The following is a 71445-nucleotide window of genomic DNA, read 5'->3' as shown; positions in this document are numbered from 1 at the left end:
GTAGGACCCAAGTTTCAGGGCACTGACAGCCATTGTGGTGTAGTGGTTAGAGTGTTGGACTGGACTCTGGGAGCCCCACGTTAATTCTTAGAATTATAGAATCGGAAGGGATCACCAGGGTCATCTAGTCCAACCCTCTGCTCAATGCAGGAAATTCACAACTACCACCCACCCACACCCCCAATGACCCCTACTCCATGCCCAGAAGATGGTATCAAGATGCCCTCCCTCTCATGAACTGCCTAAGGTCACAGAATCAGCATTGCTGACAGATGGCCATCTAGCCTCTGCTTAATAGCCTCCAGGGAAGGAGCGCTTACCACCTCCCGAGGAAGCCTGTTCCACTGAGGAACTGCTCTAGCTGTTAGAAAATTTTGCTGGGTGACCTTGGGTCAAAATATTGTCGAAGGCTTTCACGGTCAGAGTTCATTGGTTCCTGTAGGTTATCCAGTCTGTGTGACAGTGGTCTTGATATTTTCTTTCGTTTCGCCAGCAGACATCTTCAGAGGAGTAACACTGAAGGACAGAGACCCCAGTAGGGGTCACTGGCGGTGTGGGCGGGTGGTAGTTGTGAATTTCCTGCATTGAGCAGAGGGTTGGACTAGATGACCCTGGTGGTTCCTTCCGATTCTATGATTCTAAGAATGAACGTGGGGCTCCTGAAGATGCCTGCCACAGCTGCTGGCGAAACATCAGGAAAGAAAATACCAAGACCACGGTCACACAGCCCGGATAATCTACAGGAACCAATGACCTTGGGTCAGTCGCTCATTTTCTACCTCACCTAGCTTACAGAACTGTTATGAGAATAAAAATGGAGAGGGGGGAATGATGTTCGCTGCCCTAAACTCCTTGGTGGAACAGCTGGATAAAAACACACTTAATCAATAATAATGGTCAGAGCTTTATAAGGTAAGAACCAACACACCAACCTGAGCCAGGAAACACAGAGAAAGTATATGCAGTTATTTTAAAATAGGCATAAAGAGGTGCAGCCTCCCACACCAACCAACAGACAAGCAGCCGCAACTTGCACAATTTGAACTTTCCGAGTTACTCTCAAAGGCAATTCCTTTGAGGGTTAGCGATCCACACTCATACACTGCGACATGAACTTCCGAAATCTCACCTGCTTCTACATCTCTGAACATTGACCTGAAAGCTGGGGAGTAGGTGCTCTGCACTCTGTCCAGCAACTCCACCATAGTCAAAACCTTCCTAGTTTCCAGCTGGCTGTAAATGCATTGTAGATCCTCACACCTACAGCAAACCCAAGATGACGACACGGTGAGCAAAAAGGCATTCCATTCCAATGCAACAGGCAACATTCTTGCAGCCAAGCCCTACAAGCTCACCGGGGCTTGGATCCCAGCAAACATTTGTGATAATGGAAGGATTTCTGTCCACAAAGCACAACGTGGTATAGTGATTAAGAGCGGTGGTTAGGAGTGGTGGACTCTAATCTGGAGAACAGGGTTTGATTCCCCACTCCAACACATGAGGCCAGTTGGGTGACCATGGGCTAGTCACAGTTCTCTTAGAGCTCCCTCAGCCCCACCTACCTCACAGGGTGTCTGTTGTGGGGAGGGGAAGGGAAGGTGATTATAAGCCGGTTTCATCCTTCCTTAAGTGATACAGAAAGTCGGCATATAAAAACCAACTCTTCTTCTTTCTCACCTCCTGCTGAAGCCCAAAATTCCCCCCTGAAATGCTGCTGCTGAGGAACAGGGAACTCCTTCTTGTCCCTCCTGCTGAAGCCCAAAATGCCCCTCTGAAATGCTGCTGCTGAGGAACAGGGAACTCCTTCCCCCAGGAATACCATGAGGGGACAGTCAGTTTAAATCACCCCATTTTCATTAGCAAAAGCGTTGTGTGGGATCCTACCCAGAATATTCCCTAGGTCAAGTCGACAAGAGAGATTTTTTGTGCTAACCAGAAAGTAAGCTGCTGTATGATTCAATAGTTCAGATTCTAACAATTTCCCTGGCTAATATTTTCCCTTAAGCAGATAGGCTCCTTTGGTCCGGTCCAGTCAACCGCAATAACGGTTCCATTTATTTTACTTGAAGCAGGATCAATGTTGGACCTATGGGTTCTTCATGCAGTGGAACGTGAGTACCAGGAGCTCTGGCTAGTCTGTTTACACTTGCAGCACAGTATGAGGTTGACAACTTACCTGCTTTTCCAAAACTCCAGCTCCACCTTTGGATGGGGATCTTGGCCGTCCAAAAGTGGTTCGGATGACTCTCTCTTCAGAACTCTCTGTATCTGATAACTCCATTCAATGACTGCTGATTCGACGGCATGCACAATAGATTTATCCACTAGGTCAATGCTGCAGAAAGCAAAAATACCACCTGTTTAATTTTGTTTCCCGTTTGAGGATGCTGGATAAGGAGGCAGATCTGTAAAATTATAACCTGAACTGAAGTTCTCTCTCTATTAAAGCTGGACTTGCCGCCGACTTCAGTTCAATTTAGATTCCACGTTCATTGATCCAGCTTACTTTTTTATCATATGCAATATCATTTATACACACATTTCTCTTTCTACTACAATAACTACTTGTTGAATATATTTTAAAATAAACCACCCAAGATTCACGATCACAATGTCAGCTGCACTAACCATCAGAACTATTTATGCTGGGGTCCCCAAATGTTTTATTTATTTATATTTAGATTTTAGGTTTATATCCTGCTCCTCCCCCACTACAGCATGGCTCAGGGCAGGAAACAACAAATCCAATGCATTTAAAAACAGAACAATTAAAATTGAATAAAATCCATAAAATATAAATAAGATGGTGCCTTAAACTCCCAGCACAGCAGACTCCGGAGAACAACAAACCCTCCACAAAGTAAGTGAGGAGGGGGGCTGGGGGGAGCATACAGAAGAAGTAGGGTTGCCAGGACCAACTGGTGGGAGGTTTTGGGGGCGGAGCCTGAGGGTGGCGTTTGGAGAGGGGAGGGACTTCAATGCCATAGACTCCAATTGTCAAAGCGGCCATTTTCTCCAGGTGAGCTGATCTCTATCAGCTGGAGATCAGTTGTAATAGCAGGAGATCTCCTGCCACCACCTGGAGGTTATCTACTACAAATAAAACCTATGCTGAAAGTACAATACTTGTATTCATTAACAACAGCATGAGGCTCCTCTTAAGTAGAACAATGTTGTTTACTGTCAAATGTAAGAACTATAATACACACTAAGGATCTTTCATATTACTAGTACCAAAATAACATAAATCATATCCCCAACCGGGGTTACATCACCCAAGTCTGGAAGGAGTATGTTCCCATGAAGCGAGGTAAAATCTTCCCGTTAATTGAAGTCCTAATAAAGTCTGACGTCGCCTCGAAATAGGGTAAGTCCAAATAATTAAAAAAGTAGTGTGCACGTTGTTATAGGTTGGAGAAGATGAATCACTCCAAAAATAAATCCAAAAGGATATAGTTCCTACATTTGTCAGTAAACAACATTGTTCTACTTAAGAGGAGCCTCGGGCTGTTGTTAACGAATACCACCTGGAGGTTGGCAACCCTAAGAAGAAGGGGGCTCTGCCTGGTGACCAATGGATGAAATAGAGCAGCCAAAAGTCCTCAACCATGTGCCTGGCAGAACATCTCCATCTTGTAGGCCTTGCAGAACTGAGCTAGATGCCACAGGACCCTGGTCTCCTCAGAAAGAGAGTTCCACCAAGCAGGGGCCGCAGCCGAAAAGGCCCTGGGCGAGGACAACCAGACTGCTCTCGGGCCAGGGACTTCCAGCAGATTTTGTGAACTAGACTGAAGCATCCTTGGGGGAACGTAGCCTGAAGGTACCTTTGGAACTGTGATACAGGGTGGTGGGTGCATCAACAAATTGGCTGCCACAGGAGGTGCAGCCAGCCACAAAATGCTGCCACAGGAAGCAGAGCCAATCACAAAATGTCAGGGAGCAAGGTTATGTACAACTCTCAAAGTAACTCTTCAACATTTAAAGCAGAACTTCTGTTTAACAGGATGGCTTTTAACCTGCACAGCCAATCACAAGTCCTGCTGGGTATAAGCCCTGCCCACTTTCTAAAAGTCTTTGGTGGGCACCATGGCAGCATGGTGCCTATGGACACCACATTGGGGATCCCGGGCTTATGCTTTGAAGAAAACCTTGAGCAATAAGCCATGGTCCAGAAAGTCATTTCTACTTTGTATCGAATCATTGAAATAAGAACAAAGTGGCATTAGGAACACTGAAAGCAAACGTATTACAGAAAGTATTCACTGATAACTAAACATACATCAACATATATAAAGACGCACAATGGCTATAATAGGTTAAAAAATCATATTATAATACAGTAAAAAGATCAATTAGTTGATGAATTAACTGCATCATAGGACAAAGTCAAGAATCCAAAGGAATACACTGATTTAATTCAATACCTTAAAAAAAAACTTACCTTTTTTCATTCTCAAAATCTATATATTTATCCCTTTCAGAGCCAGCAGGGAGAGGCAGTAAAGTTTTGCCTTTTACTTGACCAACAACCACAAAAACACTACTTTCTAGGCTGCAGACGTGTCGGATAACATCCTGAGACACTACATGTGGCCAGCCATGATGGTTCTTCTGGTTTGCCAAAAGTGGCACCACTACCTAGAAAAATAACCATTGGGGTTATGTTAAGAAATGAACACTAAGCAGAAGAGAAAGTCTGACAATCTCTGGCTTGCCTGACTCTCTCTTTAGCCAAGTGATGGACATAATCAATCAGGGAGGACCTGGCTGGAAGGAGATAAAAAGATAAAGGTGCAAGCACCTGGTCATTACTTACCCATGGGGGTGACATCACATCACAACGTTTCCTAGACAGACTATGTTTAAGGGGTGGTTTGCCATGGCCTTCCCCAGTCATCTTCCCTTTACCCCCAGCAAGCTGGGTACTCATTTTACCAACCTCGGAAGGATGGAAGGATGGAAGGCTCAGCTGGCTACCTGAAAATGACTTTCGTCGGGATCAAACTCAGGTCATGAGCAGAGCTTGGACTGCAGTTTACCACTCTGCACCATGGGGCTCCTAGACCGGGGGTGTCAAACTCATTTGTTACGAGGGCTGGATATTACATAAATGTCACTTGGTCAGGCCAGGCCATGTGTACCATAAAATTTAATGCCAGGTACTGGAGCTTAAACTTTATAGAAGACACAGGCAAAGCCAATTATTGATATTATTTATTACCTTTTTTTACTTAAAATACAAACATGCTTAAAACAACACTCTTACAAGAATCCAGATTTGGCCCCCCGGGCCTTATGTTGGACATCCATGCCCTAGACTTTGTAGATAGTCCTCCATTATTCCTGGTTAAGAGAGAGAATTATTCCAACATTTTCTGAACTGCTACCTGAAATGGGGCATTTGGAGAACCTAGAAGTACTTCAAGTCATCCTTGTGACAAAATGCAAGTTCATTCAGGTAGGCAGGTTGATGAGGAAGCAAGACATTGACCCACTAAGAATAGGAGACGGGTGTCCAATCTCAGTTCCCACATACAAACTACTAGCTTCCTTCTGTTCAAGGCCGGGTTACAAACCGCCGTGCATAAAATACCACAGTCATAGAACTCTCTCAGAAATCTTCTGGACTCTGGGATCATTATGAATGTAGCAAATTTCCTACACAGAAAGCACATGTTGGAAACAGCATGCCAACCCTGGGTACATTATCATGAGTAACAATCACACATCTTTCTCTTGCATTGGAGCGATATTGCACTTGTCTTGCAGTACAGTCATGGGTCAACACATGCATAATGCTCCAGATCGCTTAAACATGGTTAAACAACCAGGAACAGATCACGGGACTCTGCCTTCCCTCCCTCATCTCCTCCTTTCCACAGTGCTAATTTCCCCTTCAGACTTAATCACAGGTAAGCATTATATTAGGACCAATATTAACACAGTTAAAACTAATCAGAGTTCCTATTTAACCAGGATTGGAAATCCTAGCTTCCTGCCAGCCAGCACCACAATTAGCCTCATTGCCAATGTAACAACTATGTTTAAGACCATGGGAAAAATTCGCTCTCTGGGAGGGTAGAGGAAAGAGTGTGCAACTCCACAGTCAAATCTGATTTGCTTAAGCAATCAGAAGAGATACCAGCCCTAACAGACTTTTTTACCATTTGAATGAAAATGTTAGACTTTACGAAAATGAGTGTTCATCAAAAGTAACCCAACAGCAACAAAATGTCAGGAGAGAACATTTCAGTTCCTCTGAGGTTAAACGTAACCATTAATGGCCCCTAAAGGGGAACTGTATCCAAAGCAATTGGACAACTATAGAAATATCCCACAAAGGGTGTGTGGATGGGGAAAAAAACTTAACAGTTTATTTTTACAACTGTCAAGCGCAAAATTTAGACTTATAGAAGTCAGACGAGTGACTAAAACAAAGAAGCCAATAGCACTAGTAGGAACCATAGTATCAGCATATACCCTTTTGGGGTAAGGCTAAAGTTAACAAACACTGAAAGAAATAAGCAGATACATGGTGGGGGGGGAGGAAAAGAAGAGTTGGTTTTTATATCCCACTTTTCTCTATCTTTAAAGAGTCTCAGTGGCTTACAATCACCTTCTTCTCCCCACAACAGACACCCTGTGAGGTAGGTGGAGCTGAGAGAGTTCTGAGAGAACTGTGACTAGCCCAAGGTCACCCAGCAGGCTTAATGTGTAGGAGTGGGGAAACAAACCCGGTTCACCAGATTACAGTCTGCCACTCATGTGGAGGAGTGGGGAATCAAACCTGGTTCTCCTGCCTCTATTAAGCTGCTCCCGAGACAACCCCTGGTCCAGATCCATGAGTGGCCCTACCTCCTCCACGAGGGTGGCAAGGTGATCCAGGAGTGCAGGGGACAGATCCCCCCCATAGCAGGTACCAAGGAGCAACCTTAAATCCTTATACAAGTAAAGTGTGTACACTATCATGGAGGTATGGTCCCTCCCTTCTACTGATGGATGTGCAAACTGACTGGCCTTACCATGCATTTCCTTGTTTGTGGTTTTCAGTTTTGCATTCCTGTTCCTCAGCAACTTTCTGAAGAGTAAAAGGGAACTACCTCTTCTTAGTTAATTTTAAAAAATTGTACAACCAGCCAACAAACCAGTTATGCTAAAAGGTAGACATCCCTAACCAATTTTGATTTGTGTTCATGTTTTCCCCCTATTGTCTAATGTGCAGAGAATGATTTTATCAGCTTTGCGGGAATGTGGATGTTATTATCTTCAGAATACCCTTCCCTGCCCACAACCTGCTGCAGCTTTATCTACAGAGAAGGCGCAAATCAGCAGGGGATGAAGGAGGATCTGAATTATGCCCTAAAACTGGTTCAGCCTATGCAAGGAGCTGAAGTGCTTGGAGAACAGATGATTGCTGGGCTATAGTGAGAGCAGGGAAATCTCACATCATAGTGTTCCAGCTGGCAAGGCCGGGATAGAATGGAAGAGGCTCCAGGTACTTTCTGGCTGACTGTTCACCTGCCACTGTTCCTTCCTTCCTTCTCAAGGTCAAATGATCCATGTCATTAGAGTTCCGTATCTGGAGCTGTATATGTGGCCCTATGAGGAAGGACCATTACGAATTAGGGTCCAGGGATGGAGAAAGGGATGGTTAACCATTCCCCTATGCTGTTGCCCCGGTTGAAAATACCTCACCCAGGCTGCTTGATGCCCCCCCGTAAGGAAAAAAATACAGGCACGACAAGGGTGCTTACCTTTGCCACCTCCCCCCACCAGGGCTTAAATTATCTGGGAGGAAGGGAGTTTTGACTGGGGAAACAGTGCAGTGGGGAGAGGAACAGTAAAACAGCCTCCCTAGCTTCGTAAGGTCAAATCACACATGGGGCTCCAGACAAGGAAATCCATTGTCATGTGCAATCCAGCTACTCAACCAGGTACAAAAAAAAGTTCTGGAGAAACCTACAGACTCTGAAAGCCCTGCTGTGTGGGAGCTGATCATGATCACTCAAGGACAAGAGAAAAGGACTATCCCTCTCGTGTGGCGGTTAGAGTGTCAGAAGAGGATCTGGGAGACTCAAGTTCAAACCCCCACTCTGCAATGGAAGCTCGCTGAATGACCTTGGGTCAGCCACTCTCAGCCTAGTCTACCTCACAGGATTGTTGCTGCAAGGACAGCATGAAGGCGCACTGGTCAACATATGCTGCCCTGAGCTCCTGGAGGAAAATCAAGATAAATATATATTAAATATAACAATGGAAGCTTTACCCTACCTAGATTAGGCAGAAAACTTCTGCCTGTTACAAGCACAGGATCCACGCCAGGAAAAAGGAGGAAAGGCAACGTGGTATAGCCTGAGCTCCTCAGATCTTGGAAGCTTAGCAGGGCCGGTACTTGGAAAGGCTCTGCAGAGGAAGGCAATGGCAAGCCACTTCTCCTTCTCACTTGCCTTGAAAGCCCCTTGCTGGGGTCGCCATACATCGGCTGCGACTTGATGGCACTTTGCACACACACACCAGCCTTGGCTTGAAATGAACCCTGCCTCTATCGCCATTTATGCATGGGAGGTTTCCCTTTGGATTTGCCACTCTTTCGATGCACATTCCCCCCCCCCTCCAAATCCTCAAAACTCAACCATAAGCCCCCATGCAGAGTTTTGAGAATTTGGATGGGGGGGGGGAAACGCGCACCCGGAGAGTGGCAAATCGAAGGCAAACCCTCCCCTGCGTAAATGCCCACGCCAAAGCTGCTCCCGAGCCAACCCCTGGCGCAGATGCGTGAGCGGCCCTACCTCTTCCACGAGGGGGGCGAGGTGATCCAGGAGCGCGAGGGACAGGTCCCCCCACAGCAGGTGCCCGGGAGCTGGGGGGCAACCCAAGGGGCCGGGAGCGCCGCGCCACAGGAAGACCCCCTTGCCGCAGCGGCGGGGCGCGCCCGCCAGGGGGAGCTGCTCCGCCAGCGCCAGCTGGCCGGCGGGGCCCGGCGCGACCAAGAGCAGCCGCTCGGCTGGGGCCCCGTCCAGGAAGGCGAGCAGCGCGCGCTGCGCTTCGGGGCCGGCCGCCCAGCGCGCCCAGCGCTCGGGCTCCAGCCGCAGGCTGCGCGCCACGCGCTCCCCCAGCAGCCGCACGCGGGGGTCCGGCTCCGCGGGGCTCTCCCGGCCGGGGTCCTGCTCCTCGCGGCCCATGCTGCCCTCCTCCTCCTCCTCCGGCAGCCTCCGACCGGTGTTTGGGGCGGGGCCGCCGTTGCTTTGGGGACGGGGGACGCCGCTTCGCCCGCCCGGGCAACGCGGGGGAGGGAGCGGTGGGCGGGGACGCGCCAGGGGCTGGGGGGGCCCGTGCGGCGAACAGGTCCGCGTTTTTTTAAATGGGAGCCAGTGGAAAAAATAAATCAGTGGGTTCTAGATCAAATCTAGCCTGAACTGACCCTAGAGGCTAAAATGACTAAACGGAGGCTATCGTACTTTGGACACATCATGAGAAGGCAAGAGTCACTGGAAAAGACCGTCATGCTAGGAAAAGTGGAGGGCAGCAGGAAAAGAGGAAGACCCAACAAGAGATGCATTGACTCAATAAAGGAAGCCAAACCCCTCAATTTGCAAGATCTGAGCAAGGCTGTCAAAGATAGGACTTTTTGGAGGACTTTCATTCATAGGGTCGCCATGAGTCAGAAGTGACTTGACGGCACTTAACACACACACACAGTGTAAAGTGATGCAGATTGGGGCAAAAAATCCCAACTTCGCATATACGCTGATGGGATCCGTGCTGGCAGCGACAGACCCAGAAAGGGATCTTGGGGTGGTGGCGGATCGCTCGATGAAGATGTCGACCCAGTGTGCGGCTGCTGTAAAAAAAGGCAAATTTGCCAAAGCGCCCGTTTGCTGCTTTGGAGGGTAGACTCTATGGCATTATAGCTCACTGAGGTCCCTCCCCAAACCTTGCCTTTCCCAAACACCTCCCGCGCAGCACCAAGTCTTTCCCACCCTGAAGTTGGCAGCACTATCTAAGGAACATTCCAAAAGATGGACCTCCAGGATCCTTTGCCTGCAGTCTATTCTGTTGCTTCAGCATTCTACCACTTTATTTTGTTGCATGTGGAAATGCCAGCTGGGGGAGGCAACTACAGGTGTGCTTGAGACCACATGCAGCCATTCCTTAGTTTCCACCTACATTACAAGGTGTTAAACAGTGATCACAAATTTCTTTAAAACAGGGCATTTTGGGCCATTTATTTTTAAATATATAAAAGAGAAACAGAAGTATTGCTGTCAACCACCAGCAGCAGCCTCCACCTTGTGGCCATTTTGTGCAGCAACTCTTTACATTTCTGAAAATGAGCCACAAGAGGAAGGGAAAACTCCTTGACTTTCCCTAACTGCAGCTATACACTATGGAATAATTATTCATGTGAGCCTGGGCCTGCAGGAAAGAAATCGAGCATTTTCTCTTCCCCACCTTTAGGCAGCAGCTGAGTTTGTTCAAGTTTTTCTTTTACAGTTCTGTAGTGCACAGGGCACTAACCCCCTTTCATCCAGTTTATTTGGATATCCTAGCTCTTTACAATTTCCATTTCAATCACGGATACTCAATGTCTTATCTAGTCTAGCCCTGGTTCCCGTTCACTTTAACAGCACTGCTTTCCCACTTCACCACTAGAATGCAGAAGCCTGGATGAAGAGGATTAGTCTGATCTTTTGTTATAGGAAATTTATTATTTAGCACAGGAAACTGAGCTTTCCAAACTCAGAAGACTTAACAAGAAGGCTGGTATAGGAGGAAGCAACTCCCTCTACAAGTGCCCAACTGCTCTTTATAACATGTATCTCCCTTTCCAATGAATTTAGATTTTTATCAGAACAATTTATACCTTTCCATTATTTTGAAACTTAACAGCAAAGATCACTTCCTGCATTTAACTGCAAACTTTTTTTTACAGAAATGGTTCTGTAGTTTGATGCTCTTATCAATTTTTCTGGATCTAGTTTCAAGTTTTTAAAAAAATCTTTCTACTCTTTCCTCTCCACCTCCTTCCTCGTCTTTTACCCTCTCCTAGTTACTCTGCTGGTACTTCGTTTTAAACATCCATTTTCTCCCCTCCCATCCTATTTTCTGCAGCTAATTGACTCCTGCCATCCCAACATCTCCTTCCACGAAACAGCTGAAACAGTGTTTGAGGACATGCCTTTAATCTCTGCTTCTCCTTCCTCCTAAGCCTTTTCTTAGTCTCTATGCACGGTGTTTGTTTTTAACTAATTCACAGCACCTGCTATGCTTTTGGGAAACACAGCAACACAGCAATAACAAACTGTGCTGCTAAAATGCCTCTAAACTGTGCATATGGGATGAGATGGAAAGAGTGCATCAGAACCACGTTAACCCTCTATTTAATTAGCAAGGCGGGAAATGTAGGTTATTACATTTATATCGCATCTTTCTTCCACCATGGAGCTCAAGTAGGTATACATTGGGATCTCCCCCTAAGTCCTACCTCTAGACACTAAGCAGACCACAATCCTACTTAGCTTCAGCTTTATCTTGTGTCTTCAAGACGATAGCCAAGAGATCAATGTACCGGTAATAATGCCTCTAGATGCAAAATCTTGTAGTTACTGAACTCAATTGCAGATTGGCAGAACCATACTTAGTAAGTTCTATTTACTGGTTCCCTGAATTTAAAAAACAAATATCAGCAAGGAATACCTATAGCATTACACTGCAAATACCAAAGTACCGAGGAGTACTGCAAGATTAATCCAAGATATTTCCATATTTTCTCTAGATGCATGCATAGTTAAAACACAATACATCCACTTCTGCTGTGAAGGCCTTGCCTCCTAAAACGCATTTAAGGAGTAAGTTTTTATGGGGGGGGGGGAGTCTCTCCACTCTTGCTGAAGTATCCCGACTTCCCCCTTGCATAACCTTAATTATTACTCATCACTTGTGCCAAATTTTTTAAAAGGAATTATTTTTAGCAAACAGGCAGATGAGCAGTGAGGATGGACCTTGTTGTTTCGAAGCACTGTAGCCAGGAAGTGCATTTTTCCAGCTCTGCAATTAAATTCAACAGTAATTCCACCCGTATAAGCAGCATAAGTAATTTTTCACAGTGCCCACGAGCAAGCAGAGCTCAAATATGCTGATGCCACCTCCTGGAACCTTCGATTCTGTGCACATCATGTGTCATGCGTAAGTCACTCTCGCCCTAGCAAGAAAGGCACAAAGGCAGCCATTGGCTGCTTTGCTCAGTTGGCAGTTTTGAGTTTTTTGTTCGGTGCTCCGTGAGGGTCCGCTCCACCTTCCAGTTTTGTTTTAGCAGTCCGGGCCTCAGAGGCTATTACTGCCTCTCTGAAAAGCCGCAGCTCTCGTTTCTCTCTTCGCTCTTCCATCTCTTCAATCTCATCTGCAAACAAGGCTTTCAGCGGTGGGATCAGCTTTGGAACAGCTGCAAAATCACCAAAGCGAACCTGGTGACAGAGAAACCCCACATTACCATTCATAGCATCTTCCCTCCACAGCAACTTAGTCCACACATGCTTGGAATAGGGCACATATGTATACTGCATGTTAGAAACCCAATACTGTATAGAGGCCAGAGTGCCAGATTAGGTCGGTGGAGAAGGCACATTCAAATTTCCACTCTACCAGGATGCTCACGGGTTGACTTTGTCGCTCTCATGGGTTGACTTTGTCACTCTCATGGTTATTTCAAGAATCAAATTAGGAAAATCTTGTGTACTGACCTTAGAGGAAGAGCAGGATTAAACTCTGACAGCTGGCATGTGTTGTCAGTCTTTTGAATACTGGACAAATATTTCACTCCCTTTTTCCCTCATGTAAAGCCAGCCTGGTGTAGTGGTTAAGAACAGTGGTTTGGAGCGGTGGAGTCTAATCTGGAGAACCGGGTTTGATTCCCCACTCCTCCACATGAGCGGCGGATGCTAATATGGTGAATTGGATTTGTTTCCCCACTCCTACACATGAAGCCAGCAGGGTGACCTTGGGCTAGTCACACTCTCTCAGCCTCACCTACCTTACAGGGTGCCTGTTGTGGGGACGGGAAGGGAAGGAGATGGTAAGCTGGTTTTATTCTTCCTTAAATGGTAGAGAAAGTCGGCATATAAAAACCAACTCTTCTTCTATGAGGGGAGAGGTCAGTGCCATTTCTGGATTGCTGCAATCTGGTACCACAACCTTTTTTTTGGGGGGGGGGGTTAAGATATATGATCAACATATCACTTCGCTGCTAAAGCACAGGCAAGGCATGCTAAGCAAACAGACAGATTGGAGCACAGATCCATTTCTCCAAACTCACAAGAGATGAAACACATGTATTTGGTCCCAGTTACTACCCTCTTGACCCCCCAATACCATCATGACCCCCCCCCCAATACCAGAAAATAATCTTTGCCGTCCAGTCCTTCACCAGCAATGCCCTGTGGCTGGCCAAAAGCCTCTTAGAAAGAACAGTGGAAATTTCGTCTAAGAGCTCAGTTCCCAGTAGGAGAAGACTCAGCACCTGAAAACCTGGAACTCCTACCTGACAGCTCAAATCTCAACTCACCTGCATGTGATCAAATGCAATTCCAACTTTTTCACTGAAATCCTCGCTGAAGAGAGGGATTTTAGCATAGCGCTGGCTGAAGTGATTAAGCATGATGAATTCTGCATTCATCTTCATCCCAACTTTAATTGCCTGTGAAGTAGTGCTATAACATAAGTTCAACAATAGTTAAGGAACAGGACAAAATAAACTGCTAAGTTGGTGGAAAAGCACATCAATATATCTAATTCTCAACATGGTCAAAACTGTGGATACTTACATCTGGAGATGTAAGTGAACAGACAAGAGAGAGATCCTTCTACAAACCTGAGAAATGCCCCAGGTTTGCAGAAATATCTGAAATCTAAGAAAAAATTCACTGGCAGTCAACCCACTCCCCCCAAAATAATAGAAACAGTGCCTGTAGTTTTAAGAAGCAAAGGCCCTTTGTGGCTATCACTAGACAACCACATAGCCTTCAAGCCCTGGTTTCTATCAGTAAAATGTCCCCATCTTTAAGAAGGGGAAAAAGGAGGATCCGGGTAACTACCGACCCATCAGTTTGTTATCTATACCAGGAAAAGTTTTTGAACAAATCATTAAAGTTAGTCCTTGAGCATTCAGAAAGGATGGATCTGATTACTAAGAGCCAGCACGGATTATTCAAGAACAAATCATGTCAGATTAGTCTTATCTCCTTTTTTGAGAAAGTTACTACCTTGCTGGATCAGGGGAATGCTGTAGACATAGTTTATCTAGATTTCAGTAAGGCTTTTGATAAGGTTCCCTATAATATTCTTGTTGATAAATTGGGAAAATGTGATTTAAATCCTGTTACTGTTCGATGGATCTGTAATTGGTTGACAGATCGCACCCAAAGAGTGCTTGTTAATGGTTCCTCATCCACTTGGAGAGGCGTGACTAATGGAGTGCCTCAGGAATCTGTCCTGGGCCCCGTGTTGTTCAATATCTTTATAAATAATTTGGATGAAGGAATAGAAGGGATGCTTATTAAATTTGCAGATGACACTAAATTGGGAGGGGTAGCAAATACGGTAGAAGACAGAGCCAGGATACAGGATGATCTTGACAGGCTGGAGAATTGGGCCAAAACCAATAAAATGCATTTCAACAGAGATAAATGTAAAGTTTAGGTAGGAAAATGCATAATTATAGGATGGGGGAGACTTGTCTTAGCAGCAGAGTGCGCGAAAAGGATCTTGGGATCTTAGTAGACCAAACACTGAACATGAGTCAGCAATGTGATGCGGTAGCTAAAAAGGCAAATGCGGTCTTGGGCTGCATCAACAGAAGTATAGCGTCCAGATCACGCGAAGTAATGGTATTGCTTTACTCTGCTCTAGTTAGACCTCACCTAGAGTATTGTGTTCAGTTTGGGGCACCGCAATTTAAGAAGGATGTAGACAAGCTGGAACGTGTCCAGAGGAGGGCAACAAAGATGGTGAGGGGTGTGGAGACCAAGTCCTATGAGGAAAGGTTGAAGGAGCTGGGTATGTTTAGCCTGAAGAGGAGAAAACTGAGAGGGGATATGATAACCATCCTCAAGTACTTGAAGGGCTGTCATATGGAGGATGGTGATAGTTGTTTTCTGTCGGACCAGAACCAATGGGTTGAAATTAAATCAAAAGAGTTTCCATCTAGATATTAGGAAGAATTTTCTAACAGTAGAGCGGTTCCTCAGTGGAACAGACTTCCTCGAGAGGTGGTAAGTGCTCCTTCCCTGGAGGTTTTTAAGCAGAGGCTATATGGCCATCTGTCAGCAACGCTGATTCTATGACCGTAGGCAGTTCATGAGAGGGAGGGCATCTTGGCCACCTTCTGGGCATGGAGTAGGGGTCGCTGGGTGTGTGGGGGGGAGGTAGTTGTGAATTTCCTGCATTGTGCAGGGGGTTGGACTAGATGACCCTGGTGGTCCCTTCCAACTCTATGATTCTATGAAAAGGCAGAGGGAGAGGAGTTGGGCCCTTTTACCATGGTTGTTTTGATCTTTGAAGAAGGACTCGTCAGGGTCAAGTCCAGCAGCAACAACTGGGTGACTTGTTACCACACAACTTGCATGACTAATCCCACAAAAATCAGTGTGATGTAGTAGTCAGAGTTTCAGACTATGATCTGAGACCCAGGTTCAAATCACCACTCTCACATGGAAGCTGACCGGGTGACCTTGGGCCCGTTACGTGTTGTCAGCTTAACCTACTTCACAGGGTTGTTGTGTGAATAAAGTGGAGGCAAAGAGAATGATGTAAGATGCTTTGTGTCCCCATTGTGGAGAAAGATGGGGTATAATAAATACAGCCGAAGATAGGGGCAGACAAAAGGTTGGTGGGCTGGGAGGAGAGAAGCAGGGAAAGGTGAGGAAATGGGAGTTTGCCTGGAGGAGGGAAAGAAGAAACAGTGCTGGGAGAGGATACAGAAGAAAGTGAGGTGCCCCCCTCAAGTCCTTGTGGGTTCCCCACCATGCAACTGGTTCTGGTACCGGACAACTTTTCCTAGGTAAAGGCTGACAGAGGGAGTGAAAGAGGGAAAACTGAAAACTGGGGAGTAGATATAGGTAGGATAGCTGGTGGGTGGGAAGGAGAGAAGGGAAACAGGAGAGGCTATGGGGGCTTTCATGGAAGGGAAACAATGGAAGAGGAAGTAATGAGATGCCCCCTGCAAGTCCATGCAGGTCCCCCACTTGTAAAACTATAAGAGCCAAGATGTCATTTGTGAGACAAATACCTTCCTACAGTGTTTGAGCATTACAACTGCTATTGTAACATAAGCAGAAATATCCTTTGTCAAACACACAAGGAACGGTATTTGGCCCTCAGGAGGTCTGAGCTACTGCCCCAAAACCGTTGGAAAAAACAAAGGCATTTGAGAAGGAATCATGTCGATATTAGTTTTCAAACGGAAAGCAGTATCTTTGAATCCCGCAGGCTCCTCCCCTTAGATGGGGTAATATAAAACGGCTCCTTACCCAACAAGGCAGAATGAAAGACTGCAAAATGTTATGGAATTCATTTAAGGCATATGGAGGTGCTACTGAATCAAACATCCCTGAATGCCGAGCCATTCACAGGTGGGATTGACCAAACTTTTAAATTAAGTTAGTAACGGCCAGGTTTTTCCACTAGGAGGGGCTGGGTTCCTCTATGTTGAGATCTGTCCCTTGCTGGCTGTTCTAAGTGAAAGGGCTTGAGCAGAAGGATTTTAGTAACTAATTTAAGTTTTGTGCCTTACTTCGTTTTTAAGACTTCACACACCAGACAGAAACTTTTTACACTAACTGATCACTTTTGAACACATTTTATGTTTTCTTCTTTTTAATGCTATGTACATTTCTTAGAGCATCTATAATAATTCATTCTTACATCAGAGCAGTAATATTAAGATTTATTTTGCTCCTTACCCAAGAGGCCTACAATAAAACACTCCAGTGAATGAAAGCATTCCTGAGGCTTGAAAGGACTTGGAACCTTGGCTTGGTCAAAGAGATGCGTGAGTGTAAAGTGCTGTAAAGTCACAGCCAACTAATGGCAACCCCACTGAGGTGGTTTCCCATTGCCTTCCTCTGCATAGCGACCATGGAATTCCTTGGTGGTCTCCCATTCAAATACTAACCAGGGCCAACCCCTGCATAGCACCTAAGATTTGACGAGATCGGGCTAGCCTGGGCCATCCAGGTCAGGGCAGGCAAAGGGATGGGCGAAACTATATGCTGGATTTTTAAGCAAGAAAAACTTTGCATGCTGTCTGAGGCCATCCTTCAGTTTCGATATGCTCTCTAATGCTGGCTGAATTCAAGAGAGCTGGGGCTTTTGACTTCCTCTCTGCCACTCTGTATGCTAAGAGAAAGTGTCGATACTTAACTGCCAGAAACTCTTTACCTGTGAGTCTTCTCTATAGCCTCCTCTTCCAAGCCATCCTCCAGTGTAGCTTCATGAATCAACAGAGAAGCATTTTTCCCTGCGCAAGACAACATGGTCACCACATTTGTGGGTTGGGGGTTAGGAATTGTCTAAACACATGCATATTGTTATACAAAGGGCTTGGCTTTCTTCACAACGTTCCTTTACAATTGACACACTACAGAAAGGTGGGTAATAGAGCATCCTAGCAAGCTTTGTGTGGCTTAAGTCAGTTGCATTAAAAATTGTCTCCTGAAAGACAAAGGCAATAACTGCCTCTCCCATGTACAAAGTACTGTAGCTTCTTACAGAACTACTGCAGATTCATTTCCCTTTCTCCTTCCTCTTCCCCCCTCCCCCAGCAACAAGATAACACAAAACTTACCCATTTCAACTAATGCTTCACATGGCATAGTGTCACCAGAATAGACAATTTTCCATCCAGATTTGTGGACCATTGAACATGCAAAGGCATTTTTACAATGCCGGACTTCACACGTCTGAAACTGAATAATACCATAACATGTTAAATCATTGGCATTCCCCTTCAAGTGCTTCTTCTGCTGTCTTAACCCATATCTACCTTACCTTTGCAAAGTCATATTTCTCCATAAGCAAACAAATGAATGTCTTTGCTTTAGGTTTAAAGACATCAGCCCCTTCCATTAGAAACCGGGCAGGAATCATACTGCAAGAACATGAAAGGGATGTTACAATTAAACCATAATTACAAAGAGTTCTGTTTTTGCCAGAATTCCATATCTAAACTTACACTGCTGGATTTTAAAAAATTTTTTATTAACTTTGAATAGTTCCAGGGTAAAATTTAGGTAACTTACACACACCCTGGCATCCAGCATGTTAAACAGAATCAGATGAACATGTCTGGAATTTTACCTATTGTCCAAAAAAACACTGCTAAATTGAATAAAACTTTTCAGGGCTCTCTTCTACACAATCTTCTGTACAATCACAGGCCAAAGTAGGAAGGAGCTTCTCTCTATGCAGCAAAACTTTCCAAACAGTTTCCAGAAACCAAGTTAATGAACTTGTCAACCATGGATACTTTTGACCAAAATAATCAATCCCTTTGAAGCTCAGAATTATTTTAACACAATACATATGCTCCCAACATTGCTAGAGCCGCGACATGGCAAGTGATTCATTCTCAGGGCCCAACATCTGCAGCAGCTCACCAAAGAATGCCTCTGTGTGACTCTTTGCTCATAGCTTTAGAGGCTAGAATGATCACGACAGGGCCCACAGAACATTTCCACGCTACTGACTTTCATTATCAGAAATATCCAGCAGTGGCACAGATACAGCGCAGTGCTGATGAACCATGTTGTTAGATACTAAAGTTGGGTAAGGACAACTCATCATGCACAGATTGTCTGCAGTGCTTTCTGAAGACCATAATATACAGGTGAAAATGCCAACGTACAAGCCTCAGACTGGGCTGAGCTGGGCAAGGCCCGACCACTGAATAAGCTACATAGAATCATAGAGTATGCAGGATCAGCCTAGAGCATCCCTGATTAGTGTTTGTCCAGCCTCTGCTTAAAGACTGCCAGTGAGGGGGAGCTCACCACCTCCCTAGGTAGCTGATTCCACTGTCAAATAACTCTTACTGTAAACATTTTTCCTAATATCCAGCCAGTACCTTTCCACCCACAATTTAAACCCATTATTGCAAGTCCTATCCACCGCTGCCAACAGGAACAGAAAGTCAGGTGATGTAGTGATTAAGAGCGGTGGTTTGGAGCGGTGGACCAAACCACCGGGTTTGATTCCCCACTCTTCCAAATGAGCAGCGGACACTAATCTGGTGAATCGGGTTGGTTTCCCCACTCCGACACATGAAGCCAGCTGTGACCTTGGGCTAATCACAGCTCTCTTAGAGTTCTCTCAGCCTCATCTACCTCACAGGGTGTCTATTGTGGGGAGGGGAAGGGAAGGTGATTGTAAACCAGTTTGATTCTTCCTTAAGTGGAAGAGAAAGTCAGCATATAAAAACCAACTCTTCTTCTCCCTGCCCTCCTGTAAGTGACAGCCCTTCAAATACTTAAAGAGAGCAATCATGTCCCCCCATCAACTGCCTCTTCTTCAGACTGGACATTCCTATCTCCCTCATCCTTTCCTCATAAACTGTTTGACCACTTCTGTCTCAGATTACTTGCCCCTCACAGGAAGTCTGTCATGAAAATGTCTCTTTCTCCAGGGAAGAAATATGCTTTGAAGTCCACCAAGTGTGTCCTACAAGTGGGCCTATAGTTACGGATGGTTCTAGGCACCAGAGCGCCCGACCTCTCTCATGATGACAAGTACCCCCTTGCTCTTACTGAGGCTGTTCCAAAGGGTTGCATCCACTCTTGGATCTTGAGGAGAAGGCAAACTTAAACTGTTGCACCCAATCCTGAATGAATGCTCTAGGCTGATTCTGCATTAAGCAGGGGGTTGGACTAGATGGCCTATGTGGCCCCTTCCAACTCTATGATTCTATGAAATAAACATGTTTAAGGTAGCTTAAGACAGAGGGGAAAGATTCCTCAGAGGCAGAAGAAATGCTTGAGCAATTTCTGACAATAAGAACAGTAACGGTGTTTCTATTGCTGCATACCACACACTGCAATAAACAAGGCAGCAGCTGCAGCTGACAGGTATCAAACAGTTCAGTGCTTCACACAAAACCAAAATATACAGTTGTACCAACTCACTTGATGTGCCCTAGGACTTCTTGGCAATGGTCATTGAACTGATGCAGCCATGTCATAAGCTGTGTGGGAGCAACCAGTAACAGTGGGCTGTAGGGCTGATCACGGGACATCTGAGAGCAGAAAGGAGAAAAGACAGTGGGAGACAGTGGCAGGATTAGCAACAGACATAGCAGATCCGAGGGCAAGGACCAACCCTGGTACAACTACCCTCTGATCCACTGAACTCGCCACAACCTAATAAAGCTCGAATTTTTGTTTTAAAACCACAGTACTTACAAACGCTCGATGCCTCTGCAACACGATATTCAACAAGCCCTAAGAGACAGAAGAATACCCAACGATGAAGAGGCAGTAACCAGTTCCTTACACGCTTCTTCTTAAACAACTGTTAGAATGATTTGAGTACAATTGTCATTCAATTCTTATTTGCTTTTTCACAGTGTTATTAGACATTCCATTTTATACTACCCTTCCTTATATGTTCAGGGACCCAAATTTTATCCCCACAACAATCCTATGAGGTAGGTAAGCCTAACAGAGTGTGTGAGACTTCTCAGCCGGTGAACTTTGCAACAGAATGGGGATTTGGACCCAGGTTTCCCTGGTTCTAATCTGGCACTGCTTCCACAACACTGGCTCCCAGCCACTCAGTCCCTTCTACAGAAGAGGTAAGATATGCTGCCATACAATGTGCTTCCAGAGCTACAAGGACTGTACAAAGAAAATGAGAAAAATGACTGGAGCCTGTGGATATCTTCACTTACAAAACAAAAGGAACAACAGCTTTGCTTCTTGCTAATCAAATACTATTTTAGACAAGTTAGCAATTTAGGGCAGTATAGTCTTATGGCTTCTTCATGGTGGATCTGCCACAATTGAGAACTAGCTATACAAAGTGACCCAGGTATGCTTCAGATGCCATGAGATATGACTTGTTACATAAACAAATCTGGGGCTTCCATGCTCCTCCCTCCCCTTGCAGGCAGTAGTATAAGGAAAGACTTCTGCAAACCGTTGTTTCCCATGGCATCTGAACCACAAAATAGGGTTTTGATCTCTTCCCCACAAACCAGAGTGATGTCTGTGGAGCATATGCACTAGTAAACTCTGGTTCATGGCAAAAGCAGAAAGAGTTCACTAGATCACCATGTACAAAGGGAGGAAGGAAAGCTCATGAGCTCAAGCATCCTCCAGGCTTACTCTCATAACCTTGACAGTCACTGCTGTGTAATACTTGGTAGGAGTGTGCATTTGGCTATGCCGAACCGAAAAAGGCGTAATTTACATGCAGCCAAAAAAAGCATTAGAAAAAAGTCAAAATTTGCAGCATGGCTGCTGGTGCCTCTCCTTTGAGTCAGGGGGTCCAATTTTATTGGCTTTAATTTTTTTCTCCATTTGGGGGCCAATAAAATTGGACCCCCTGACCCCATCTTTACCAAACTCGGGGGTTCGTGTAAGGAGAAGCACCAGCAGCCAGGTTGGAAATTTGGTACCTCTACCTTGAAAAACAGCCCCCTCCCCAGACCCTCGCAAAGATTCCCCATTGACTCTAATGGATCTATATTAGATCGGAGAATCTCGAGAGAGAAATTTCCCACCATACAAAATAATGCAGAAGAGTGAGGAAATTTTCAGCTGCATTGCAGTCTATTGAAATTCTTTGTGGGCCTCGGGGGGGGGGGGGCTTTTTTTTAAAGGTAGAGACACCAAATTTGCAGCGGAGCTGTTGGTGCCTCTCCTTACAGGACACCCAAGTCTGGTAAAGTTTGGGTCAAGGGGTCCAATTTTATGGGTGCCCATTTTTTCTCCATTGGAGACTATGGAGGATAAATGGGGCCCATAAAATTTGACCCCCGACCCAATCTTTACTCTCCTAGGAAGAGTCACCACTAGCTCCTCTGCAAGCTTGGTGCCTCTACCTAAAAAAACTGTCTCTCCCCAGAGCCCCGCAACGATTCCCCATAGAATATATTAGACCCAAAATTTTTCGGAAATTCAGAAAAAAGCTGGAAAAAAACCATACCAGTATGGGGATTTGGCTTTTTCAGATTTGCCAAAAAAATTCAGAACCAATATACCAGCATCCGAAAAATACTGAAAAATCTTTTGGCACACACCCGTAGTGCTTAGTGTGCCAGAGTAGGATCTGGGAGCCCCAAGTTCAAATCTCCACTCTGCCATGGAAGAATCATGATAAAAGACATTTTCCTGAGGATACTGACACAATGTAAAATGGTAGAGAATGCCCACCCCAATACAATACTCACGGTATGGTGATCTGCATGTATATGAGATACAAACACAGCCACAATGTTACACAGGATTTGGTCAATGTCATCTCCGTAATGGCGGCAAAGCTGGCCAAATGTCCCCTCACCACAATCCAGAACCAGAGACTGGGTGGCACTAGCAAGAGAAGCAGAGGCAAGTTTGTACTACAGCTACTGGTGGCAGTAGGAAGGCTTATTTCACCCAAGCAAGCAACTACATTTTGCAGAGTAGTGATAGAATGCACCTCTGCTCTCATATTGTGCTATGCCACAGGAAAGACCTAAAAGGTTCACACAACTCATTTGTTCTCTTATGAGCAATCTATGTGAACATAGAGAAGAATCAATTATTTGTTACAGGCCAAGGCGCTTTTGCCACTACAAAGAGACCAAGGAGGTCAGTTTCAGAGAAGAGATGGGGTCAGGCACATAATGCTGTGCTAGCCACCTACAACAGACATTTCCATTTCTTGGAGAAAGACCCAATGCCTTCAATTACAAAGGGACTACACGACAGTTATTTGACGAGCAACTACTTCTATTAAAAATTCATGCAGCACCTTTCTGCCGTAGCTAACAATACATAAACCCAATAACACACACAACGTTAGGAACATGGCAAAAATGTTCGTTAGGAACCCATCATTTACACACTCCAAGATCCACGCCTTTCTCTGCCCAAAAGACTAGTGCAGGGGTGTCAAACATAAAGCCCGGGGGCCAGATCCTGCCCCTTAAGAGCTCTTATCCAGCCGGCAAGCCAGCCAAGGCAGCCACCCCCTCCCCTCCAGTCCCAAGGTGTCAATGATCAAAGACTATTACATAAAGGAAATACTGTAAGAGTGTTTTGTGTTAAGCATGTTTGTATTTTAAGTAAAAAATAAAATAAAAATAATATCATCAATTGGCTTTGCCTGTGTCTTCTATAAAGTTTGTATCTTAGGTAAAGGTCCCCTGTGCAAGCACCGGGACATTCCTGACCCATGGGGTGACATCACATCCCGATGTTTACTAGGCAGACTTTGTTTACGGGGTGGTTTACCAGTGCCTTCCCCAGTCATCTTCCCTTTACCCCCAGCAAGCTGAGTATCTCCAGTACCTGGCATTAAATTTTATGGTACACATGGCCCGGCCCAACAAAGTTACATTTATGTCATATCTGGCCCTCGTACACCCCTAACTAGTGCCTTCCCCCACCCACAGACACCACACCACGTGCTGGTATATACCTGACATTTATCAATGTTGAGCTGACATTCCGTATTTTCATTGGGACTGCAGAACCAGTTCCTAAAAATACAACTTCTGGATACCTGTCCATATTTCCTAGAACAAATAGAAAAGCTCTTGAATACTTCCAAACCAGAGTCCTGCATTATCACCACCTATGAAGATTAAACACAGCCTTCAAGTATTAAACGAAGAAAAAACCCCATAAAAACAGACAAATTCAATCACGTTCTCCACACCCATTTTGAACTAAACAGACAGCGTGGGCAACTGCAAACATGACAAGTGCTGTGGGAAAATGCCTTGACACTGGCATCTCACACAACAGTATTCCTGTGCAAAGGCACACTATGTCTCATGCACTGCCACAAGCCCCAAGAAACCAGAAGAAAATTCAGCCAATAGAATCCCCTCCAAGATTCATATCCTCTCCCCCCTCCTTTGGGCAGCCCAAATAGGGGACTGCATTACGGAGAACTAGGGATTCAAACTGAAGTAAGAGAGTTAATTTGGTTGGCCAAGTAGCAAATTTAAGGGTATGCTGGGGAAAGGAATCAAAGCCACAGTGACCGTCTTTGTATCTCTCTGCTTGTGCTACAAAGGTGGAACAGGACACTGACAGCCTACAGCAGCAAATATTTGCAAGCACAAATAGACAAAAAAGGTCAAGGAAAGAACCCCCCCCCAAAAGCAGAACACCCCCCCCAAAAAAAAGCGAAGAAAGCACAAGCATCTATCGTGCCCCTTAATCCCAATGCATTTGAAGGGCAGCTCTCATGGGAAATAAACTTTACGAAGAAAGGCGGCTAGAACCTGCTCACCTTGAACATCCATTCAGTGGCCCAGAGCAATATTTTAAGTCAATGCATCTGAGTGAGTGTAAGAAACTAGCAGCTTCCAACATCTTCGATCTGTTTTCACAGCACTGAGACTTCAGGTGCCCTGAGCACTACATTTTCCCAGGGCGCTTCAGATGCTGATAAAACAACATCTGGGGTTCCCGGAAAGGGGGAGGGGGATTCTCCCTGCATGCAAGCCAGCCCTGCTCACCAGCAACACACTGAGCAGTTAGAGGGAATTCTTCCTTGGCTCAGGTATACAATCTGAGTTTCAGAAGAAACAGGGACTATAACGATAACTTTCATATGTGAAGCTAAGCAATGAGATGCCAAAGCTCATACTTCTAAACATAGGAATACAAGTTCTGCAACAACTAAAACTTGTCATGAATGAAAGATGCAATCTCCCTCCTGTGCATTTTCATTCGCCCTCTTCAAGCGTAACACACAAAGTCCGTTCACCTGACGATGCCAGTTGGACTGGTAAGCTCTCTTTGCACTTCTGTACACTCTCCTGGAAATCAGGCAGCTCCAGGGCTTCAGCTATAAACTCAGCAGCGTTAGAAACAACAGCAGCCTCTCTGAAAGAATGCAGAGCGAGGACAGAAAAACAATCATGTTTATTTGTCAGGACAAAGCATTTCAATTTTTTTGCAAGCCACTCTTGCTCCTTCTTTTAAGAAAAAAAAAAAACACCCAGCCCTCAGAAAGTATTTGTTCCTTTCACCCAAGTATATCAGGTACGTTACAAGCAATCCTGCAGTCAGGCCCCTTCCATTTGGGTAACAAAAATGAGAAGCACGCATACTAGATGGGGGATACACTTCTGGGTATTAGTGTGTGAACAAGATGTTGGGGTACGGGTGGACTGTAAGCTAAATACGAGCAGTCAGTGTTATGAAGCAGCAAAAAAGGCTAATGCAGTTTTGGGGAGTATCAACAGGGGCATTAACATCCAAATCACAAGATGTCATAGTTCCACTATACACCGCATTGGTCAGGCCACACCTGGAGTACTGTGTGCAGTTCTGGATGACTCACTTCAAAAAGGATGTGGACAGAATGGAGCGGGTGCAGAGGAGAGTGACGAGAAGGATCAGGGGCCTGGAGACCAAGCCCTACAAGGAAAGCCTGAGGGACCTGAGAATGTTCAGTCTGGAAAAGAGGCGGTTGAGTGGGGACATAATTGCTCTCTAAGTATTTGAAAGGCTGTGTGCCGGTGTAGGCCAAGGGCTGGGCGGTGCCCGCAGTCCTCAGACGTGCGGGAGGTATTTAGCCCCTTTCGGAGCAGGCGACAAAGATTATGCTATCTACCAGGGTCAGAAGCGTCGTCAAAGCAGGCAGGAGTCAACGGCCGGAAAGATCAATCAGAGGCAGTAGCAGGAACACAGAGAAACTTCACGGTTGCTTCCGCAAAGTGAAAGCATGCCTGCACTGCCTTTATCAGTCAGTGCACTTCCAAGCTAGGCTTCATTCTGAAAAGACTCAGCACCAGTTCTCTGTCTGTTTAGCCTCTCCAAGCGAGCACTCCTCCTTTTCCCCTGCAAAACCACACGCTGCCGAGTCCTGATATGACTATCAGGTTCAGGTGAGCTTGGAGGGCTGCCATTCTCAGCTTCTGCTGCAGGGGTTGGGGGAAGAGTAGCTTCTGTCTGCCCTTGTTCCATCTCTCTGCCTAGCTGTGGTTTCTGCTGAGTTATTTCAGGCTCCTGTGCTACTGACTGCAATGGAGGTACTGAAGGCCCAGAGGCAACCTGTTCCTCCACTTCAGCTTCAGAGTCCTCTGAGCCCTCAGCTCCCACGGCAGGGCCCATGACAGGCTGATACTTAGAAGAGGGCGGGGAGCTGCTCCTGTTGGCAGCAAAGGACAGGACTCGTAATAATGGGTATAAATTAAGGGCAGAAAGGTACCTGCTGAACATTAGGAAAAAATGTTAACGGTAAGAGTAGCTCAGCATGGGAATTGGCTGCCTAGGGAGGTTGTAAGCTCCCCCTCTCCAGCAGTCTTCAAGCAGCAGCTGGACGAACATTTGTCAGCATATCACATACTAGCTCTTATGAAGAAGAAGGACGAAGGAGACAAGAAGCGATCCTTGGGTTGGATCCTACTGTTTCATTCCATCAGTGACCACCTGTCCGTGGAAGGTGCCTTGAACCAAAGGAACACATAGGAGCAGATGGAATGGAATGGTAGGCTTCAACCCACCGGGGTTAACATCTTCTTCTGTCCTTCAGATGCTGTCATGCAAGTGAGAAAATCTTTGCACACTCTCCACCTCTACCCCAAACAGAACATTTAAGAACCCACCAACCTCTGCCATTCAGCCTTGGGCCTCAGCTGGTATTTGAGAAGGCACTCTCCTCGCATAACAGGCACACTGAATGTGGCTTCTTCTTCCTGAAAAGACAGAAAAAGAAACATGAAAGAGTGCTACCACATCTAGTGAGAAAGGTGTGCCTTGCAGTCAGGCCAAGACTTTTACCTTGCTCTGGTAGCTAGTGAGTAACGGGAAGACCTCTGGATGGATGAGGTTGAGCTGGGTTTGAATTTTGTGGCTACGAAGATTGTGCACCGAGTGGGAGTTCTCATTGAGAATCAAGTGCTGAGTATCAGCACCAAATCTGGTGGAACAAGAAGCAATGTTGAGTGTCTGATTTCTTTTTTTATGATATTTTATTAGTATTTTAACAAACAAAAAAAGAAAAAATATAGTCACACAGATAATACTCACCTTACATTTTATACATCTTGTAAATTATTTCAGTGTTATACAATTTGCTTAATAAATTCAAAAACTACATAATCTAAACGTTATCTATATTATCTCTTATCTCTGTTTATCAATTTTTAATCTACTCTTTCCATTTAACATATTCAAAATAGCATTCCCATTTCTTTCATGATTATTCCATCAGCTTTTCTTTCATCATGCTGGATAATCTGGCCATCACCGCAAATTCTTCCATTTTCTGTTGCCACTTTTCTAAGTCTGGAATGTCTTCTTGTTTCCAAGATGCTGCCATTACTAGTCTGGCAGCATGATTTCATTTAAAACTTGATGACAGTGTTAGACACCCTAGATAAGTATAAACAGCAGTTCCTACTGCTTATAACACATTTCAATTGCATGGTCCACTCCCTATTTATTTACTTAAAACATTTTTATGCCGCCTTTCCACCCAATAAGGGTTTACATGGCAGCAAACATAAAAACATTAAAGCAATTAAAAGTACAGTTAAAATTATTTAAAAAATCAATTAAAAACACATAAACACACAGCACTAGAAGGAGGGCCAAAAACGTTTATTGGGATATGCCAGACAAAACGAAAAGGTCTTCACCAGCTGGCAAAAGACACCAATAGAGGGAGACAGACGACTCTCCCTGAGGAGGGAGTTCCAAAGTTTTGGTGCCACAATGGAGATGGCCCTTTCACGAGTCGGTACACGTCTAGCCTCAGATGGCGGGAGGCATCTGAAGCAAGGCCTCCAAAGATGGAGTGAGAAGGTAGGTTCATATGGGAGAAGGTGGTCCTTAAGGTATGTTGGTCCCAGGCCATACAGGGCTTTAAAGCAGGGGTGGGGAACCTCAGGCCCGGAGGCCGCATGCGGCCCCCGAGGACATTTTTTGTGGCCCTCGGGAGCTCCGGGGCCCTGCTGCAGAGGCAGGGCACAGGGCGGCCCTCCCAGAGGGTGTTCCTGGCACCACGGCTTACAGCGGTGCTGCGGTGCCCTTTGGACCTCCTCTCGCCGACTGTTGGCTGTTGAGCAGCGAGAGGGAGGGGGAAAGAGGCTGGCAGCTCCCGGCAACAGAGCATGCATGCAGGAGCCGATCGGGCTTCAGGGGGGGCCTTTTGTGGACTCTGGTGAGGAGAGGGCATGGAGACTGGGGCCCAGTTGCGTGGGGCTCTGTGCGCCACCGGGTGTGTGTGTGTGGGCAGGGGAGGCTGGGGCCCAGTCGCACGGGTGTGTGTGTGTGTGGGAAGGCTTTTTTCTCTTTTCTTCCTCTTTTTCTGTCACTCTTTCTCCCTCTCTTTCTCCCTCTTTCTTTGTCTCCCTCCATCCTTTTCTTTGTCTCCCTCCATCCTTTTCTTTCTTTCTCCCTTTCTCTCCATTTCTCCTTCCCTCCCTTTTCCTCTTTCTCTGTTTTCCTTCCTCCCTTGCCGATCGATTGTGGGCTGTGCCCCCCTGGCACCTCATTTGCTCGGGCCCACTGCTGGCTGCCCTTCCGCCTGGGAGGGGGGAGGGGGGGCACCCTGCAGGCCTTCTCTGTGTGGCCTCCCCTGGGTTGCCAACCTCCAGGTGGTGGCTGGAGACCTGGCAACCCTAGCCTCTTCCCCCCCCCACCGGGAGATCTACACCTGGTATGGCCCCTGAATGATGTCATAAATGTGCAAATGGCCCTTGGCAGGAAAAAGGTTCCCCACCCCTGCTTTAAAGGGTCAATACCAGCACCTTGAATTAAGCCCAGAAGCAAATTGAAAGCCAGTGTAAATGGAACAAGACTGGAGTGATATGGTCCCAACGACCCACTCCAGTCAACACTCCAGCTGCATCATTCTGTACCAGCTGCCCTACCAAGCTCTCGCTTTTAACACACATCTTTTTCTCATATGAATTTATGGTCGATAACTTGATTTGTTTTTCAGGGCAGGGTTCGCTTATTTCCTGGCAGACTGTTGCTACCTTTCAATCTTTCCTCTGAGTTGTATTAATGAACACTTACACAGTGAACAGCACAATTCGTAGGGGTGCCAACCTCCAGGTGGGACCTGAAGATCTCCCAGAATTACAACGGATCTCCTTATTACAGCGATCAGTTCCCCTGGAGAAAATGGATGCTTTGGAGGGCAGACTCTGTGACATTACACCCCACTAAGGCCCCTGTCCTCCTCAGGCTCCCCCCCGCAAATCTCCAAGAATTTCCCAACGCACAGTTGGCAACCCTAACAATTATGCTAGTAAGGAAAAGGACCAGACAAAGATGGGCTTACAGATATGATAGGTTCTACTCGTGCAAGTGACAGTAGCTAATCTGTAGGATTTTCACCCAGACAAATCTGCCTGCAAAGCAGGGAAATTTCAGACGTGGCACAATGCAGGGGCTCGCGAGACCCTCTTTCACTGCAGTCCTGTATTCACTAAAAGGCCCCAGCGGCTCACTTCTCCGAATCCTAGTCCGCCTCCCATCTGCAAAAGCACTGTCTTAAATGTGCATTGGAGCTGTAAGGATCACTGAGATAATGCATAAGAAGCACATTCCACACTCAAGAATTATACGAATGCTAAATATGGCCATTATCCTTCAAGCAAGCACCATGGAATCACAATTAGTCATGTCAGCACAGATAGGAAGTCCGCACACGATGATGAAATCTAGTACGTGCTTCTGACCCAACTCCAGCCCAGTTCAACAACTTGCACTAGATAACAGGGGAGACTGCTTGTGAACTGAATGTTATGGAGCAGGGGTGTCAAACCTAAGGCCTGGGGGCCAGAACAGGTCCCTTGAGAGCTCTTATCCGGCCCGCAAGCCAACCAAGGCAGCCACCTCACACACACCCATTCTCAATCTGGGCTGCAGAGGCATGGCTCGGCCCGACCAAGTGGCATTTATGTCATATCCAGCCCTCGTAACAATTGAGTTCGACACCCCTGTTATGGAGCATGCATATTCCACCAAGACACAAACCTTTCTAGCCACTGCTTATACCGACTGTCCCGTAAGATAGGCTCTGGGGTTATGTGGACAACCAAAGCCACAGGATTCTCCTGTTTATCTTCTTGATATCTGCAACAAAGCATTCAATATGTAAGTAGTCATTAACAGATTGTGAGGCAGCCACACGTACCTTTGCAAGGAATGAGGAGGCAACCGGAAGGGGGGGTGGACACGCAACTCATGCAAGGGGTAGGATCCTGGGGATGGGGGTGGCTTCCTCCTTCACCAGCCAATACCAGGCTAGGTCAAACACTTCTAAATGCAAGACTTTAAAAATCTAGACTGGATTCCTGGGGCAGCTTTACCCTTCCTGCACCATTATGTCAGTGCTACTTGGTAGGATGGAAATGCAGAAAGAGACGTTTTGTTCTTAACCAGATGATTGGTATGAAGTTGGGAGTTCCAAGAAGTTAAGTTCATAAGCCCCTCCCCCACTTTAATTCAAGGTGCTATAAAGCATCTGTTCTAGCACATCCATTCATACTCTCTTCACATTTGATGCTTGGAAATCTGAACATTTCGGAGCTCTATATGGACCACTCCTTAAAAATCCAGTGCTGACTTTAAAAATCTGGATGTCTGCCAATGATGCCTTGTGTCTCTCAACCCTGTTCCTAATCATCACAATATGACAATTCCAAGCCATGCAAGAATAAAGTATTATTAGCCTCTTCTGCCTTTAAGTAAAATTGAAAATGGCTCCCTATGGTTTCAAATGATACACATTCACACATAAATACATGAAGTTGCCTTATACTGAATCAGACCCTTGGTCCATCAAAGCCAGTATTGTCTACTCAGACCGGCAGCGGCTCTCCAGGGTCTCAGACAGAGGTCTTTCACATCACCTACTTGCTTAGTCCCTTTAACTGAGATGCCGGGGATTGAACCTGGGACCTTCTGCATGCCAAGCAGATGCTCTACCACTGAGCTACGGCCCCTCCACATTCCCCCAAGGAATCTTTACTCCTTCACCTTGCTATTTCTGTATGTCCCATTCTTACTAACATTTTGGCCCATTCTTATGAGCCAATATGAAAACTTTGTAAGGAATGTACCAGGCCCAGTCAACAGACACATGAACTCAGCAAACAGGTGACAGGAAATGCCACCATTAACCCCTTCCACAACTTGAAGGCAGATGTGTCCCCATCCCAGCCATACCTTCGCAACGTGGCATTTTCACAGACTGCATCTACAAAGCCTTCATGAGGACACTCCACTACGATGAAGACAACACCTGGGTCTGGAGGGGTGCAAAGTTCTTCAGCCAAGATCTGCAACAAGGCACAGAGATGAGCAGTGTGTTGGATGGGCAATGATCCTGCCCCTTTCTGTCAAACACCAATCCCATGTACGCAGAAAAGCTAACAGCCAATCAGGAGCCATGGATGGCTGAAGAAGCCAGATGAGACAGGGAAATAAGAGGGGGGAAACCTGTTACACTGTCAGTTCAGATCACACAGGGTTTTTTTGTTTTGTTGCTAGAGATAGGGAAAGAACCTATCTCAAGAAACTATCTAGGTCTCTCAGTCTGTTTAGGGCCAAGCAGGCTAAATAAGTGAATGCTTGGAGACTGTATTTTCAGCCTACCCCTCTGTATGCACAAATTCTTTCTCAAGAGACTTCAGAAGTCTCAGGGTCTATCTTTTATGGAAAAACAGAGTAGCACTGTGGATGCTTGAGGAAGACTATAGTTGTCTCAGGGCCCAGTTTCTGTAGGGAACTGGCTAGATTTGTGGTTTCCTGGAAGAGCTCACATTTATACTGAGAGAAAAAACAACATTGCCCTCGAGAATAAATACTTGGCTGATAACTGCACCCAGGAATTGACAACTGAAACATTATAAATTAATGAGCCCAGTAAAAGCTGAGTGCTACTTGTAAATAGTTTTAAGCCTCTTTACTAAACATCCTGATTTCCAACGCTGATAGTGAATATAAATTATTTTTCCTGATGTCTCATGTGAAATAACTGCACTTAGAAGGCCAGTAGAAGGCTGGGATAGAGACCACTCTAGGTTATTAGATCAATACCCAGCAAAATCTCCACCATTCAGAGGTTCCCACTGACACGAGTGGAACAACAAACGCTTCAAGTGGTGCTCCTTCACACTTGTCAAGTGTAATTCCTGCTTGGTTATATCCACAGTGTAGTGACTAAAATCTAGAAGCACAATCTAGAAATACCTCTGAGTGAAACAATTTCCTGGGAAACTTAGACCATGCCAACAGCTGTGTTAGCCGGACACTATGCCCAAATCCTGATGGCTTCTTGCTTATGTATTTGCAGATCCTCAGAACTCGAGCACCTCTCCCATTACGTGTAGCACTGTCCTTTGTACCATGAACCCAGATCTAAATTCCGTGTCTCATTTTTAGCCAAGATTAGCTGTTTTAGTGACCAGGAGAAGTTTTTTTCCTCCTGTCCAATACTGACTCCACTGTTACTTACAATATGTCTCTTTTTGCCCTAAAAAGGTCCCCTGTGCAAGCACCGGGTCAGACCTGACCCATGGGGTAACGTCACATCCTGACGTTTCCAAGGCAGACTTTGTTTGCGGGGTGGTTTGCCAGGAAAATCCGAGCCAGCATTGCAGCTAAACCGGGCAATATTTGTATTTGATTTAAATTTAGTTTTGTACTTGATTTTAACTGTTTTCTTCTTGAATCTGATTTGATTGTGTCTACTTGATTGTAATGGCCTTTGGCTACATACAATAAATCTGTACCAAACTTATTTAACTGGGATGGAACATAATTTACATGGTTTCATTGTTTTTAACATGCAATGTAGTATGTAAGCCACCTTGGGCCCACAAGTTGGGGGAAATGGTTCCTAAATGTTTACTTTAAAATACCTCTTTGCCTTCAAACGTGACGCTTTTTCCGTCCTTTACGGCTGCAATGATTGGAGCAATAGCTGCTGTGCCCCTAAAAGAGATAATAAAAAGTTAGCCAGGCGCAGAGGCACGGGATGCTCCTGTCTACAAAAGATTACTGGGAGATATTCTGTACTTACACAGGCAAGCCAAGCTCCTTTGCTTTAAGCACCAAAAAGTTTCCTTTCTTTGGATGGAGCTGTGGGTAAACAATGTTCATTTCATCACTTCTTCCTGGCAATGTTTTAAATTACTTGAAAGGGTAAGAAACGAGTTGGCATCACATTAGACAAGCCCCCCCCCCACACAAATGTCTCTCAACAAACCAAACTTATTAGAACCATCAGATGAAGAAAACACTGAAAACGCCTCTGAAGATCCTACCAACAGGCAGCCATGTTTCAGACAGATTTGTAAGCGAGCAGTGTAGTATTTTAATTGAAATAGTTTCTGGAAGTAGTTTCTGGAAACTACTAGTGATCTGTTCCCTCAATTAAAGTTCAGCGAGTAATTTGAGCGATCTTCATAAGACGTTTGCAGGAAAACTAAGATGTACAAGCTCATCTCTCAATACATTGACTTTTAGTGCTATTCAGACAAGGTTTCCTTAAAAATAGGCTAAAGATGGCAGCCTTGGTTTTCTCTGCATAAGAAATATGAGAGGACAGGGAAAGCAGCTGTACAGCATGCAATTAATATGCAGCCTCAGTCCTCTAAGTCTATTAAAGCAGTAGAATTAGCCAGGAAGCAAAAGCATTACCCAGGAAGCCTGATTTTATTGGGAAATTATGACTATCTAGGTAGAAGCCATTGAGCTTGACAACAGTTGCAACACCTTATTCAACAGGGCAACTCTTACCTTACAAACGAATGCAACAACCAAAGATGGATCCCTCTGGCCAACTTGTTTGCTGCCATCTTTAAAAAAAAACATACACGCGCATCAAAAAGAAAGCACAGATGATTTCAGATTCAGGCTGTTTGCACAACTCTAAAATTAGAAGCACCCCTCCTCTGCCCAAAGAAAAACACATCAGCATGATAATCCATCTCCGTGAAGATGGATGCCATAATATGCAGTTGTTATCATCTTACCAAAATTCTTCAAATCCAATTTAAATCATTCCCTTCTGGGAATGATAATGAAACAAAGGACATGGATCTCATCTGATATTAGCTACGACAGCAGGTCCCAAATATTTCACAAAAGCGACCTCCACCACTGAAGCTTGGTTAAAAGAAACTGACAAGTGGATCCAAACGTACCAGAGGAAACAACCCACAGTCTGGTTACTCTCTACCAAACCATGTGTACTTCCAATGCTAGACCCAAAACCATTATTTTGGAAGTCAGTGAGAAGCCAAGGCTCCCTCACCCATTTTATCAGGGGATGCTTTGCTCCTGTCATCCCTTCGGTACTGTTGCTCCTTAGAGGGAGATCTTCGTCCCGAGTTATGCGTTTGGTCAGTCCCATCTGCTGGTGATGCTGCTTCAGAGCATGCAAGCTGCCTTTGGTTATTTAGGGGCTCCTTTCCTATGTCAGAGAATAAAGGGAGAAAAAGACTAAGAAGAAACTCACACATACTCCTTTCCAGGGAACATTGTTTGAACCACAAACTTCTTTGCTTAACCTTGCCTGCTTTACTTTGCCCTGTTATGAACATATTTATGTGGATGCAGGATAGTTGACAGCATTTAGTAGGCTGCTCAAAGACAAACTTCATTTCTGGCTCCCAGCAAAATAATCCTATTATTGGTTTCAAAACAGCTGGATAAGCAGTTTCTCACCATAACCACCTATTTTAATGTTGATATTGTAACGAAGTTGGTGGAATGCGATACATAGCCTACATCAGGTGCAGACTTTTTGTTCAGAGTGCACTTTCAATAGCTCAGCGACCGGGAGTTGGGTTCAGATAGGAGAATCCCAAGTTCAATTCATTGCTCAGCCATCAAGCTCAGTGTGGGCTGGGCAAATCACTGCCCACCTCTCTCTCAATCTAACCTTTCCTTACAAAGAAGGTATGAAGGTAAATGTAATATGTACATAGTACTTTGTATAAAAACCAAGCACTGGGAAGGGAAAGCTACATACTGAATGGAAAGGACAGGCAGGAACAGTGGCTCTCAGCAATTTCCTCCATAGCCAAAGTATGTGAGACAGCATTTATTGTGCATGGCGAAAGGCCTTTACAATCAGTTACAAAAACCACTGAGCATAAAGCATAAATGGCACCATTAAACTACCAGATCTAAAAGGGCTGCACACCCAAAGTAGATGCTGTTCTTAGCTCATGCTTGACTTGAATTGCCCTAGTGCAAGCCAGCAATTTGATTCTTTAAATTGCATTTCACCTTCACCATTTTATCTGTCAGAAATCACAGATTCACCACAGCAGTGCTACCAGGCTCTACCCATTCCTGTTACAATCAGTACACCTTTACTCACCTACCAAGGGAACCTGATAGACAGTCATCGTTTCATCCTCATATTCTGGATCAGAATGGGGCCGCACAGCTGGAAATAAAACAGATCAAGCGATCAATATTAGAATGGCCCCAACAAGTACATCTTTCTAAACAATTAACAGTGGAGCTGAAAGAGAGCACTGTAGGTTTGGATAAAGCTACCAATAAATTCATCAATAAATAAAACCCCTCTGGCTTCAAGGCTTCAATTGGTTCTTTGGCAGATGCTGAAGATGGACACGGTCAGCAGCCATGAATTAAATAAATTCATGACAAAACAGCAGTAAATAAGAAACGTAATCCTCTGATCCTCATGAACAAGAGTGTAGCACAATCCTCAGCCACAGCAGGTTATTAAACAAACACAGAAGTGCAGCTCCTACCTAATTCTATTCCTTTTAGTGGGCCAGAAAAGACCTTTATTGCCTCCAGATACTTTTCCTGGAAGAGAAATGCATAGGAAAGAATCTGTCATTAATCAAATCATGTCACAATACTGTACAGTAAAGTATCAGCAGAGGTTATTCTCATGCACTCTTTGTGCTCAATGAGGCACACTTCATTTGCTTCTTATCCCATTACAGCAGCCAACATTGCCCATATTACCACATGTGCACCACATCATGCACACAGGTGCAAACTGAAAGCACATCAGAATTATAAAACCACTGCAAAGGACAGGACAGAAAGGAGACAAGATAAGAGCACATCAAAATGTCATCCTCACAGGTCAAGATGTAGAAGTTAACAAAGAAGCAATCCTTCCTGAACACAGAAATAACCTTTACATCTTTGGATCTGCCCTTCCCTATCAGTATGCACAATGCCAAAAAGGCTCAAACATTCACATCCCCACCAGCACACAACCCTGTTGTACAAAGCCAAACACTACTACTATGGGACACAAGAGATGTTTAAAGGATAAAGGCTGGATTGAGCTCTGCCATTTGGTCACCAGTGGAACATTCACTATGCAAACCTAGCCCTGAAAACCAAAGGACTGCAAGGGCAGCGTTAGTTTGTATTGTTCACTGACATTTAATTCTGCATAGCTGAACAGTTACATCAATGAGCACTGCAGAAACATAGCCACTCACCAACTGTGGTGGTCCAGAGAGCACACACTTTGGAACTCCTGTTTCTTTTAAGGTAAGAATCATTCCTGGAAGAAAAAAAAGCAGAGGTCATTAATGCTTGGTAATTAACAGCGTGTTCCAGGCTGAATTGCCCCGCATATTTCTTTTAGTTTTTCACGCTGAACTGTCATTCAGGAAGTGACTGCAAAGACAGCGCATACCTGCTTCGCATTTCTTAAGAGCCCCTTTAATGCGACCTTTTGTGTTTGCTCCGCCTCCGCTACGAAGAATCCCCTCAAGGAACCATGCAAAATTACAGCTACTTTTGCATCAGGCCCATGAATAGGAGTTTTAAAGGTCGCATTTTAAAAAAACAGCTTTGAGCGAGCATCAAAATTGATCCTGCATAAATGGCCAGAAATTCTGCTTTAAAACCGGTTTTCAGGTTCAAGTATTAGAAAGGCCTTAACAGTTATGAAAAACGAAGTACCTATTCAACTGCTACTACAGAAATGAGAAAAAGGCCACATTTACGTACAGTATTTGTCCAACTTAATGATAAAATTGCTGACATTTTTAATTCTTTAGAGAGAGAACAGAACAGCTAAACCAATGGCAGAAAAAATCGGCTAAAGAACCTATGGGAACTCTACTCCTATAACTACGTATTATATTAGTTTCCTCTGAAGAAGCTTTATTGGAAACACATAGGGATTTTTTTTTAACCTGCACAATAAAATATTCTTCTTCATTTGCACCACTGCCTCTTCAGCCTATTCTATTGGTGAAAAATAGAAATTAAATAAATAAGAGAATATATACAAAATAAAAGGAACCATTGGAGTATAATGGATAGAGCAATCGAACTTGAACTGGGTTCAAGCCCCCATTCACCCTCAAAGCCCACTGAGTGACTTCACACCTGTCACAGGCTTTTAGCGGTGCTTGATGCCCTCCCATGTTAGGGGGGACATTGTCTGGCTCGATTCATGGGCTCAGTATCATCTTGCAGTCAGCAAGAGTTTCCTTCAGCCTCACTCTGGAAAAGCTTGCAGTCACGGTGTGGGCTTGCTAAAAAATAATAATGGAAAAACTGGAGCAGGAAGCCAGAGTTGCTGGAATTTATTTTCTGCATTGAAGGCACTAGGGGGCAGATGCAACTGTAAATAGTCACGGTGAGAAGCACCCAGAAAGCAGCATTCAAGCAATGGGTTATTATTATAATGGTAGGACAGCTGATACTTGCACTTCTGTAATTGATACTTTGCTCCTGTAGGGATTAAGCTTAATTTCATTTGGGGTCTGCTAGTTAGGGCAGAAAAAGTAGCAGCAGTCAGATTCACCCAAAGAGTTGAATTGACTGGTTGCCCTATTTATTTATTTTGGACCCGGACAGCTCCTAATGATCCCAGTGCTCCACTATAGAAGCAGTGCCCCATTTTTGTTCTTTTTAAAAAACTGAAATAATTTATTACTGCTGTTCTACTAAAATGCTTTTCCAAGGCCAGAAAGCCAGGGATTTTCAGCCATGAGTTCTTTAGGAAAACTACTCTTTACCCTTACCTAGTAAAATAGATACAGGAGATGTGAGGCCTGTTTTCTACGCCTCTTCACCCAGAAGAAAATGTCTTTAATTCTCTTTCCTTTTGCAACAGATTATTTTGAACAGAGAGCATTACACTGACCCTTTCAGCAACAAGTACATTTTTTGTAAGAAATTCAAATATCAACATGTACGTTTTGTGGTAGATACAAAACTTCAAATGTAGCTCACATAATCAGCATAAGGATGGATGCCTGCCACTACCAGTGCATACGTTCAGATTTGCTATGGATTATCATTTTTACTGAAGAATTTTTTTTTAATCAAATTAAGACAAGTGTTGCTCAATAAACTCACCAGACAGACCACCAACATTGGCCCAGTTCATTCTGGTAAGGAAAATGTTGTCTAAGCGAGCCACTTTCAACCTGAAGGAAGAAAATATTAGCATGAAATCAGAATTTATCAAAATAGCTATCTGGCTTTAAGGACTCCCCCACCCACCCCAATCCTGACACCAAATCAGGCTTACTTGTGCTCTTGCATAAGGCGCTGTACTCCTTCTCCACAATTAAAAAGATACCTGAAATTAAATATTTTATCATCAGTAAAACCATTCATTACAACTATAACTGACTCATGGCTACTAATTACTCATTCTCTGCTGACCAAATGAAGCTAGCAACATTAGGAATGTGCAAATGGAGCAGAAAGTAATTTACCATCCCATTCTTTTCAGCAAAAAAAAAAAAAAGGACACACTCAGTGTCAGATGAAAAGATGACAATCAGAGCAAAGGAGACACACTTTATTGGTAAGGCTGTATTTTGGAGTTTTCTTCTGTTGTCTTATCTAAACAAAACACTGTTCTGACTCAGAATACCAAGGTTATCTAGAGCGCAATAGTACTCTAAGCCAGAACAGGCAGTGGACAGGAGAAGCAGCAGATGATGTAAGCAGCCTGAAAGAAAATAAACCTCTTGCAGTAATTTAGTTCAGGATACCTGAAAATTTAGATCACATAACATGTTACATCCACCTTCTGAAGCACATAGGCAAAACAGTTCATTTGCCCGCTGTGAACATTTCTCAACAAGGAAGAGTCTTGAACTCCTTTGGAGAAGGGTAATACAACAAATAAAGCCATCACCTGAATGTAAACGTTATATGCTGCAACCCTTCAGAAGTGTCAGTGGGCTGCCAAATATGGACTGTAAATCAGAAATTTGGCAGATAATCTTTCTACCAAAATGAAGCATCTCATAGGTTAGAGCAGACTTTGGAAACCCTTCCTACATGACAGAAAGTGTAAGAGGTTTAACGGAAAGCAATCCTACCCATGTTTCCAAGGGGAGGGGCTACGGCTCAGTTTGTAGAGCATCTGCTTGGCATGCAGAAGGTCCCAGGTTCAATCCCCGGCATCTCCAGTTAAAGGGACTAGGTAAGTAGGTGATGTGAAAGACCTCTGCCTGAGACCCTGGAGAGCCGCTGCCGGTCTGAGTAGACAATACTGACTTTGACAGACCAAAGGTCAGATTCAGTATAAGGTAGCTTCATGTGTTCCACAGTGGAAACGTATTCCCAGGAAAGTCTTCCTAGGATTGCAGTCATTATAAAACAAAAAATATTCTGAAGTGAGGAGGGGAAAGAGAGCACTATAAGTGAGAAAGAAGTGTCCATCCAAGCAAAGCTCTATTGAAAGAGCTGCAAATAATTCTGCCATTGATTACGACACAGGCTGAATAGAATGAGTGGCTCTAACCTCTATGGGTGCAAAATTATGGAGAACTTCCAAGTGTCTTTCATCAAGGCATATCAATCTTATCAAAACCAATACCATACTGGGAAGAAAGAGCCCCTTGGCAGAAAATCTGTGCAGAAAATAAAGCACCACGGTAGCAGGACTCGAGAGTATATTGCACGGGGAAGGGGGGAGAAGAAAGCATGTGTTTCAGCAGAACTAAGAGAGAAAGCATGTGGTTCACCAGAACTAAGAGAGAAAGCATGTGGTTCACCACAACTAAGGGACTGGGAAGGGCATACGATATCTTTGCTATTACATTCGCATCTGATTTCTCTCCAACATGGAGACCAGGGGCGAAAACGCACGGTCGCTTTATCCTCCTTTAATCCCTGTTTCAGCCAGGATTCATCCAGGATCGAATGCATGCGTTTCACCTAATGTGCGTTCGATCCTGGCTAAAACAGGGATTAAAGGAGGATAAAGCGACCGTGCGTTTTCGCCCTTTCTGTCACAAGATGATTGCATCACGTGTCCCACTCCCGAACACCCACTGGGAAAGGATCCCACTGACCGGTTGAACTCGGAGAACACGTAGAGCGCGGCTCCCGCGTCGCGCGTGCCAGCAGCCGCCACCTGCACGAAGACGGTGCGAGCCCCATGGCGTGCGGAGGCCCCCGCGGCACCCAGGCGTTTCTCCCGCGAGCGCAGGTGGCGCAGCGCGTCTTTGGGCGGGCGCTGGCGGCGGGGCACCGGGCCGGCTCCCCCACCAGACATGGCTCTGACCGTCGCCCGCAGCCACCACCTCCACATTCAGACACCGCACGCTCTGCGCTTTCCAGCGGCACCCGCACCACGAGACACTGAGGCGCGCACGCTGACGAGCCGAGAGCGCCTCACGGACCAATCCTGTCTAGGCTCCCGTCGCGTGCGCCGCTCGAACTCTCAACGGCCAATAACCGGTACCAGGCGGGGGCGTCACGTGACACCCCGTGGCCCATAGCCGACACAGCTCACGTGACCCTTGTCATGTGACGGAGCACGGCCCATAGCGCGTGCGCGTTTAAGAACTTTGGTAGAGACTAGACCATAGAAAATGATGCTCAATAGCGACTCCCAAATCGAACCCGGAAGTTATGTGCCACTCTACCTCCCAGATCTCAAAACTGTCTGAAGGAGCACTTCCGGTATTAAATAGCTTTTTCTGTGTGTGTAAAGTGCCGTCAAGTCGCACCCGACTCATGGCAACCCCTTTTGGGGTTTTCATGGCAGGAGACTAACAGAGGTGGTTTGCCAGTGCCTTCCTCTGCACAGCGGCCCTGGACTTCCTTGGTGGTCTCCCATCCAAATACTAACCAGGGCTGACCCTGCTTAGCTTCTGAGATCTGACGAGATCAGGCTAGCCTGGGCCATCCAGGTCAGGGCTTAAATAGCTCTATGGCATGCCAAAAACACCCCGTAGGGTTTTCATGGCAAGAGACGATCAAAGGTGGTTTGCCATTGTTTTCCTCTGCTCAGTGACCCTAGTCTTCCTTGCGGTCTCCCATCCAAATACTGACCAGGGCTGACCCTGATTAGCTTTCGAGACCGGGCTAGCCTAAGCAATCCGAGGCAGGGCAATAACCATAAGAGATAGAAAAAATAGTTACCGGCAGCGCTTGCTTCCAGTTTCCATTGTAACACGGCTATATATGGGGCAGGAGTACAAACCGGGAAGCCACGTTGCACTGAGATCTTTATGGTGCATGATTCTGGTTGCTTTGCATCGGTGGTCTACCCACTAAGTTGGGAAAACCACTAATTTGAGCCTGTAATCCCATAGCACGTAGAATATCAACAAGGTGTGAGAGATCCCCCTCTCTGAGTTTGCTTCTCCAAATCAGTTGCTCAGACGTTGATACAGAAACAATAGATTTATTGAAGCCTTCAGGAGATGAGACAGGCACAGGTAGAAAGTTGCAAGTGAGGGGCTATACGGGTTTACAGAATATATTGACTCCAGGGCACTGGGGCACTGGGGTTCACACTTATTGTTATGGGAAGTTACAAGCTTGGCATAATACAAAACATCAGACGGATCCCAGGAAGTCTGGTGCGGCTATCACACTTCCAAGGCCGCACCGGCCTGAGGGAGTACTGGCAGGAAGAACAGCGGGGGGGAAGATACATGGGCCATCAGGCCTGGCGCCTGAGACCAGAAGGTGTGAACTGCTTTTACGAGTTCACTGATAACACCGCAGGTGATGGAAAGCAGAGACACAAAGACAGAGACCCTCACATTCTGCCCCCCTTAAGGCCCCCCTCCGAGAGGACGAGGCTTATCGGGATAAGCGAGGTGGAATTCTCGGACCAAGCGAGGAGCTGACATGTGGGGTGCGGCCACCCATTCGTCATGAGCGGAGCCAAGGTTTTTCCAGCGAACAAAGTAAAACAGTTTCCCTTTCTTCCATTTGGAATCTAAAACCTTGGATATTTCCAAATGGGTATCCCCTCCTACTACGGTAGGAATCTCATGAGCGGGAGGGGGGTGGAACTGGGGAGCTGCTACATAAGGTTTGAGGAGGCTTATATGGAAGACTGGATGAACTCCCTTGAGAGTCTTAGGGAGACTCAGTTCCACGGTAACCTCGTTGATTACTCTGGTAATGGGGAAAGGTCCTACATAACGGTCGCTCAGTTTTTTGCAGGGGCGAAGAGAGCGGAGGTTTTTGGTGGACAGATAGACTTGCTCCCCCACCTTGAGTTCCCATCCCGGAGACCGGTGTTTGTCTGCTTGTTCCTTGTACTTGCTTTTTGCCCTTTCCAGATTTTTGAGCAACCATGGCCAGGTGGATTTAACCACCTGAATCCACTCCTGAAGATCAGGGGTAGACTGGAGCTCTGGCGAGACGGGGGCAGAACCGAAAGGGCCAAAATCCGTCCCGTATATAACTTGGAAGGGACTAAAGCCGGTAGAGGAATGAGGCGCATTGTTGTACGCATATTTGGCAAATGGCAGCAGGTCGACCCAGTCGTCCTGGTGGAAATTTACATAGCAACGCAAATAACATTCTACTACCGCATTTACTCGTTCCGTTTGACCATCCGTTTGGGGGTGATAGGCGGAAGAAAGGCCCTGTTCCTCCACTCCCATTAACTTTAGGAAAGCCCGCCAGAATTTGGCAACAAACTGGACCCCCCGGTCGGAGAGGACCTTCCTCGGGATCGAGTGTAGCCTGAGGACGTGCGTGATGAACAGTTTAGCTAAGCCCTGGGCTGAAGGAAGACCTGCACATGGAACGAAATGAACCTGTTTGGAAAAGAGGTCTGTGATAACCCAGAGAACCGTTTTCCCCCGACTTGGAGGTAGGTCGGTGATAAAATCCATGGCGATGACTTCCCAGGGACGGGAGGGGTTCTCAAGCGGTTTGAGAAGCCCCGGGGGTTTTCCCATCCGTTTCTTGGCTGTGGCGCAGGTGGGGCAGCTGCGCACATACAACTCTACATCAGATCTCATACCGGGCCACCAGAATTGCCTTCGAACCAGGTGAAGCGTTTTTATGAAACCAAAATGACCCGCTAGCCTGGCCCCATGTACAAGTCCCAATACTTCTTTGCGAAGGGAAGATGGGACATATAGTTTCCCCCCTTGCACCCACCAAGTGTTGGTTCGTTCCAAGCCAGTGGGGAGGAGATGGTGCTCCTCCTCCTGTAAGGAGGCGTCCCGGAGTCGCTGTTGGAATGCTTCCGGGATACCTTTGAGCGTAGGGGGGGTCTCCGGTTGGCGGGCTTGGGATCGGGTGGTGACGGCCAAGCCAGGGACTTCCCCTCGCTGTTCGGGAGTGAACAGGGAGTCGACGGGGCGATCGAAATCGTTGCGATACTGGGGAAGTCGTGACAAAGCATCAGCTAGGGCATTTTCTTTGCCAGGGACATGTTTGAGGGTGAACCGGAATTTTGCAAAAAATTGGGCCCACCGAATTTGTTTGGCATTGAGTTTTCTAGCTCCCTTGAGAGCCTCAAGATTCTTGTGATCTGTGCACACTTCGAACGGCAGCTCGGCCCCCTCTAAGAAGTGTCTCCATATGGTAAGGGCATGTTTGACCGCTGCTGCCTCCTTCTCCCAAATGGCCCAGTTGATTTCGGACTGGGAAAACTTCTTGGAGAAGTAGGCGCATGGCCTCAACCGTCCCCCCTCATCCCTCTGCAATAGGGCCCCGCCCATGGCTACATCCGAGGCATCCACCTGCACCACGAAGGGCTTGGTGCAATCCGGGTGAGCCAAAACGGGTTCGGATGAAAAAAGTAGCTTTAAAAGTTCAAAAGCTTGCTGGCACTGGGGAGACCATTGCAGACGGGCTGAGGGGAGTGCGGCGCTAGCCCCCCTGTCCTTGGTACGCAACAGGGCAGTGAGGGGAAGCGCAACTTGGGCAAAGTTGGGAATGAAATTCCGGTAAAAGTTGGCAAACCCCAAAAACTGTTGAAGTTGGCGGCGGGTAGTGGGGGTTTCCCAGTCCCGCACCGCCTGGACCTTGGCGGGGTCCATTTCCAACCCTTGGTGGGAAATCACATACCCCAGAAATGTAATAGAAGGTTGGTGGAATTCACACTTGGACACCTTAGCATACAGTTTGTGCTCCCGCAGCCGCTGGAGCACTTCTCGCACTAGGCGCACATGTTCTTCCATGGTCTCAGAGTAAATAAGAATGTCATCGAGAAATACCACCACCCCCCGAAACAGTAAATCATGCAAAACTTCATTAATTAATTGCATAAAGACACTCGGAGCCCCCGAAAGTCCGAACGGCATGACCAGGTACTCAAACATCCCAAAACAACTGGAAAAGGCCGTTTTGGGTTCGTCTCCTTCTTTGATGCGAATGCGGTGGTAGGCTTCTACCAAGTCCAGTTTGGTGAAGATTCGGCCCTCCTTTAATTGTGCTAGAAGGTCAGGAATAAGAGGGAGGGGGTAAGCATTAGACTGGGTGACTGCGTTCAGTCTGCGAAAGTCAATACACAGTCTTAAATCTCCCGTCTTTTTCTTTACAAAGAAAGCTGGGGCTGAATAAGGAGCCTTGGAGGGGCGTATGAAACCCCTCGCCAGATTGACATCCAGATAGTCTCGCAATACAGTCTTTTCACTAGGGCTCATGGGGTAAACCTTTCCCTTAGACAGTTTGCCTTCCCCTACAATCTCGATGGCACAGTCCGTTTCTCTGTGGGGAGGCAGTTCGTCGCACTCTCTAACATCGAAAACATCAGTAAACTGCGAGTACTCAGAGGGTAATTGAGGAGAGACTGGGGCGGGGGACCCTACCAGTGCGGCGGCTGGAGTTCTGAGTACCCGTTCCTTGTCATGCAACCCACAGGGGTTTTCGGGGAAGGAAAGCACCCGTTTAACCCAATCAATGGAGGGATTGTGTCCCCTTAACCAGTTCATCCCTAACACCACAGGGGTTACAATAGGGGCGATGGTGAAATACAACCGTTCCCAATGTTCCCCCACGGCCATAATCACGGCTGCAGTTCTGTGGGTCACAGGGCCCCGTTTAAAGTCACTCCCGTCCATTTGGGAAAAACGGAGGGGTCCCGGAAGCCGCTTGCGCCGGACACCCAACTTCTTGGCAGTTTCCTCATTTATCATGGTGCGGGCACACCCCGAGTCGACCAACGCGGGGACCTCTAACGGGGGACCCCCTTTGGGTAGGGACAGATGAACACGCACAAATACATTGTCCTCTTGGGCGCTTACCATCGGTGGAGCTCCTTGCACAACGATAGGGACGGTCTGCTGCGGAGCCCCCTCTACAGCAGACCGACGGCGTTTTTTGCCGGCTGTTCCCACTCTTCCTCCTCGCTGGAAGAGGGGGACGGGGTGGTGGCTTCCGGGGAGCCGTCCGAATCAAAGACGGTATTTGTAATCCGGGACCCCGATGGGACCGTAGAGTCGGATGCCCCATCCTGGGGGCGCGCGTGGAGAGCGGAGGGTGCGCCGGAGCGCCGGCTCAGTGGTCCACTTCTGCGGCGAGGCTGGCTGTCGGCGGCCGGTTTCGTCGGCTCGGCCTGGGTTTGGCGGGGGGGGGTCGGACGGCCTGAGTGAGAGGGGCATTGCGATGCAAAGTGACCCTTTCCCCCGCAGATCAGGCAGACGCCGGCCTCGAACCGCTTGCGGCGTTCCGCGGCCGAGAGACCCCCGCCACCCCCTTGCCGGAGTTCCCGGCCACGGTCACCTCGGGGCCTGGGGTCTCGCCCAAGCCGTTGCTTGGACAAGTTCAGGAGTTGTTTGCGATTCTCGATGTCAGCAGCATGGCGAACCCAACCTTCCACATCCGGGGGGTTCCCTTGCATGAAGGCCCAATGTTGGAGGTCTGGGTTGAGACCCTCCCTGAAACATTGTACCAAGGTAGCTTCACTCCAGTCCAGAATTCGGCTAGCCAGTGACTGGAACTCACTTGCATACTGCGCCACCGACTTAGTCCCTTGGCGCAGTTGCATCAGGGAGGCTTTAGCCCGCTCACCCAGAGTCGGGTCCTCAAAACGGTTTCGGAGTGCTACCATGAACTCGTCCAGGGTTCGCAGCACCGGCGAGCGGAGTTCATACTGCAACACCATCCAGGCAGCCGCCTCCCCTTGCAGTAAGGAAGCCACGTACTGCACCCGGGACTCCTCAGAAACGAAGGTTCGGCCTTGTTCCCGCATAAAAATGTCTACTTGGACCATAAAAAAGGTCAACTGGTCTCCCGACCCGTCATACGTGACTTTCAGGTCCCGACGGGCCGGGGGGGCAGGGGTTGCGGGCGGAACTACCGGCGCCCCGTCTGGGGGAGCACCGGCTGGAGGTTGCAACTTCAGCGCATCTAGGGTCGTGGCCATCTCACCCATTACGCGTTGCATGATCTCCATCTGCTCCTGCATAGCCCGGCGGTCTTCCTGCCACTGCTTTCGTTCTTCCTCCATGAGGGCCTCTTTGCGGGCCGGGTCCCCTTCGAGTCCCGTGCTGGGGAAGGCCAACCGGCGATCCTTCGCCGCAGTCCGCGAGAGCGACCAGCCCTTGGGAGAGTCCAGCCAATAAGTAAGCCCCCGGGGACGTCCGTCCCGATCTTGGTCGGGGGCGCGACCCTTCGGTTTCTTTGGCTTGGCTCCCTCCTCCTTCGGGTCCGGCTTCTCCGGCTCGTCCGGTTCCTTGGGGGCATCGGGGTTAGGGGTGGTGTCCTCGTCGGCTGGCATTCTGTCCAAAGCGGTACAGCTGCAGTCCGAGAGGCAAGGACTTGCAACTTAATGTGAGAGATCCCCCTCTCTGAGTTTGCTTCTCCAAATCAGTTGCTCAGACGTTGATACAGAAACAATAGATTTATTGAAGCCTTCAGGAGATGAGACAGGCACAGGTAGAAAGTTGCAAGTGAGGGGCTATACGGGTTTACAGAATATATTGACTCCAGGGCACTGGGGCACTGGGGTTCACACTTATTGTTATGGGAAGTTACAAGCTTGGCATAATACAAAACATCAGACGGATCCCAGGAAGTCTGGTGCGGCTATCACACTTCCAAGGCCGCACCGGCCTGAGGGAGTACTGGCAGGAAGAACAGCGGGGGGGAAGATACATGGGCCATCAGGCCTGGCGCCTGAGACCAGAAGGTGTGAACTGCTTTTACGAGTTCACTGATAACACCGCAGGTGATGGAAAGCAGAGACACAAAGACAGAGACCCTCACACAAGGCCTACTTTCTAATTAATACTATAAGTTTTCAGTTGTGTCAGAGTCACTCAGTCACACTCTCTCCCACACACATATAATTCATATACAAATGTCCCACAGCAAGGGCAGGTGTGCCTGAGGGTGAGATAGGTAGTTCAGAGGAAAGGCTAATTGTGAAGAAACTGTTTGTCAGCATGGGTACTGGGAAATTTCTCAGAGCAGAATTTGCCATTTGAGAATAATGATGGACATTTAACTTGCATGTTTTCTATATGCTACTTGATCTGGGTTGTTTCTTTTCTCTGATTATCCAGCCTTGATACACTTTACTTTTCCAGTCTTTTCCCATGACACATTTGCTCCAGGGTTCAAATTATCAATTTAAATGTCATTCTTATTGCTATAACTTAAAAAAAAATTAAACCACTAACATTTGAACTTCTCATGGCCCGATATAGCATTTTACACCTTTTCTGCAGTCACTCAATTGGTTACTTATCAGTTACTGGGCTCAGTTGAAGGTTCTGGTTATAACCCATAAAGCCCTTTCTGGCTTTGGACCCAAGTCTCCAGGACTGCCTCTCCTTCTGTGCTCCACGACAGCTTTGCTTATCTGAATAAAGCCTTCTGAAGGTGCCATCCTGCAAATGTGTAAGATCAACTGCTGCCTGTACCTGAGTATTCTCTGTTGAGAATCCTACCTTACAGAATGTCCTTGGGGACGGACCATGGAAGAAAACCTGGTTTGCACGCAGAAGGTCCCAGGTTCAATCCCTGGTATCTCCAGTTAAAAGGATCAAGCAGGAGGTGGTGGGAAAACACCTATTTGAGACTCTAGAGAGCTGCTGCCAGTCTGAGTATACTACACAGACCTTGATGAACCAATGGCCGGATTCAGTATAAGGCAGCTTCATGTGTCTCCCACACTTCTGTGTATCATTCTGTGTAAGACAGAAATGTTCAGGAGGGTATTCTTATGAAAGAAAATAGGATTGTAGTACAATTGAATGTTTCAGAAAGGTGCTTTTATAAAGGGAATATTGTTCACTGTATGCATACTACATTGTTTTCTATTTTTGTAATCCAGTGTTTGCATTGTATATCATACTTTTTGTTTGCATTGTTCTAATTTTGTAATCCTAAGGTAAAGGTAAAGGTCCCCTGTGCAAGCACCGGGTCATTCCTGACCCATGGGGTAACGTCACATCCCGACGTTTCCAAGGCAGACTTTGTATGCGGGGTGGTTTGCCAGTGCCTTCCCCAGTCATCTTCCCTTTACCCCAGTGGTTCCCAACCTTTTTTTGACCAGGGACCACTAGGACTTTTTTGTTCGGTGCAGGGACCCCAAGGTTCAAAAAAAAAATTCTGAGAACTTGAAAATAAACTTGAATCACAACTGTTAGTTAAACATTAAACTTAGAATAATATTTGAATGTTTTTTTATAATAGAGGACTTTAAATTGAAAATATTAATTTATTATGGGTTTATAACTTTGTTTCGTGGACCTTGATTTAGTTCTCGCGGACCCCTGGGGGTCCACGGACCCCCGGTTGGGAACCAGTGCTTTACCCCCAGCAAGCTGGGTACTCATTTCACCAACCTCGGAAGGATGGAAGACTGAGTCAACCTTGAGCCGGCTACCTGAAACCAACTTCCGTCGGGATAGAACTCAGGTCGTGAGCAGAGCTTTTGACTGCAGTACTGCAGCTTAACACTCTGCGCCACGGGGCTCCTTTTGTAATCCTAGTCATACTGTATTGTTTATTGGATGTTTTATGCTGATTGCACTATTTTTATTTCTGCACTGTTTTTATATTTGCAATCCACTTTCAGTCTCAGTGAGAAAGGCAGGCTATAAATTAAATAAATCAATTCTAGTGAAGAAAGTAGAAGAGATAATCAGATAAAGGTTTTATTTAAACAGCACAAGAAGATTAAACTACTCTTATGAGCTGAACTTTCTGACAAATCCAGTTAACAGCCAGTGCTACTAGTACTGAAATTAGGAGAGGAAAAAAGCAACACACTGCTGAAGTTTATAAATTAGTTTGTAAGTCATGCTGCTTTCCCAACGTTCAGAACTTTCAAGAAATGCTGTAGTGTAACATTAACTGAAAACTAGTGAAAAGCATTCTGAATTCTGCATAAGCATGCATTCTAAGAATCATGCCTTTTCACCTACCTAGTGATTTGGGAATGAAGAATCACCAGAAACCAATACCTGAAAGAACAAAATTGCTCCTCTAGTTGCTAGTCTTAAGTGTATAATTTTAAGTGTGTTCAAAAATATTTATGGCGTAGACTTTTAGTGCACATTTTCCCCAAATGCTATTGCATTCTAGTCCCAGAAATCCAAAACTGGATTTCCACACACTAGAGGGGCTAATATCTTGTATGCCCATCTCTATACAGATGTTAGTTCAGCTTTATCTCTAATTTTCTAATAGGATCTGCTTATCATGTTTCATCCCACACTTAAGACTTGATTTTATGTTTAATCCCACTTTGCCTATCCATCAACAGTTGAAAGTGGTCCTCGCCCACTCTGAGTGGATAAATTACATTTTTATTAGACTTTGCTTGAAAATGGTCTGTCTTTATAACATCTCCTCACACCTTTCTGTTGGTTGCAGCCTTAAATATAAATGCACTGGACTAGCGTGGTACTTGCAAAAGATCCAGACCTAGTCCAACTGTTGTAGGAGTGAAATTCTACAACCATACAAAAGAATATTTTCTGAGTACTTAGGCTGCAATCCTGTACTCAGTTACTCAGGAGTAAACCCCACTGGGACATTTTTCTAATGAAACAAGACAGGGCCACTACATTCCTTTGGTGTCTGTAACTGAAGTGCAAGACTGAAAGTAAACCAGTCAAGATTACAAGATTAAGCCCAAAAATGTTAATCGCTTGTATAATTATGAGGGAAACGACATCTTTCCATTCGGTGAGACTGTCAATTTCTTGTGAAGGACATAGCTAGTAATATGTGGCCTGACTATACGCCCAGGACTTTTGCTGCTTTGTTTTAGGAGCTGTTTTGAGTAGCAAAGATTCCAAACTACTCACACAAGAGACATTTTCTCCAATCTAGCATGCTAAGAGATTTTCAGCAACACCCCAACAGCCTCTTCCATACAAATCTGGTTACCTCCTTGGTCAGTTCTTTGATAACCTGCAATAGTGCAACACCAAACCTGAGACACAAAAAGGCAATTTAACTGTGGGAAGAGGGCACAAGGTCACCATCTACTGTAACAGACGTGCATCAGTGAGGCTGAAACAGCAGAAAGTGTATATTTTTTCTGAACGGGGGGGATAAAACTCCACAGTAGAAAGTCATTTCACCAGGTTTCTCATTATATTTATAGAGGAGCCTCGGTACCCTCCTCCAAAGTGATTCCAGTGGTTCATGTAGTGGAATAGTTGGTACAACTTGAGCCGTTTCTCAAAACCTGGCGTTTTGGGGATTTTACTGTGGTAGGCAGAATAAAAAGAACCACTGAAGCCACCAAACATCCCTGCAATTGCTAACTCATACTCAGAGTGACCGTAGAAAGATGCAGGATCAAAGATAACAGGGCCAGAATCATCCTCGGCCACATTTCCTCCCCACAGGTCCCCATGTAGAAGAGAAGGAACTATCTCCATATCACCAAACAAACTGGGTATCTTCAGCTGAAAAAGAAAGCAAGAGTTACTGAACTTCATTGAAAGGAAAAAAGGGGATTAGAACTGATTTTAGGCAATAGATATTTAACGATCCAAATCCAAGGCTGAGATAGCATATCTAATGTGCATAGCATACCTCATGGGCATAGCCAGACCAACCTGCATAGGATTAGGTTATATGCCACGCACAGGGATGCATGCAAAAGCCTCCTAAAACTCAAAAATTAAGTAACAATCTTTGCAATTACCTTGCTAGCACTAAAACTTAAAAATGTCGGTCTAATCAACATTTATTTCTGTAAAATCAACACAAAAAGCAGTTCTATGTTGAGTCTACTAGCAAAGAAAACATTTTAAGTACACATTCCTTCTCACATGACACATAGAAAGTTTCAATCTCTTTCCCAGCTTCAGTGAAAGGAGTTCTGTTTTAATTATAAACATTCATGCACTCAGATACCCATTTTTAATCAGGCCTCAAATGGAAAATATTCTTTATTACAGTTTCTTAATTACAATTTCTAATCTTAATAGAAAAGAAAGCCCTTCCTAAATCCCATGAGTAAAAACTCTGAGATGTACAAGATCTCCAATACAGCAGCTGGCCCTCTGATGGATTATGCAGGGAAACAGATTAAGACATAAGGATAGCAGCCAACTGACCATAGGGAAGACCCTGTCCTAGAACTGACACAGAGCAGCAGCATCATTTGATCACTGGCAGAGATTTCATCCCTACAAGTCTCCGGAGATAAGGCACTTTCTACAAGATGTGCACATTTTGCACAGAGGCTGGTTACCAGGGAATTGAGGGTATTTGTGGGGTGGAGAGCAGGGTAGGCCAAAGAAGACATTTACCCATTCTAAAGGGGTGGGAGAGATGGTACAGAGGTACTAGCAACCTTTCGCTCTCAAGAAGGAGGAGGCCAAAATATCCCATCCTTTAATGTTCCCTCTTTTGTTGAGATTGTTATTTAATTCACAACCTCGTTGTGAATTAAAAATCGTAGCCAACCGTGTTAAACGCCACTGTAAGATCAAGTAATAACAGAAGCGCTGAACCACCACAATCCAGCAGTCTATGGAGCTCATCTGTGAGGGTCACCAGCGCCATCTCCATCCCACAGCCAGGCTGAAAGCTGGACTGAAATGGTCCAGAGCCTATGTATCCTCCAGAAAAACCTGGAGCTTTTCTGCTGCTGCTCTCTCAATTACCTTACCCAGTAATGGCAGATTTGATACTGGGTGGTAGCTGGACAGATCAGAAGGATCCAGAGATGTTTTTTCAAGAGCAGTCTTACCATTGCCTCTTTCAATGTCCCTGGCAAGACCCCCGAACTTAAGATAGATAATGTCAACCGGGGGCCCCTCATCACCCACATCTTTAACCCCTCCTGATGGCCACGGGTCTAAGAAGCAAGTGGGTGGTTTCACAGCAGCCAGGATTCTGTCAACCTTGGTCCGGGAGAGTTGGCTGAACTGGTCCAACACAGGACCCAAAGATTGGCAAGGGGCCTCCAGTTCAATTACTGTGTCAACATTGGTGGGGAGGTCCTGGTGGATCATCAAGATTTTATCCGAAAAATAGCTCGCAAAAGCCTCACAGCTAATTACTGAATCACTAGCATTTTGGAATCCCTCTGAGAGGGAAGTGAGAGACCTAATTACCATAAACAATTGAGCTGGGTGTGAGCTGGTGGATGCAATAGAGGCCACACAGTACTTTTTCTTAGCGGCCTTCACCGCCAACTCATAGGATATCATAAATGTCCTATAAGATGTTCTTGTAGCTTTGTCATGAGTGCACTGCCAAACTCGCTCTAGTCGTCTAAGCTCCCATTTCTTCATCCGTAGCTCCACGGTGTACCACAAGGCAAGGTAGCGGGGGGGGGGGGGTTTAAGAGGATGTCGGAAAGCGATCTTGTCGATGACATCAGAAAGACAGCCATGCCAGTCATCTATCAGCACATCTAATAAGTTGCCAGGACACATTGGATCCCACAGAGCATGCATCTTCCCTCCCAATAGCAACTTTTCACAGGTGTGAAAATAAACAGATTTTTTAAAAATTAATGTCCTCTAAGACTTCCTTGGATCATCAGTACCTGTAGCTGTGCCCAAAGCTCCCTTGCCTCCTTGTCTCCTGAATTCTTTTCAATCATGTCCATCTGAGGCTGAATTCTCTGTCTGGCAAAGAAAGTCACCCAGTCCTGTTGCCAGTCATTCACCTGCCAAAAATAAAAGAAGCTGTGATTTTGGTCTACAGGACAGTAGCACCTTAAAGTATATAGACTTTTTTTTTAAAAAAAAGACAGAAAAATAGGTCATGAATTAAGTAAAAGTACAATGCTAAGCATAGTTACACCCTTCTAATTCCATCAAAGTTCCTTTAGGTCCCTACAGGGGAGAAAAGCAGGGTACAAATAAGCAAATAATGGGCTTACAAGGGTATAACTCTGCTTGGTAAGTCACTTGTATTTAAAAACTAATCCAGTCACACTGATTTCTATGGTACTAGAAGTGCTCTAAGTGTTGTAAGAGATCAAACTGTCAGAATAACTCAGAGACTTTACATAGTACAAAATTATACAGGTATTTAAAATACTTTTTAAAGATCTCATACTCTGAATAAATACAATAGAACAGAGACAGGGCATTCCTGACTCTCAGGTTTCTATTGGGCTCAACAGGAATGTGAAACTGCAGCACGAATGCACACATACACACAAACACATGCCTCAGTTGCTGCTTTCCTTTCCAGCTGTTCTTCCTGAAAATCAACAGATTCTATTTTTTTACTGTCAAGTCACAGCTGACTTATGGTGACCCCATGGGGTTTTCAAGGTAAGGGATGTTCAGAGGTGGTTTGCCATTGCCTGCCTCCACATCAAAAACCTGGTATTCCTTGGTGGTCGCTCTTCCAAATATTGACAAGGGCCAACCCTGCCTAGCTCCCAAGATCTGACAAGACTGGGCTATCCTGGGCTATTCAGGTTAGGGCAATCAGCAGATTACACTGTTGCAAATTACATAGCACCAAACGTTTGCCTAACTATATCAGATGGCTAACTTCATACGGCTTGCCAGGCACACTCTTTGAACAGAAAAGCCTAGCATAAAGTCGCATTGAAGAAGAGGAGTTGGTTTTTATATGCCAGCTAATCACCTTCCCCTCCCCACAACAGACACCCTGTGAGGTAGGTGGAGCTGAGAGAGCTCTAAGAGAGTCCAAGGTCATCCAGCTGGCTTCAGGTGGAGGAGTGGGGAATCAAACCCAGTTCTCCAGATTCAAGTCAACCGCTCCAAACCACTGCTCTTAACCACTACACCACACTGGCTTCCAGCAGTTCTAACTTACACTTACGCTGCTGTGCTACACAGCTGACACTAGCAATATCCCAAGCACTGAAGGGCACAGCCATTTCCAAGGGCATCTGCTGTTATTTTCACTGTGGAGCAAAGACTGAGTACCAAATCGACTACCAGCGGTACCCATGATACTAGCCCTGGAATCTTTACCCTCAGTTATGTAAGTTGCTGTGCTGTTTCCCCCAATGAAACAATAGAACTATTCCTGCACAAACCTTACATTCTCTTTCAACAATCATTATTATAATTTTTTAATTCAAGATTCTTATTTACTCAAGTATCCCAATGCAGAAAAGTCATTAATGCAAATAAGCAAACCCACAGAGCCTACCTGTGGAAGGTAACCACAACAAGTGACCGTGTGGAACCCAAACTTTTCTACAAACTGAACATCTGTCTGTTCTCCAACTTTACCTTGCAAAAATAGAAACAGTGATTGATTACTTCGAAATACAACAGTACACTAAAAATAAGAAGCCTTACACTGCTATTATTTTAAACCTCAATCAATTATAACCGCTTGTAGCTGCAATCACCATGAAAACAGTTATTTAAGAAGGACATGGTACAGGTGGCAAACGTGCCAGTCTTTGCTTCAACAAATCTTTAAAAGCTAAATAACAAACAAAGCACAGACCTCTGTGTTTTAATAAATCAGCTGTAACAAAGGCACTGAGACTCCATATCCTGTTTGTGACCTTTCCAGAAACACACTGTTGCTGCAGCTGGATACTTGGCCTGCTCCACCAAAATAATTCGTGAGGTAGCCATGTTAGTCTATTGTAGCAAAGCAAAACAGAAGTACTCCAATAAATGTTATTAGTTTTTAAGGTGCCAGTGGACTTCCGTTTTGTTCGGATACACAAAAACAACTTTTTAAAGGTATACCAGTACACACAAGGGGAGCTACCCTTGAAGAATATTCAGAAGCAAATTTTTCCATATATTGTTTTGCCATATTACAAGTAGGTAGTATTCACAAAGAATATTCAGAAGCTGCAGCTAGTGCAGAACACTGTGGCTAGACTGCTGGGTGGGGTCAGCTATCAGGAGCATGTGACCTCAATATTACAGCAATAACACTGGCTACCAATCTGCTCCCAGCCCAATTCAAGAAGAAGGTTTTGACCTTTAAAGCCCTATATGGCTTGGGACCGGGGTATCTGAAGGACCATCTTCTCCCATGGTTCTGCCTGGGAATTAAGAACACAGTGAGAGGCTCTCCTGACTGTGCCATCAATCAAAGCTCATTTGGTTAGTACACAAGCGAGGGCCTTTTCACGGGCAGCTCCACGATTGTGGAACAACCATCATTGTCATGGAACACCAATGAGACCATCGCTGACTGGCGATTGCCTATAACCATCTCAGCTTCCCAGATGAGATTTTTATGATTCTGACTGTAAATTTTATGCACATTGTATTTACATGTTGTCAGCCATCCTGGGCCCGGTTCGCCAGGCAAGGACAGGGTCCAAATTGAACAAAATAAATAAAAATAAATTATCTTTCTACTCACATCATAGATGGTCTCTTTGGGTTTGTTTTGATGTTATAGCAACAGAAACATTAACAACTAAATTTATAAGTTAGTCTTAAATTAGCTAGATTTAGCAAATCACAAAAAGCTGCACATTTTACCAATGGTGCTTGCACCTTTGTTCAACTTCTCCCCAAGTTTTTGGTTGTGAAGATGAAGATCTGCCAGTTGTGTTCCAAGTTTTTCTGCATGCCTACAAAATCAAATGGTTACGTTTAGCTGTAAGTCTATAGTGTGGAGAATAAACTGTACAGGAATTCATTTTATGTAAGGATTCTCTATGAAGATCATCTCATCCCACAGGCAAAACAAGAAAGGTTATATGCTGAAACAAGCATTCATAGTTAGGGGACAACCTGTTACGTGCCTGTCTACCACCATCACAGGCCACATTCTGAAAACATTGACAGACTAGTTCCAGCTTGCAGTGTTGTTGCCACCAAATGCATGGGCATGCCCGGACAAGAGCTGAAAAGCCTTTGGGCCTGGCTATGGCATGGAAAAGGCTTACATTCTTGCCTGCATCTCCAACACCATGCTATTGCCTGATTGCTGGCTCAGCACACTAGAGAAAGAAAAAAAAGGTTAACAATGCCATCTTAAGTAGAGTTACATCTTTCTAAGCCTGCTGAAGTCTGTTTAGGGTAGCACTGCAAAGGACTCGAGTGTCACTTGTTTATATAGTGGCCTTGACTTATGACCCACTAACCAGAAAATCTTGGCCACCAGTAACTTAAGCCATGCATTTGAAGTTCACACAACAGCAAGATTAAATACACAAGCAAGTATATATAAAATTATCTACTTGGTACATAAATGACATACAATAAAGATCAAATGAAAGGACTTGCTAAACTTATTTTTCGTGATTTATGATTTGTTTACTGAGTAGTTGTATTTATATTTGCAAAGAATGTTCAGTAAAACCACAGTAATTTACCTTCCTTTTATCCCTTAGAAGCTCCTTGATCAATTGATCTTTTTTTAAAAAAAATTTTTTATTTATTTATATAATTGGGGGATACAGAAGGAAAAAAATAGGGAAGGGATAAGACATTGGATTAAAAAAAAAAAGAAAAACAACAATATAATATAACAATTTCCATTACTAATTAACTCATCGTGTTCAAAATATTAATCATTTGTAAAGCACTATGTCAAAACAAAAATATACATTTTGCAATGTTAAAATCGTTTACTTGACATTCAATTTCCCTTTAAAAAGATAACATAATATGTAATATAATATAACATAGTAAAACCTTTATGGTTTTTTTTTTTAAAAACGGTCATACTGATCTTCTTAGTTTATGTTACTGGAATTCATATAAGTGTAAAATGACTCCCATTTTTCATCAAATTGTTCTATAGATTCGTTGGACTTTGGATTTAAAACAAAAGTCAATTTGGCCATGGTGGCGTAGTCCAACATTTTTTCTTTCCATTCCTCTATTTCTGGTGTGTACATTTGTTTCCAAGTTCTTGCTAGAACCCGTTCTAGCAGCCGTTGTAGCGTACTTGAAAACATTGTGAAATTTCAAAGGGATGTTTTGTGGTACCATACTAAGAAGATAGTATTTAGGGTCAAATGTTATCTTCGTTTTCATTATCGTCTGAAGTTCCCGGTGAATCTTTTTCCAATACGTCTGCAGTTTGGGACAAGTCCACCAGACATGAAAATAAGAACCATCTGTATCTTGACATTTCCAGCAGACACCTTTTTTCCCAGTGGAGGACATCTGGGAAATCATGTTTGGAGTCAAGTACCATCTATAAAATGTTTTGTACCAATTTTCTTTTACTTCCTGAGACACAGTATATTTAAGTTCAAAGGTACATAGTTTTTCCCAGGATTCCATATTAATCATTTCACCAAAATTTTGCATCCACTTTATCATGTTAATTTTGACTTGTTCTTCTTCTGTATCATATTTCAAAAGGAGTTTGTAGATTTTTCCTAATAAATGAGAATCATTCTTAGATATTATCTGTTCGAATTCTGTTAGTTCACGAAATGGCTGAGGATACAAACAATCTTTTTGTCAGTTGAGAGTAGGTCAGCCAGTTCAATTTTTGAAAATTTTCTTGAAGTTTAACTTGACTCTTAATTTCTCCTGTGGGTTCTATCATATCTTTGTAGGTAAAGTGGACACCCGGTTTCAATCTAACATTGTCATGATAGGCTTCAATCGGAGACATTATAAATGGTGGGAGAGGACTTATCCTTTTTTTGTACTTTTTCCATACTTTCAATATCGCTTGCTTAATATCGCAGTCTTCTGATATTTTATCCTTTTTTATTATCGTTGTATGGTCCCACAAAACTTTGTGGAATCCTTGTCCTAAATCCGTTCGTTCTAAAATAAGATGTCTATTTCTTGGATATTTTATCCATTCTGCAATCCAAGTTAAGCAAGCAGCATGGTAGTATAATTTGAGATTGGGTAATGCCAGCCCTCCTCTCTTCTTATCATCTTGTAAAACTTTGAATCTGATTCTCGGTTTTTTCGCATTCCACACAAACCGGTTAATTTGCTTTTGCCAGTTTTCTATTATTTTGTCCGGTATTTCAATCGGAAGAAATTGAAATAAAAAATTTAATCTCGGAAGTACGTTCATCTTCACCACCGAAATCCTTCCTAACCATGAAATATTCATCTTAGACCATGAATTCAAGTCTTTCTCTATTTCTCCCCAAGTTTTCAAATAATTCAGCTTTAAAAGTGTCTTGTTTTGTGAAGATATTCTAACACCCAAGTATTTAATTGAATCCTTCGTTATTTGACATCCGGTGATTCGTTTAATATGATTGTCTTCGTTAGTTGTAGTGTTAAAGGTCAAGATTTTTGTCTTTGTTTTGTTCAATTTGTAACCGGAATACTGTGCAAATTCCGTTATATGATGATATACCTGTGGAAGAGTTTGTTCAGGGTTTTGACAAATTAGTACAACGTCATCTGCATAACTTTTAATTTTATGCTCTTCGTTTCCTACTGTGAAGCCTTTAATTTTCGGATCATTTCTTATATAGTTTGCAAGAACCTCCATCGATAGGTCAAAAAGAAATGGTGAAAGTGGGCAACCTTGCCTTGTACCTTTTGTAAGAATTCTGTTGAAAGACAGCCATTTATTAAAAGGCGTGCCTTTTGAGTCGAATATAGTGTGTTGAAAATAGTAAGAAAAGTGTCTCCGCAGTTCATTTGTTGTAATGTTTTTGAAATAAAATGCCAGGAAACGTTGTCAAATGCTTTTTCTGCATCTAGAAAAATCATAGCGGTTTTTAATGATTTCGACTTCGTATATTTGATTGCGCTGAGGATCAGTCGTACATTGTCTTTCATAAGTCTCTTTGGAATGAAACCAGTTTGGTCTGGGTGGACCAGTTTGGTGATGTGATGTTGAAATCTTTTAGTGATTATAGAAACAAAAATTTTGTAATCAATGTTCAACAAGGAAATTGGTCTGTATGCTTGGGGGAGATATTGATCGGAAGCTTCTTTTGATATCAAAGATATATGCGCTTCTTGCCAGGACAGTGGAATCTTTCCCTGATCGATTACCTCATTATACAGAGAAAGTAGTACCGGTGTTAGTTGTTGTTCAAAGAGTTTGTAAAATTGTGGTGTGATCCCATCTGGACCTGGTGCCTTGTCTGGTTTCAAATTGTGAATGGCATCAACTATTTCTTGTGTTGTTATCTTCTGATTAAGACTCTCTTGTTCCTCTGGTAATAGCTTGGGTAGTTGTGCATTTGATATATAACTCGTTAACCCATGTTCTTGCAGATCATCCTTTGATTATAATTGCTTATAGTAATCAACAAATATTTTTTCAATTTCTTCTTGTTTGTTATAGGTTGTACCGTTAACTTTAGCACCGATTATCTTCCTTTTTTTCTCTTGTTGACGAAGTTGATTAGCTAAGAATCGACCGGGTTTATTTGCTCTTTCAAAAAGTCTTTGCTTAGCATATTTAACTTTCATTTTAATTTCTTCTGTTTCTATTACCTCGATTGAGTGTTTAATCATCTTGATATCACTGAGGGTAGATTTATCTGGTTTTATTTGCGCTTCTTTTTCCAATGTTCTTAATTTGTCCTGGAGATCTTTAAGTTTATTTTGTTTATCTTTTCTGATTTTAGAATTTAAAGCTATCATTTTCCCTCTGATAAAAGCTTTGCTGGCGTCCCAAACGACAAAGTCTGACATGCCTGGAGTCTTGTTCAGAGTAAAAAACTCTTTAACATCATGTTTGCATTGCTCAAGTATCTGTTTTTTTCTCAATATTTGGTCATTCATCCGCCATCTCCTAATTCCTGTTCTTCCTCTTAGAACAGTCAATTCAATTGGATTGTGATCAGATAATATTCTAGATGCAATCTGTATCCTTTCCACACTTGTTATCATGGATCTGGAAATCCAACACATATCAATCCTAGAGTATGATCTATGACGATTTGAATAAAATGTGAAGTCTTTTGTTCTTGGGTTCTTCGTTCTCCAAACATCAATTAAATTAAATTTTTTCAAGAATTTGAAAACATTCTTCGGTAATCTTCCAGATATACTATTGTGAGATTTGTCAATCATTGGATTTGTTACTGCATTAAAGTCTCCTAAAAGTATGATTTCTCCTTGATGACAATCTACAAGCTTCCCGAACAATGCTTCATAAAAACTTTCCTTTGCAGCATTTGAGGCATAGATGTGAACCAACGTAAAACATATTCCGTCTGGTCCATGGAGAATTAAAATCTGATAGCGTCCATCTGGGTCTGCTATGTGAGTCTTGACAGTTAAATTTTTTCATTAATGTAAATAGCTAGACCTCTCTTCTTCACTTGGGCAGACGCTAAGTAAGGGGTTCCAAGATGGTTTGTCTGTAAGATTTTTTCATGTTCTTTTTTAATGTGTTTTTTTTGAAAACAGATGATATCATTCTTTTGCTTCTTTAAACTATGGAAAACTCTCTTTCTTTTGTTAGGAGAATTAAGACCGTTAATGTTCAATGATACAATTTGTAAGTGGGCCATAATGGAATTGCGTTTGTGTCTACAGTGCTGCTGCCTGGTCTAGTTTATCTCCTTCAGTAGTCTTCTTTTGTTTTCGCAATTCACGCTTTTCAAGTGGTTTCTTTTTGTCTTTTTGAGATTGTTGAGAACTGCTAGAACTTGTTCCCAGAGTGTCCTCCAATTCTTCCAGGGCAGAATCTTTTGATGATTTTAGTTCCTCAAGTAGTTCTTCTGCTTGAAGTTGATTAGGGATTATTCTTTTCCCTTGTGGCAGTGAAATATCTAAAGAATATGGAATGAGCCAACGGAACCTGATCTGCCTCTTTATCAATTCTTGTTTTAACTCGGTGTATTCTTTTCTTTTTGTAAGAACACTTCCCGGAAGGTCAGATAAAATCTGAATTGATTTCCCCTCCCAAACTAAGGGATCATTTCTTTGTGTCCTAAGCAGCAGATCTCTGGTTCTTTTATGAACAAATCTCACCAAGATGTCCCTTGGTTTGTTATATCTGGTGGCGTAAGATGAGTTTATTCTATAACAATATTCCAGCAGAGTGTCATCGTCATCAAACTCGTAATTATCGTGAAGAAATGTTCTGATATCTGATTCCAAGCTGGTTTTTCCAAATTGTTCAGGAATCCCACGGAATTTAATATTTTTGTCTCTAAACTTTACCTCATGTGCATCAGCTTTAATTGACAGGTCTTGGATTAATTTAGATTGTTCTGAGAGCTCTGTGGTATGTTGCGTAACTGAGGTCTCTATATCTTCTTGCTTTTGTTTAATCTTGACTATTTCTTGGGAGTTAAGTTCAAGCTTTTCTTCAACCTTTGCGATACTTTGAAGCACCTTCTGTTCAGAGTCTTGAATGGATTTCTGTAAAGAAGTTTTCATATCCAATATCATCTCTTGAGTTCGCAAAAAAAATTCCTGATTTTCTTTGGCCATAACCGAACTTTTTTTCTGAGGGTTCTCTGATGTAGGCTTGAATTTTGCAACGTCAGCCTCTTGTTCTTCTTCTTCAGAAATCTCAAAGTCTTCTAAAAACTTCTTTTGTTGTTTGCCTTTCAATTTTTGAGATTGTCGATGTGCAAAGCTTGTGAATCTTTTCCTCATAATAATTAAAAACCTGAAAAAGTATCAATTCAAATTTCACCCCTCAGAATTATTGTCCCCTTCACCCTCCAATCCACACAGTACAATATGGCAAATTGGACAGAATCAGTAAACTAATTAATTCAGTTATTAGTTCAATCACTACAATCAGTTAATGTGGCTTAAAATATAAAATTAATTGTTTGCCAAATAGTTTTAAAAAATAAGATATAAAAAAACAGAGAACCAAAATAAAATATTCAAAAGAAACAAAATTTCAAAAATATGTTTGGTTCAGTTAATAGTTTGTTCCAGAGTTCTTAATCAACGTTGTTGTAAAAATTATTTTCCATAGTATTAAAAAGTTATATTGAGGGCGAAAATCATTGAATTACTCCTGTGAGATAGCAGACAAGAACATCAAGTTATAATATGAGGATGGGAGGACAGTAAGTTGCACAAAAAAAGAAAAAGCCAAAAAATAAGAGAGTTCAACTCCTGTAATTAATCCGAGAACCACTGGAGGGCAGCAAAGCGTTTATATTGGATAACTCTCTCAGCATGAAGAAACGAAAGTAATTCTCAGGGAAGCCAGCACCATTTTATAATCTCCTCTTGTATTCTGTATTGTTTATTGGTGAAGTTGAAAAAGAAGAAGCAAATAGGGGCGCGGAGCTAAATCCAATATATGACGAGGAACTTCGGGGGGGGGGGAAGCAAAGAAAGAAAAACTGAAGCTGAAGTCTTTGGTGGCCGGTACCGCCTCCGTCACCGTGCTGTCACCGCTGCTGTCCTGTCTCCTTCAGCCCGCTCTGCACCCGTCCACCCGCCCGCTCCCGAGCAGCATATATCTAGTGTTGGAGGGATATAAGGACTGAAACAAATCTTGCCACTGACAATGTAGCCTTGGGGTCCCTATCACTTAGTAAAAAAGGCATTATGTCAGTCACAGAGGCATTGGATTTGTATATTAAAAGGGGGGAAATATAGTGCGATTGAAGTTCCTCGTAAAAGCGGCATTCCAAAAGGGCATGGGCTAATGAGTCAATAGAGCCAGAAGAGCAAGGGCAGATCCTGTCTGAGTATGGTATATTCAGAATTCTGCCCTGCATTACCATAGAAGGGTTAGCATTCAATCTAGCCAAGCAAAAAGCTCTACAGAGACGAGGAGTTGTTAGATAATATGTATAGGCAGGAAGACCACGTGGAGGGGGTATTCCGAAGAACTGGGATGAACAGACACGACAAGCACGAAAAGTAGTGCTGTTATAATCGAGCTCTTTAATGCGCTTTTTAATTTTGGCAAAAGCTTCAGTTTTCCCAAGATCTGATAACATATCCTGCGAGAAGCCCAACAACGCCAGTTTCTCATCTAAGATTTTTTGCCATGAGGATTTAAAAGGGTCATGCTTCAGGGAAGCTAGGAACCCCTCAGTGCTAAAGCACAGTTTAAGGTGTAGTTTAAAGGCGGCCAACCACGCCCTAGCTTCAAGTGACATTTGGCCAAACTCGGAACGAAGAGTAACGCCAGCAACACATCGAGGGGCATTTAGGAGTTTTCGTAAGAACTGAAGTAGTGGACGATCTATAGATTAATTGATGACTGTAATCCAGATGGCAACACCAAAGAGGATAATTGAGGTAATTTTCAGGTTAAAAACCTGAATAGCCCCTGGAATATATTTGCCACCTTTGGTGTGAAAAAAATTGACAATAGCACCAACCCCAGGTTTAATTTTGTTGGACACTGCTTTTTGATGGGCATTCCAATTTAGGTTATGGGAAAACAGAATGCCAAGATAAACAAACTCCTTGACTTGGTCAACCTCAAAGCCATCTAATACCCAGCGAAAAAGAGGCATTTTTCTTCTCTTAGTGAAAATCATAATCTTAGATTTATGATGGTTTATTTTAAGACCTTCCCTAGAGCAGTACTCAGAACAAGTTTGCAAAGATCTTTTCAAACCAATTCTTGTGCGGGACAGGAGAACTGCGTCGTCAGCATAGAGTAGAATCGGGGTGGGATGACTTGCAAGCTTTGGGGGGTGGCAAAACTCTGAGAAATTGGTTGCCATATCATTCAGGTATAGATTAAACAAGAGAGGAGCAAGGAGGCAACCTTGTCTAACTCCCTTGACCAGCTCAAAGGGCTCGGTTAGTTCTTCTTGGTTGCCACAGCAAACCTGAGCTGTGAGGTCGGTATGAAATTGCTGAATAAGCCATAGTAACCTCCTATCCATAGTAGAATGTGATAGTTTCAACCATAGCCTCTCCCTCGGGATGGTATCAAAAGCTCCCTTAAGATCCATAAAACCCGCATAAAGGGTGCCATTTCTGGGGGAGGAATATTTCTCGGCTAGATGGGAGAGCACTAAACAGTGGTCCGTGACAGACCAACCCCTTCTAAAGCCAATCAGTTCCCAGCCAAGGATGTCATTACTCTCAACCCAGTCCAACAGCCTCTTGAATAAGTAGGAGGAATACAATTTGCCTAAGCAAGACAAAAGGCTGATTGGACGATAACAGCTTGGGTCAGAGCGCTGACCCTTTTTAAAGATTGGGATGATAATAGTATGTCTCCAAGATTTTGGAATAGCTCCTGAGGCATTAATTTGTGTGAATACAGGAGCAAGAATGTTGGCCCACCATTTGCTGTTGACTTTAAAAAGTTCGTAGGGAATTAGATCAGGACCTGGGGCTTTACCTGAGTGTAGGCGATCAATGAGCGGTTTAATTTCCTTAGGAGACACATCTGGCCAGGAATTCAACAAAATAGAAGGTGCTACAGGTATAAGACCCTGGTTTTCCACAGAGTAGGAGAAGAGGCTCTTGAAGTAAGCTACCCAGACCGAAGACGGGATACATGTGGTGACTCTGGCATAGCCATTACTTAAAGAATTCACAGTCCGCCAGAAAGTTGAATTATCATTGTTGTTTATAGCTGTAATCAAGCTCCTCCAATTTTTATAAAGGGCACAGTAATTTACAATGCCATCTCAGATTAATATTACCACTTGAACTGGGTTCTTTTTAGAGCATGTGGTGGCCCACATGCTTCATATACAGGGAGATGCTCTTATAAACACTTCAAAATATAAGACTTCTGGACTCCTACCATACATGCTACTCTTTTTCCTGACAGAGGCTTCTAACAATTATATGGCAGAAGTTACACATATACCTTTTCCCACCACCGCATCTGTAAACCATTAACTGTACAAATCTCCAAGCAGAGGAAAAAATAAAAAATTTATTAATTTAATGTCCAACAGTACCTATACTTCAAAAGATGACCAGAAATTTAACTTTCTAAATTGAAACTAGGGTTTTCTAGGCTCTATCCAGTATGCTACACAAAAGTATTTAAAGAGCTACACGTTGTCCACCTCTGCTTTAAACCACTGAACACTGCCACAAAATCAGAAGCAGTGTTATATTTGTATAACCCACCTTATATTGAATAATACTGATTTCCTCCTTCTACCAGGAAACTAATTCACAGCAAGAAACTGAAGAACTTACCTGTTCAAGCTTCTCATCTCCAAATGTTCCATCACAAAAACAGCCCCTCCCTCTGGCAAATCAATAACTTTTATAGGTTTAGGAACCTTTACTGTCTGGGTTTGCAAGATAGCTGTTAAACTTTCCATTTCTCCATCAAACATCCTTCTGGCCTATTAGATATAAAAAGAAAACACTCTTATAAACACTTGTACAACTAATGCCACATTCCCCTGCCCCAATAGAGTCTTTTAACAGTAACATGACAGAAAATCCAGACATAACATTTCTCCAGTACTAACTGTACAACAATCCAAGCAAGTTAAAATGAACATTATCATGACATTCAATGGTACCAATATTGGAAAAGATAACCAACCACATTTTGTTAACCACTCATAGTAGTCTAATCTTATATGATTGGACTATTATGTCAAATGGACTTACCGTATATACTCGGGTATAAGCCGACCCGAGTATAAGCCGACCCCCCAAATTAGAGGCCAGAAAAGGGAATTTCTTATTGACCCGCATATAAGCCGAGGGGCAATAAGAAATTTCCTTTACCCGCAATGCTGCGCTCTAAAATGGCGGCCGCCATTTTAGAGAGCAGGGCCCCTGCCCAAGGTCGCCCTCCCGCCGGCCTCCCAGGCCCTCCCGCCCCACCCCGCCCCACCCCAACCCCAGTGCCATCCAAGGGGGGGAGGGGGAAGAGCCCCTGAACCCCCTACTTACCTGAAGAGGCGGCGAAGCGACGGCGCATCCTTCCTGGGCTGGCAGGAGGCCCCTCCAGCCGGCAGCGAAAGGCGCCCAGGCGCGTGGGCGGTAGCGGCGCGACGGGCAGGGGCCTCCCAGGGCCCCTCCCGGCGGGGAAAATTTGGTGGGGGCCGGGGGGGGCCAGGGCAGTCTTTCTGCAACTGCAGAGAGGCTGCCCAAGACCCCTCCCGGCAGGAGAAAATGGCGGCGGGGGCCGGGGGGGCCAGGGCAGCTTCTCTGCGGCTGCAGAGAGGCTTCCCAAGACCCCTCCCGGCAGGAGAAAATGGCGGCGGGGGCCTGGGGGGGCCAGGGCAGCTTCTCTGCAACTGCAGAGAGGCTGCCCAAGACCCCTCCCAGCGGGAGAAAATGGCGGCGGGGGCCTGGGGGGGGCCAGGGCAGCTTCTCTGCGGCTGCAGAGAGGCTGCCCAAGACCCCTCCCGGCGGGAGAAAATGGCGGTGGCTCGGCAGCGGTGGTAAGTTCCCTCCTCCCTCCTTCCCCCCTCCCTCCTCCCTCCTCCCTCCTTCCCCCCTCCCTCCTCCCTCCTTCTCCCTTCTACCGTATTGACCCGTGTATAAGCCGAGGCCGGCTTTTTCAGCCCTTTTTTTGGGCTGAAAAACTCGGCTTATACACGAGTATATACGGTAATACTCCAATGAAATGACTACTGAAATCTGCAGCCCTCTTAAATCCCAAGTAATGAAATTAAGCCATTAACATCATAGGATTTTTAAAAAAATTCCGGTATGATGAAGAGTTCTGGAGAACTCAAAAGCTTGCACATTTAGTTTGGTCTCTGGACTAACATTCTACTCTGCTAGAAACTAAAGGCCAGAGTAGGTGTAATGAGGGCAGCCATTTGTTGTTCATGTTTCTGCCCTGTTCACATATGAATTCCCTTATAGTTTCTCAAAACATATTTTTTTCTCACTCACATATTACATGTTTACTGTGTACATACTAAAAGGGTAAGCACAGGAATCGGTCCTGTCATACTAAATTGGCTCTGGAATGGACAGAGGATATAAAGGCAAAAGGCAAACCAAGGTGCTACCACCTGCTTACTGACTAAACTATTCCAGCCTCAGCATATGCCAGATGTATTCTAGAGAAACAACTTTAGTGGCAGAGAAGCAGATGAAACATAAAGCCCAAACAGAACATATATAAATGTTGCTTTAGAAGTTTCTATTCATGTACACATTGTTTCTCTAACCACTTTCTGGGCAAGTCTGCTTTCTCAGCAAATCTAGACAAACACGGAACAGGATAGAAAACAGCAGCCTTTGTGTGGCAAAGACATGTCAGCTCATTCATTTATTACACTGAATTTCAGCCCTCTGCTTATCACTATTCCTCTGGACATCAACTGAGTGACTATTTCCAAAAATCAGGAGTTCAAAGGGCCCTAACAGTAGCACATAGTTCTTGTAGCTGTCTCTGCTAATCCAGTTTATTGTGAGCTGGTGCAGTGTACTGGTTAGAGTGGGTATCTAGGATCTGGGAGACCCAGGTTCTCTCTACCATGGCAGCTTGCTGGGTGACCTTGAGACACTCACTCCCAGACTAACCTACCTCAGAGGATCGTTGTGAGGATAAAATGGAGGAGAAGAGCATGATGTAAGCCACTTTAGGTCCTCATTGGGGACAAAGGCAGGGTATAAATGAAGAAAATTAAATCAGATTAGTAGAAACCGACTGGAATTACTCAGCAAGGTCATATAAAGGGATGCTGCAGGAGACCAAAAGCACTGTTTTCATCAATGCCAAAGTGCTGCTTGGATGAGCCATGTCTTAAATTAAGCCCTGGAGGACATTGTCTAACCCAGGAGTGCCAAACATATGGCTCAGGAGCCAGATGCAGCCCCTAGAGAGCTCTTATGCAGCCTGCAAGCCAGCTGAGGCAGCCACCCCCATTCCCGAACTGTGCTGGTGAGCCCGCTACCTCCCCCTCAGTCCCAATTTGGGCTGATGAGCCCGCTTGGGCTCGCCAGCCAAGGCAGCCACCCCTCCAGTCCTGAGGTGTCAATGACCAAAGACTGTTAAACAAAAGAAAATACTGTAAGAGTGTTATTGTTTTAAGCATATTTGAACACATGAAGCTGTCTTATACTGAATCAGACCCTGGGTCCAGCAAAGTCAGTATTGTCTACTCAGACCGGCAGCGGCTCTCCAGGGACACAGGCAGGGATCTTTCACATAACCTACTGGCCTAGTCCCTTTAACTGGAGCTGCCGGGGATTGAACCTGGGACCTTCTGCATGCCAAGCAGATGCTCTACCTCTGAGCCGCAGCCCCTGCCCTGTTTGCATTTAAGTAAAAAAAAAAACCATTCCATAACCTTCACGCCATTCATGTTTATGCCGCGATCCTCCAACCATTGACTTTAATTGGCTTTGCCTGAGTCTTCTATAAAGTTCGTATCTCCAGTACCTGGCATTTAATTTTATGGTGCACATGGCCCGGATGGATGAAGTGACATTTTTTGTCACATCTGGCCCTCATGACAGATGAGTTCCACAGCCCTGGTCTAACCCCTATCATAACCAGAGCCCTCAAACTTCAAATTACAGTCAAGGGAAGGCAGTCAACCCCGCCACTAAGCTCTCCAGTTTCCACCCACATACCTACAACAGCTCTCCCCGTCCCTGCATCGACCTGCGTCAGATAAACGCACAACAGCTCCACTGAGACAGCAAGGTAGACTTCCCCTGACTATGGAAGAGCCACTGATTTTGCAATTTGTAATAATCTCTTTTCCTTTCTGTAAATGTATTAGGACAGCAAGGGAATAGCTTGTTGCTGGGCAGGGTATCTCTGTGTGTCTGTGTGCTAGTAACTGGGGCAAGAGTCACGGAGGGTTACAGTGAACCATCACAGGACCTGGGTGAAACTGTTCCTATACTGCCGCCTCTCCGTCTGTATTACAACCAGATATGCCCTGAATGTTGATGGCTGTCCTATCTTGAATTTGGATAAATATCCCTTCCTCGGTATGATCGGGACTCAGAGATTTCTGCCCATCGGGGCCTCTGGGTCGCAGCTGCCAGAATAAACGGTTCTCTTGAAATAACGGTTCGGGTCTCGATTCCCCCCCCCCCCACGGACCTCTGGCTGACTGCATCCCCACCACGCTCACATGCGCGCCCACAACACAACACACCACACTTTCCTCCTCCTTTCCCCGCTCTCCCCAACCCTCAAGCCCCCCGCCAAGACTTTGCCCAGCCCGCTCCTTGCCCAGCCCCCACCACCACCACCTCCACCTCAGCGCGGGAGTTGATTTTCACATAGACGCGGCCCTGGTCCGTGTGGAAACTCTCGCCGTGGCTGATGCAGCCGCCCCCCGAGTGGCCTGCGGGCCGCAGCGCCGAGGTGCCCAGCTCCCGCCGCAGAAGAGCCTCCATCCCTCCGGGGACGCGGCACAGGCGAACCACTGGGCGGGGCCCTCAAAACAGCGGCCCGCCCTCCTCGCGGCGCCACGCGATTGGCCGGCTCGGCGCCATCCCCCCGCCCCCTTCGGCCTGGCTCGGAGCGACTCGGGGGGTTCTCAGCCAATGGGAAGGGGAGGGCTCCGCCGAGCGCCCGAAAGGAGGAAGCGCGGCTGCGGGTGGGTCTGGGCGTGTGAGGGAGCCTCCGCCTCCGGTCTTGTGTGACGCATTCCGTGGGATTCTCGAACGCGGAAGACCGGGCTTTAGTGGGGGGTGGGGGGTGGGGGCAGGGGTCTTTCCCATGCCGCAACCTTCGCGCCATTCATGTTGACGCCGCGATCCTCCAGTCGTACATTCTTATTTGCTGAAGCCTTGTAATAAATGCCGGGGATTGAACCTGGGACCTTCTGCATGCCGAGCGGATGCTCTGCCACTGTGGCGCAGCCCCTCCCCTATTCACGAAGGGAGCTCTTATATGTTGGTTCTTGTAGGTTATCCGGGCTGGGTGACCGTGGCCTTGGTATTTTCTTTCCTGACGTTTCGCCCGCAGCTGCGGCAGGCATCTTCAGAGGAGTCACACTGAAGGACAGTGAGAGACACTGAGAGAGACGCTGTCCTTCAGTGTGACTCCTCTGAAGTCGCCTGCCACAGCTGCGGGCGAAACGTCAGGAAAGAAAAGACCAAGGCCACGGTCACACAGTCTCTATAAGAGTACTTTCACCATTGTAGACAATGTAGTTCACAACTTGCACAGAATGATGCCAAATTTCACAAGGACTGATGAAGAATTTTCAACCAAGAATTTGAAACGGCCGTATCCTCCTTGTGAAATTTGGCATCATTCTGTGCATGTTGTGAACTACACTGTCTACAATGGTGAAAGTACTCTTACAGAGACTTTTGAGAAATCCATACAACGTAGGTTGACAGGCTTGCTGCACCTTGTTGTTCTTCAATGGCTTGTGGATTTTTATATGTTGTACATATCTCTGTTGTTATGTTTATTTTGTAGCATTCATGATAAATTTTGTTGCACTTTGTTAACAATTTTCGCTCCTGTACTGATTACCTGGAGGTTGGCAACCCTACACAAGATGGCAACCCTTGTCACGAAGTCTAGCAGCAACTTTTCAGTTTTCTGAACCTACTTGAAATTTCAGCCGTCTCTTTGTATCACGCTGGTCTAGGCTTTCAGGAAAACTGCCAATACTCGCTGAACAAAAGATTCCAGGCCTTAACGGCTTTGAAGGGGATCATAATAACAGTAATACTTCGTATTTATGAAGCACTTTAGAGTATTTCAAAGTGGTTCACATGCATTAACATGCGGTAATCATTAGAAACAAAAGACTTTATAAGGTCATAAAAATCAGAGTTAAACCCACCCTGCTACGAAAAGAGGTAATTCGCAAAGCATCTGAACTTAAAGGAGTTGTGAATCACTG

The 71445-nt window shown here is 44.9% G+C and overlaps 2 protein-coding genes across 4 annotated transcripts; both read right to left on the bottom strand.

Moving 5' to 3' along the window:
* Nucleotides 1-12030: 12030 nt before the first annotated feature.
* On the bottom strand, nt 12031-40758 carry ELAC2 (elaC ribonuclease Z 2). The gene is made up of 24 exons (XM_056866934.1): nt 40520-40758; nt 38737-38787; nt 38562-38632; nt 36683-36747; nt 35969-36026; nt 35566-35634; nt 34492-34650; nt 33975-34033; nt 33256-33314; nt 33095-33167; nt 31398-31510; nt 30204-30302; nt 26994-27132; nt 26823-26908; nt 24973-25091; nt 23671-23767; nt 22439-22577; nt 20448-20486; nt 20172-20281; nt 18043-18142; nt 17840-17960; nt 17434-17512; nt 13562-13706; nt 12031-12464 (listed from the first exon to the last, which is right to left on the bottom strand). Exons 1-24 carry the CDS (start codon nt 40756-40758, stop codon nt 12243-12245), a joined length of 2511 nt encoding a protein of 836 aa, XP_056722912.1. The 3' UTR covers nt 12031-12242.
* A 10187-nt stretch (nt 40759-50945) lies between these two features.
* FN3KRP (fructosamine 3 kinase related protein) lies at nt 50946-69984 on the bottom strand. 3 transcript variants are annotated; one of them, XM_056866937.1, is made up of 6 exons: nt 69836-69984; nt 65837-65988; nt 56309-56400; nt 54999-55081; nt 53404-53526; nt 50946-51304 (listed from the first exon to the last, which is right to left on the bottom strand). In XM_056866937.1, exons 1-6 carry the CDS (start codon nt 69974-69976, stop codon nt 50966-50968), a joined length of 930 nt encoding a protein of 309 aa, XP_056722915.1. In that variant the 5' UTR covers nt 69977-69984; the 3' UTR covers nt 50946-50965. The 3 variants fall into 3 exon arrangements, with proteins under 3 accessions (XP_056722915.1, XP_056722916.1, XP_056722917.1); XM_056866938.1 differs by having other exon boundaries at nt 54999-55075; XM_056866939.1 differs by having other exon boundaries at nt 56324-56400.
* Nucleotides 69985-71445: the final 1461 nt, after the last annotated feature.

This window comes from Euleptes europaea, chromosome 1, assembly GCF_029931775.1.
Source record: "Euleptes europaea isolate rEulEur1 chromosome 1, rEulEur1.hap1, whole genome shotgun sequence".
NCBI classification, from domain to species: Eukaryota; Metazoa; Chordata; class Lepidosauria; order Squamata; family Sphaerodactylidae; genus Euleptes; species Euleptes europaea.
The sequence above is the reverse complement of the archived record's forward strand: the minus strand, read 5'-3'. Positions and strand labels throughout refer to the sequence as shown.

Bases quoted from the DNA above. Each gene is read 5' to 3' on its own strand.
- FN3KRP (XM_056866937.1), bottom strand. From the start codon at position 69,976: ATGGAGGCTCTTCTGCGGCGGGAGCTGGGCACCTCGGCGCTGCGGCCC. The intron at 56,401-65,836 runs GTAAGTTCTTCA...TTGATTTTGTAG, and splicing joins GAGATGAGAAGCTTGAACAG to GCATGCAGAAAAACTTGGAA. The intron at 53,527-54,998 runs GTAGGCTCTGTG...TATTTTTGGCAG, and splicing joins GTTGTGGTTACCTTCCACAG to GTGAATGACTGGCAACAGGA.
- ELAC2 (XM_056866934.1), bottom strand. From the start codon at position 40,758: ATGTGGAGGTGGTGGCTGCGGGCGACGGTCAGAGCCATGTCTGGTGGG. The intron at 36,027-36,682 runs GTGAGTGGCTAT...TTTCTCTTCCAG, and splicing joins TCTCTGGACCACCACAGTTG to GAAAAGTATCTGGAGGCAAT. The intron at 12,465-13,561 runs GTGAGTTGAGAT...CTCTGTCACCAG, and splicing joins TTGCATTTGATCACATGCAG to GTTCGCTTTGGTGATTTTGC.